This window comes from Rhinoderma darwinii, chromosome 2 (genome assembly GCF_050947455.1).
Source record: "Rhinoderma darwinii isolate aRhiDar2 chromosome 2, aRhiDar2.hap1, whole genome shotgun sequence".
In the NCBI taxonomy this organism is placed as follows: domain Eukaryota; kingdom Metazoa; phylum Chordata; class Amphibia; order Anura; family Rhinodermatidae; genus Rhinoderma; species Rhinoderma darwinii.
This window is the reverse complement of record NC_134688.1, coordinates 362,695,066-362,767,154: the sequence shown is the minus strand read 5'-3', so window position 1 is coordinate 362,767,154 and position 72,089 is coordinate 362,695,066.

Sequence of the window (72,089 nt, the reverse complement as noted above, 5' to 3'; positions counted from 1 at the left end):
CACAAATGCGACCGAGCCCCGAAGCCCCCGCACCATGTCCATTAAAGATTACTATAGTAGCTGGGGCCTATGTAATCAGTGGCGGATTAGGTAGACCATAGGCCCTGGGTTGTTCCCCAAGTTTCGGCCCCCATCTCCAGCTCCGCCCTGCCACGTCTTGTCTATATTAACCCCTTTAGGACACAGCCTGTTTTGACCTTGTGGACACAGATGATTTTTTCAAATCTGACATGTGTCACTTTATGTGGTAATAACTCCGGAATGCTTTTGCCTATCCAAAACATTCTGAGATTGTTTTCTTGCAACATATTGTACTTTTTGTTAGTAAAAAATTTGGGTCGATAAATTCAATTTTTATTTGTAAAAAACTTCAAATTTTAGCAAAAATGTGCAAAAATTTGCATTTTTCTAAATTTAAATGTATTTGCTTGTAAAACAGATAGTAATACCACACAAAAAAGTTACTAGTTAACATCCCCCATATGTCTACTTTATGTTTGCATCATTTTTTTTCACGTCCTTTTATTTTTCTAGGAAGTTACAAGTCTTAGAACTTTAGCAGCAATTTCTCATATTTTCAAGGAAATTTCAATAGGCCATTTTTTCAGGGACCAGTTTAGTTCTGAAGTGGCTTTGAGGGCCTTCTATATTAGAAAGTCCCCATATATCACCCCATTTTGAAAACTGCACCCCTCAAGGTATTCAAAACCACATTCAGAAAGTATTTTAACCCTTTAAGCGTTTCACAGGAATTAAGGCAAAGTAGAGGTGAAATGTACAAATTTAATTTTTTTTGCCGGAATTCATTTGTAATAAAAAAAAATCTGTAACACAGAAGGTTTTACCAGAGAAACGCAACTCAATATTTATTGCCCAGATTCTGCAGATTTTAGAAATATCCCACATGTGGCCTTAGTGTCCTAATGGATTGAAACACCGGCCTCAGAAGCAAAGGAGCACCTAGTGGATTTTAGGGCCTCCTTTTTTTAGGAATATATTTTAGGCACCATATCAGGTTTGAAGAGGTCTTGTGGTACCTAAACAGTCGAAACCCCCCAAAAGTGACCACATTTTGGAAACTACACCCCTCAAGGCATTTTTCTAGGGGTATAGTTAGCATTTTGACACCACAGTTTTTTTGCAGAATTTAGTGGAATTAGTCTGTGAAGATGAAAATCACCTATTTTTCTGTGGAAACATAGAATTTTTTCATTTTCACAAGGAATAAAGGAGAAAAAACACCCCAACATTTGTAAAGCAATTTCTCACGATTACGGTAATACCCCATATGTATTCATAAACTGATGTTTGGACGCACAGCAGGGCTCAGGAGGGAAGGAGCACCTTTTGGATTTTAGAGCGCACATTTTGCTGGATTGGTTTTCAGTGCCAATAAAATTACATTTTACTTTATTCTGACGGTCGGTACGATTACACCGATACCATATGTGTATAGTTTTTTTTAAGTTTTGCAGCGTTTGCACAATAAAATTACGTTTCTATAAAATAATTTATTTTCTGAGACACCATATTCTGAGCCGTAACTTTTTTATTTTTTCGTCAAAAAAGCTGTGGGAGGTCTTGTTTTTTTGCTGGACGGGTTGTAGTTTTTATTGGTACTATTTTGGGGTAAATGCGACTTTTTGATCCCTTTTTATTCTATATCTTGGGAGGGGTAGTGACCAAAAAATAGCGATGCTGACATAGTTTTTCGTTTATTTTGTTTGCGGCATTCACCGTGCAAAAAAATTTAAATTATAGTTTCATAGTTTGGGTCGTTACAAACACGGTGATACCAAATATGTGTACTTTTTTTTAACATTTTCATTTGTTCCCTATAATAAATTACTTATTATAGAAAAACAAAAACTTTTATTTTTACACTTTTCTAAAAAAAAAATATTCATTTTTTTTTACTTTTTACACTTTATTTTTTGGTTTATTAACTTTTTTTTTACTTTTTACACTTTATTTTTTTTTACCTGCAGCTCTGATTGCTACTAGAATACATTACACTACCTAGGTAGTGTAACGTATTCCAACTGTCAGTGTGACGTCACTGTCACTCTGACAGTAAGGGTATGTTCACACGGCCTATTTACGGACGTAAATCGGGCGTTTTTGCCCCAAATTACGCCCGAAAATAGCGCCTCAATAGCGCTGACAAACATCTGCCCATTGAAAGCAATGGGCAGACATTTGTCTGTTCACATGAGGTGTATATTTACACGCCGCTGTCAAATGACGGCGCGTAAATAGACGCCCGCGTCAAAGAAGTGACTTGTCACTTCTTTGGCCGTAATTGGAGCCGTTATTCATTGACTCCAATGAATAGCAGCGCCAATTACGGCCGTAATGGACGCGGCGTTCAAGCGCCTGCACATGCCGTTACGGCTGAAATTACGGGGATGTTTTCAGGCTGAAACATCCCCGTAATTTCAGCCGTAACGGACGCCCTCGTGTGAACATACCCTTAGTCTACGAGGGCCAGCCAGAGGCTGGTCCTCATAGGTTTCCATACATGGCAGGCCGTTGCCTGATCTCCGAATGCCATCACAAGCATCAACAGCCCCCACAATTGCATGGGGGCTGCTTATGTGCTACAAACCCCCTAAACGTGGTGATCGCAATCGAGCACCACATTTATCGGGTTAATTGCCAAAATCAGTGGCGATGAGCCGCTGATCGGCAACACTGGAGTGTCAGCTGTCGGGGACAGCTGATCTCCCAGTTCCCGATGCACACCTTGTCACCGACAATGTGCATGAGGAACGACACAGTGACTTCCTGTCACCCTGAGAGGAAGCCTATCAGGACCAGCCGAAGGTTGGTCCTGATGGGCTTCCGTCCATGGCAGACACGGAAGCCATTGTTTGCTATACTAACTATCGGCAAACCCCACGATTTCGGACCGGGGTCTGCCGATATGCTAGAAACCCCTAAAATTTGGCGATTGCAACCGATAGCCGAATTTAAGGGGTTTATTTGCCGAAATCAGTGGCAAAGGACCGCTGGCCGGCAAGAGTGGAGTGTCAACTGTCAGCGACAGCTGTTCTCCCGGTTCCCGGTGCACACTGTCGCCGAACTCAATAACTGTACGTCCTCATGCGGGAAGTAACCTCCCGCAACGACGTACAGTTACTTACTAGTGCGGGTAGGGGTTAAACACCACCTTTCTGTGTGAGCATTGACAAATGAGTGTTACGATTCACTTGTCAAAGGGCTGTGTCCCTACATAGTGACAGTCTCCAGCCATCGCTGACAGTATTACACTGTGTAGGGACACATCCTCTTGACAATGAGAGTGGTAGCACACATTTGTCTATTAGTCCTGGGTACACAAAGGCTTTTTATAGAATACAAGTATTTCCTATAACAGACATGTCAGGAGAGGGAACAGATTATCTATAGATCCAGCAACTCACAAGTGATGTCTTCGCTGATGGGAGTTTTTCTCTTTTCTTCCTTTCTCCATGTGACACAGGCCGTTATGGCAACCTCCTGAGAAGAAATTTTTACCACTCGATTCTGCAGCCATTGTCAGCGTATATAGCAACACAAAAATTCAGAAATTAAACACCCTAAATTGTTTTATACCCCAGACCAATCCCCTAAGCAAATTAAGGTCCATACATTAAATCAGACCAATAATATCAGTCCCCAAGGGGTAACTAAACTTTTAAAACTTTTGGCGTGTCATAGTGATATGTCAGAAGTTTTGATCGGTTGGGTTCCGAGCACTGAGACCCCCATCGATCGCTAATACAAAGTGGCAGAAGTGTTTGGGTGAGCACTGTTACACTTCATTTCTGATCGTCTTTCCTCGGCGCGGTGTACGGACTCATAGACTTTCTATTGAGACCATACACCGCTTACTCGGCTATCAGAGGAAAGACAATCAGAAACAAAGTGGCACAGCACCCACCTGAGCGCTTCTGCCACTTTGTTTTAGAGATCGGTGGGGGTCTCATTGCCACCAATGAGAACTTTTGACATGTCACTATGTCATGTAAATTTTTAAAAAAAAGTCTAGATACCCTTTAAGCAGTCAGATACCACTCCCCTTGCAGTAAAATAACTCCAGAGGGCTATATGTGTGGATTATACTGAAAGGGAGGGTCAGAGCGTCTGACTTACTTCTGAGTGCTTTATGGGAGGGTCTGAGCATCTGACTATGGCTCTGGGGGAAGGAGATATCCCCCTTAGAGCCCTCAGCAGTTAGTCAGACGCTCTGACTCCCCCTTACAGTATAATAACTACTGAGGGCTCTATGGGGGGGTTATACTGCAAGGGCGGTTCTGAATATCTGACTGCCTGCAGAGGGCTCTATGGGTAGAAATAATTTCCCCGCCCATAGAGACCTCAGCAGTCAGTTAGATTTTTTGAGATGTACTTTTTTGTTTTTGTACATCACACACTATGTACAATTCAAACTCACACCATATATTCAAACCATATACACTATATGCACACACTACACACACTTACACTATATGCACTATACACACACCACACACTATATAGAATTACATTGTACACACTATAAACACTATATAGATTTACATTATACACACCATACACACACCAAATACAATTTACACACACGACACACTATATATTCAAACCACACACACTATATACACACACACACCACATGCACACACTATACATGCACTTACACTATGGGCACTATACACACACACACCCCACACACTATATAGAATTACATTGTACACACTATAAACACTATATACTACATTACATACACCATACACACACTATATACAATTCACACACTACACACTATATATTCAAACTACACACGCTATACACACACACACACACACATACACACTTACATTATACACACACTATACATTATGTACACTATACACACACATACTATATGCATTATACAAACACACTATATACACTTATATTATACACACTATAAACCCTATACACACTAAATACATACACATTTACATTAAACACACACTATATACACGCACTATATAATATGTACACCATACACACACATACTATATGCATTATACACACACTTACACTATATACAGTATACATACACTTTATAGACTTACATTATACACACTATAAACTCTATGCACACAGCACACACTATAAAGACTTACACTATGTTCAATATGTACACACCACACTTACCTGAGCCTCTTCCTCTGCGGTCCTTGTGCTTGGGTACAGACTACAGGACATTAATCATGTGACTGTGACACCTTCTAGTTGCAGTCTTGCCGTTATCAAGCAGCTGCTGGAGGTGTAGACAGGCGGGACAGTGCACAGCAGTGTAACATCCACGGCCATGGACCGTAGGGACTACTCACCCCCCGCCGGCCGCGGTCATGGACTTGTGAGCGGTGGTATGCATCTCCTCCCCAGGAGACGCCAGCGCTCACTTCCGCTCCACTCTGCTGTGTCCCGTAGGGTCCCCGCACATGCTCGCGCCTGGCGTTAAAGGGCCAGTGAGCGCACATGTTTAACATCATTAATTAGCCCATGATCACCCTGGACTTAAGTAGGGCCCTGCCCTTTTGCTCATTGCCTGAGCATTGTTCGTATTCCTCTGTTAGACTTGCAAATGGTCCCTTAGTGTTATCCTGTTCCCCTTGTTCCCGTGTCCTGCTACCTGTATCCCGTGTTGTAGTTGTTCCTGTGCAGCTATTGTGTTGGAGTCGAGTTCTGCCATCTGCCACCTCTCCTGTGTTACACCACGTCTGGTGTTATCTGTCTCGTCTGCATCACCTGCAGTCAAGATCCCATCTGTGCCTAACCATTGCAACTGTCTGGACTATCACAGGTACCCTTGTGCTTGGACTATATATATTAACTTGGTACACTGTAGTTTGGCCAGCTGCCATCCTGTTACGGTGGTGTGGCCCTGTGAGGAGCAGACTGTCAGGGAGAGTGACAGCAGCACCCGCCCATCATTTTCTCTGACAGTCGGCTCTCTACAGCTGATGTGCCCCTTACACAGTTGGAAAGTGATGCGCCCCTTGTTCCCTGGCCTAGATCGCCCCTGCAATTGACTCCCCCTGTACACACCCCTTGCCCCATCTCTTCATCAGCAGGTGGGACCGACGACCGCGAGAATACAGTCGGCAGCAGCCCTGCATGGTTGTTTTAAGTTCTGTGCGGTTCGGGTGGACATGGGCCTTGGGCCCCGGGCGGCCACCCGAACCGCCCATATGCGGATACGCCACTGTATGTAATAAACTACATGGGCCCCTGTTACAATAGTAACTAACAGTATACTTAATGTCCTCGTTCCGGAGCGTAGCAGAGGTCCTGACGACTCTTCGCGTCATGACATCACAACGCTGTGCGCCGCGCATGACATCACGATGCTGGATGGGTCAGGACCTCCTCTGTTATTAATATTATTGTCTGCTTGGTCACTGTATTTAAGCCTACCATGTGGTAGGCTTAGATTCAGGGCTCATCAGACAGGATCACACATGGGCCCTGTATCTAAGCCTACCAGATGGTAGGTTTAGATACAGGGCCCATGTGTGATCCTGTCTGATGGACCCTGTATCTAAGACTACCACATGGTAGGCTTAGATATAGGGCCGCAGCAAACAGTAATATTATACAGTATTATACATGGTGTGATCCTGTCTGTTGGGCCCTGTATCTAAGTCTACCACGTGGTAGGCTTAGATACAAGGCCCCAACTAACAGTAGTCTTATACTGTATAAGATGACTGTTTGCTGGGGCCCTATATATAAGCCTACCATGTGGTAGGCTTAGATAAAGGGCCTATCAGACAGGATCACAAATGGTGTGATCCTGGCTGCTGGGCCCTGTATCTACTGTATCTAAGCCTACCACATGATAAGCTTAGATACCTGGTCCATGTGTGATCCTGTCCGACGGGCCCTGTATCTTAGCCTACCACATGGTAGGCTTAGATATAAGGCCCCAACAAACAGGAATCTTATACTGTATAAGATTACTGTCTACTGGGGCCCTGTATCTAAGCCTACCATATAGTAGCCTTATATACAAGGCCCCAGCAGACAATAATCTTATACTGTATAAGAATACTGTCTGCTGGGCCCTGTACCCATGCCTACCTTGTGGTAGGCTTAGATACAGGGTCCAACTGACAGTATCACACATGGGCCATGTATCTAAGCTTACCATGTGGCAGGCTTAGATACAGGGCCCAGCAGACAGGATCACACCCTGTATCTAAGCCTCCCACATATGTTACTAATGGATTTTTTTTTTGTGTTTGTGCTTTTTTTTTACAGGTTCAGTTGTTGGACTACATTGGATGTGAGGACTACTTTGATGACGGATTTTTTTTATTTTCAATAAAATGGTTGCTACAATGAGGTTTGTGTGTTTTTTTTTATTTCCATAAAATATTTTTTCTATACCTTTGTATTTTTTTTCAACTTTATTACTACCGCCTTAGTAATGGCCGCTAGCTGATTGACAGCATCCAATGCTAAGGTGGCGCTAATTGTTAGCTGGTGCAGAGGCTAACACTAACCCCCATTATAACCCCGGTACGCACCGCAACCAGGGGTACCGGGAAGAGCCTGGTGCAATCCAGTACCTGACCATCTGTAGTGACGGGCGGGTACTGGGGCGGCCACAGACTGGTATTATTAGGCTGGGAAAACCCAAAAACAGTGGGCCTTCCCACCCTGCTAATGCTAGTTTGCTGCTACTTTGTTGTTTCTGGCTGGTTATAAAAAATGGGAGGGACCCCGCGTAAATTTAAAAAAAAATTAAAGCATTTGGGAAAATGACGTGGGGTCCCCCCATTTTTCATAACCAGCCAGATACAACACAGCAGCAGCAGGCTAGCATTACCAGGGTGGGAAGGCACACACTTTTCGGTCAGCCTAATAATACCAGCCTGTGACCAGCCCAGTGCCTGGTGGCAGTGCGTACCGGGGGTAATAATGGGGGGTTAGTGTTAGCCTTTACACTGGCTAACATTAAACCCTGCCTTAGTCAATCAGAATAAAACAAAGCTGTCATCGAAGTAGTCATCGAATCCGAAGTAGTCCAACAACTAAACCTGTAAAAAAACACAACCACAAAAAAAAACTTATAACACATAAAAACAGCAAGGCAATTATTATACTTACCCTTCCTGGGTCCAGTGCTGGAGCCGCAATGTCAGCTATAGATACGCTGTCATATATATATATATATATATATATATATATATATATATATATATAGATAGATAGATAGATAGACAGACAGACAGACAGACAGACAGACAGACAGACAGACAGACACATATATATATAAATATATATAAATACATCTATCTATCTATCTATCTATCTATCTATCTATCTATCTATCTATCTATCTATCTATCTATCTATCTATCTATCTTTATACACACATACACACATTTTTATTGAGGTACACATATGTATTGCCCCTGACATTTTAAGACCTAAGTGACGCCCCTGGCTGCTAGTGCTACATCGTTGGGTCACTTAGGAGACCCAGCGATGCAGCTGAAAGCTGCGGGCTGTTGGCCATGAGAAGTTTGAGGGGGCCCAGGAAGGACTTTTGTACCGGGGCCCATGAGCTTTTAGCTACTCCCCTGTTCCTTCCCTTTTAATTCCAGAAACTAGGACTGTATCCAACAAGCTGGTCGCTACATTTTCAATCCTCTATGTTACATAGTACGGTTGAAAAAAGACATATGTCTATCAAGTTCAACCAAGAGATGGGAGAAACTATAAAACTTTGTTTTACCCCTATTGATCTCGAGGAAAGTTTAAAATAAATAAATAAATAAATTAATTAATTAATTAATATAAAAATTACCCATAAGGCATTTACCAATCTCCCCTAAAAAGGAAAACTTTCTCTCCTGATCCCAAGTGGCAATCCGACTGGATCAACATTCAAACAGGAGTTCTATACATTGACATAGGCACTGATATTTTTTAGTTCTAAGAAATTATCTAAGTCTTTTTTAAAGCCATCTGAAGCCATGGGTAGAATGCAATCTTGGTTCCATCTTCCCCTCTGATATAGTGCCCCTAATCTAGCCTACATTTTCCATGATGCTCCTGGCTTTGCAGAAGCAGAGGGGACAAAGTCTTATCACACTGCACTTCCTCTGCCCTAAGTCCTATCTAAGTGCAACAAGTGATAGATAAGTGACATAGAACTTGTCCTCACAGTGCAGAGCCTCAATATATTCCTATGTAGCCTCAGCGTGTCTCCTCTGCATTCTGCGTGTGATAGGTTTCTCCATGTCAGTTTTTACACAGGAGACAGTGAGGAGCAGCATCTCATAGAAATACACTGCACTCAGCACACTGCACATACAGATAGCTTAGACAGTTAGTGTGAGTCAGTGGAGTTGTATAAATCTGCAGCTAATCATTGTATGTACGCACCTTTTATATCACTGCACTCCTGCATTCTTAAGTAGGGCAGAGATGATCTCTTCAGCAGCACTATATGCATGGGGGACATACAGAGAAACAAGGAGGGCTGGGATGGGTCTCAGAGCTGCAAGACAGGATTCACAGGAAGTTATCTTCAAAGGGGACAGTGACCTCCTGTTTACACAGGAGAGCATGGTCTATTTTGGTGGTCAGACTAAGATCACATGACACAACTGCCCATATTGAAAGGGTTCAAAATGTATAGATGTAAGCTGGGAAGAAATAAATGACACTGCTAGAATATTGCTGGAGCGTTAGCATTATTTGTGAAAAAAAAATACAAAAACAACTGCTATTGTAACCTATAGTATGTATCCTTAGAGACCACACCCACTTTTCTTTTCACTTTCCGATCGATCTATCTATCTATCTATCTATCTATCTATCTATCTATCTATCTATCGATCTATTACTTGTATATTTCTATATGTCTTTAGTTTGCAATTTTTTTTATTGACAATATACAATTTGAATCCATAGGATGTTAGTCTCCACAGTTAAGCCCTTCTTTAATATCATTCAGATGAAATGTCAAAAGTGAAGGGCAGAGCTCTTCAATGCAGCATATTGACACATGCTGCCAATTCCTTTCTCTCTCTCTCTTTTCTAGAGGTGCCTAGCAATTGTAAAGATTCTCTATTCTTTTTAAACGATGCTGTTTTTTTTCCTATAGCCTCTTGTAAAGCAAGGAAAATGTTGCCGCAAGTTACTTCTTTTTGATTAGACCAAAGTAGGGCCCCAAGGTGAATGTCCAAGGTTACTCTTCTAGGACAGATGAGGTGGTGTCGGCCTTTGATGTTTATTCCTGTCTCTCTGCATTACTTGTCCTTCCCATCGGCTTGCGAGCAATTATTTTGAATGTTATTTACTACAGGGGATGAAAAACAATTGCAAGTGCATAACACAGTTGAAGAGCTGAGAAATAAATCTAGATTCTGGGGGACCCTGAATGTACATATTTTTTATATATATATATATATATATATATATATATATATATATATATATATATATTTATATATATATATATATATATATACATATATATATACATATATATATATATATATATATATATTTTTTTTTTTTTTTTTTTTTTTTTTCTAGTGTAGACACAGAATAAAGAATATAGGGATGGAACAAGCATGTGTGGTAGTTCCATGATGATGACTGCCATGTTTCTTCCTCCAGTATATACAATTTAGGACATAATGGGGGAATTTACTAAACACTCAATGCTAGGTTAGAAAAGTTGCAATTTGCGCAAACTACAACGCCAACGTGTTCTGCAATGCTGTACAGACATTGTCATCAAGCTATTAAAACTGATGCCATGAAATTACATATTATGTAGCGCCAGAACCTTATAAAACGTGATTTAACTAAACAACAGCATTGACACAGAAATATTCTACATTGTGCGGTATTTATAGAAACGTTGCTGATAATAGATGATTTTAGCTGAATAGACCAGGTCATACAGGACCAGGACAGATTTGTATCCCCTGGACGTAAATAATGCATGTTACTATTGAATGACTGCAAGCAGAGATATTGCACCCAGAAATTCTCCTTGGAGCAGTTCAAAAGTATTATTCCTGCTGCCACTAGAAGGAGCTAACTGCGTAAGGATTTATCATTGAGTTCAATAAAATCTGTATAAATCCCTATCCATTAAGCCCCCCTAGTGGCAGCTGGAGGCAGAGAGAAGTTTTTATTTGAACAGAATGGTTGTATTAACCCCCTCCCGCTGCAGCCATTTTTTTATTTTTACTTTTTTTTTTCTCCCCACCTCCCAAAAGACATACATTTTTTATTTTTCCTTCGATATAGCCATATGAGGGCTGGATTTTTGTGGGACGAGTTGTAGATTTTTACGGCATCATTTATTGTACCATATAATGTAGTGAGAAACTGGAAAAAAATATATATATTTGTGGGGTGGAATAGGAAAAAAACTGTGATTCCTCAATTTTTGGGGGCTGTTTCCTTTTAATGGCGTTCATCGTGCGGTAAAAATGGTATATTAACTTTATTCTGTGGGTCAATTTGATTACGGCAATACCAAATTTATATAGTTTTTTGATGTTTTACTACTTTAAGGGCATAGCCCCACGTGGCGGAATTCTTCCGCAACTGTCCGCATCAATGCCGCACAGAATCTGCGTTGCAGATTCTGTGGCGGATCTGCCCAAAATTGGCATTAAATTGATGCGGACTAGCCGCTGCGTATTGAGGTGAAGTATTTCCCTTCTCTCTATCAGTGCAGGATAGAGAGAAGGGACAGTACTTTCCCTAGTAAAAGTAAAAGAATTTCATACTTAACGGCCGTTGTCTTGGTGACGCGTCCCTCTTTCGGCATCCAGCCCGACCTCCCTGGATGACGCGGCAGTCCATGTGACCGCTGCAGCCTGTGATTGGCTGCAGCCGTCACTTAGACTGAAACGTCATCCTGGGAAACCGGACTGGAGGAAGAAGCAGGGAGTTCTCGGAAAGTATGAACTTCTATTTTTTTTACAGGTTGCTGTATATTGTGATCCAAAGGCACTGTTCAGTGTGCTAAAACAGTTACTGCCGATCGCTTAACTCTTCCAGCACCCTGGACAGTGACTATTTACTGACGTCGCCTAGCAACGCTCCCGTAATTACGGGTGCACACACATAGTCACCCGTAATTATGGGTGCACACACATAGTCACCCGTAATTACGGGTGCACACACGTAGTCACACGTAATTATGGGAGCCCCATTGACTTCCCATTGACAGTCTGGCTGTAGACCTAGAAATACACATAGGTCCAGCCAGAATGAAGAAATGTCAAGTTAAAAAACCAATACGCTCCGCAGCACACATAACATCTACATTACATCTGCGGACTTCATTGCGGAACTTAGAATCTCCATTGAAGTCAATGGAGAAATTCCGCAATGAGTCCGCAAACAGTCCGCCACACCTCTGCAACAACCATTGTATGCTGCGGACACCAAATTCCGCACCGCAGCCTATGCTCCGCAGCGGAATTTTCCGCATCGTCTAAACGAACACTACTAAAAAGCAGTGGAAGGCAATGGAGAAACGGGTCCGCTGCGGATTAACGCTGCGGAGTGTCCGGAGCGGAATTCCAGAGCAATTCCGTTACGTGGAGCCTTGCCCTTACAAGGAAAAAACTGATCATTTCAAATACAATTTGTGAGAGCCATAACTTTTTTGTTCCGTCTATTGCAGGGCTAGATGTAGTGTCTATTGGTACCATTTTGAAGTAGATGAGACTTTTTGTTAACTTTTTATTCTATTTTTTTTGTGGGAGATGAAGTGACCAAAATACATTGATTCTAGCCTTTTATCCTTTAATTTTTTTTACAGCGTTCACCGTGAGAGCTAAATAATGATATATTGTAATAGCTCCGACATTTACGGATGTGGCGATACCAGTTATGTTAATAATTATTTTTTTTACATTGTGCTTGGGGGAAAATGGAAAAAATGTTGTTGTTTTTTTAAAAAAAAGTAACCCTTTCAGGACTGAGCAATTTTTTGCTTTGTTATATTTGTTTCTCACTCCCCTCTTTCCGAAAGCCATAACTTTTTTTATTTTTCTCTCAATAGAGTTGTTGGAGGGCTTATTTTTTGTGGGAGGAGTTTTAAGTTCTATTGCACCATTTAAAGTACTATATAATGTACTGGGAAACTGAAGAAAAATTCTTTGCGGGAGTAAATTGGAAAAAAATTGTGATTCCTCCATTGTTTTTTGAGTTTTGTTTTAACAACTTTCTGCGTGCGGTAAAAATGATAATTTATCTTTATTCTGCTGCTCAATATGATTACGGTAAAACCATATTTCTATTAAAAAATAATATTTTACTACTTTTATAAAAAGAAAACTGTTAAAAAAAAAATATTTTTTGTTTCACCACATTCTGAGAACCATAACTTTTTTATTTGTTTGTCAATTGAGCAGTGTGACGGCTTATTTTCTGTGGGATGAGCTATAGTTTTTATCTGTACAATTGTTTTGGTACATACAGTACAACTTTTTGATCACTTTTTATTAATTTTATTTGAAGGCTAAGGTGACCAAAAAACAGAGATTTTGGAGTTATATATTTATTTATTTTTACAGCGTTCACCATGCGAGTTAAATAATGGTAATTGTAATAGTTCAGTCTTTTACGGAGGCAGCGATACCAATTGTGCTTATTTTTTTTACATTACTTTAGAGGAAAAATGCAAAAAGGTTTTTTTTTACTTTTACAATTTTTTTTCACTACTAATAACTTAATATAACTTTATTTACACATTTTATTAGTCTCCCTAATGTATTGCGATATATTGTAATTTTTACAGGCTTCTGTTAAGCCCTGTTAGAGGCACGGTTTAACAGAGGCAGGATGAAGACCTGGGGTCCTTCATTAGGCCCATGGGCTGCCATGGCAACCATCAGCACCTCGCGATGAAATTAGCTGTTGGAGGGGGCCAGCCCCCTCTTTTTAATGCCTCAGATGATGCGGTCGCAATTGACCACAGAATTTAAGGGGTTGATCGCTGTGCCTGGTCGTTAGTCCCGGGTGTCAGCTGTTATACACAGCTGACACCCGCAGCATATGGAGCAGGCTTAGCGTGTGAGCGCATTCCATACATCACCCCCCGTACCAGAACATGCCATTATGTCCAGGTGCGCCAAGGGGTTAATATATAATTTGTTATATATTAAAAAAACGTTATTTTCCTGTATTTTATTTTTTTTTTCACTAAGTACGCCTAGGAGACTTGAACCAGTGATTCACTAGTGTATTGCAGTATATCATATATACTGATAGTCTCCTATGATCCCGCGATTGCGTCGTAGGGGGGGCTGATTCAACGTTACAGGGGGCCGCCCCTCTGTTTCTAACCACTTAGATGCCGTGGTCGCTGTTGACCGCGGCATCTATGGGGTTAAACTAGTGGGATCGTGCCCATGAGCCTGCTCAATACTCCGCCACCCGACGTGCGACATATACGGCGGTTGTTAGGAAGGGGTTAACGAAACAGTAAAAATAATTTTCAACCTATTTCGATTAACTAATAAAAAATTATATATACGCTTTCCTTCCCTAGATGACCTTCATTAACCTCTTTACCATCCCAAACCACCTGGAATATTAGAGTAATATATTATAGAAAGACGATATTGCGTTCACTTAACATGAAAATAGAAGAAAAACTCCTGAATAAGAACGCTTAAAACTAAATTTAATAATAGTGTCTTAAAATCTTGGCTAAAATAGCCTAAATTGATGCTACACTTGTAACACGAGTATCAATAGGAGGAGAAAATCTAATTTACACTCTCTTTATCTATTGTCAATAGTTACCTCTTTATCAGGTCAAGCACACTTATAGACCTTACCTGGACAAGTGGAAGTCAAACAATCCTTTCTATAAATAATGCAAACACCCAATGCGTTTCGACATCCTTCTCATTAATGAATGAAAGTTTCCTTAGAGGTGCATCATAATATTAAAACCGTGGGAGCTTAACCCCTTAACGACCAAGGACGAAAATGAACGTCATGGTCGGCTGCTAGTTCCCGCACCATGACGTTCATTTTCGTCCGCATTTCAAACTGTCACTCTGTGTAAACACAGAGTGACAGACCCGCACTGACAGTTGTCCCCGACAGCTGAGACATCAGTCTTGCCGGACAGCGGACCATCGCCGCTGATTTCGGCAGTTAACCCCTTAAGTGCGGCGACGGATTGCCGTCGCCGCATTTAAGTGGTTTGAAGCACATCAGCAGCCCCCATGAAGTGATCGTGGGGGCTACCGATGCTTGTCACGGCAATCGGAGGTCAGATAATGACCTCCGGGTTGCCATGCACGGAAGCCTCGGAGGAACAGCCTCCGGCCGTTCCTCCTCTGCTTCCTGTCAGTGTGACAGTCACGTCACAATGACAGTTAGAGTACATTACACTACGTGTGTAGTGTAATGTACTCCAGCAGCGATCAGAGCTGCAAGTCTAAGTGTCCCCTAGTGGGGCAAGTTAAAAAGTAAAAAAAAGTAATAAAAATGTTTTAAAAAAAGTGTAAAAATAAAAGTTATAAGTTCTATAAACACAAAATGCTTTTTTTCCTATAATAAGACTTTTATTATAGAAAAAAAATGAACACGTTAAAAAAGTACACATATGTGGTATCACCGCGTTCGTAACGACCCCAACTATAAAACTGTAATGTTATTTTTCCCGCACGATGAACACCCCAAAAAAAATCAATAAAAAACTACGACAGAATCGCAATTTTTTTGGTCACCACCGCTCCCTAAATAAAGAATAAAAAGTGATCAAAAAGTCGCACGTACCCGAAAATAGTACCAATAAAAACTTCTATCTGTCCCGCAAAAAACAAGCCCTTACACAGCTTTTTTGACTAAAAAATTAAAAAATTACGGCTCTCATAATATGGTGACACAGAATTTTTTTTTTTTAGAAATAAGTGATTTTATTGCGCAAACGCTAAAAAAAGGACCAAACCTATATACATATGGTATCGCAGTAATCGTACCAACCCGCAGAATAAAGTAAAAATGTCACCTATAGCGTACGGTGAGCGCCGCAAAAAGAAAACCTAAAAAACGGTGTCAGAATTCCTGTTTTTTGCTCAGGATTGCAAAAAAATTGAATAAAAAGTGATCAAAAAAAATTGCATGTACCCCAAAATGGTACTAATGAAAACGACAGATTGTCCCGCAACAAATAAGCCCTCACACAGCTCCGGTGGTGAAAAAATAAAAAAGTTCTGGCTCTCAGAATATGGCGATCCAAAATGTGCAGAGTGTTCCAAAAGCGGATAAGATCGGGCGCCGTTTATCAGTGCGACACCGGCCACACATCTATGAATTATTATTTATTTACCCCATTATTATACCCTCTTATTATACTCCTTATGTACTCCGCACAGATTACACATGCCCCCCACATTATAAACTGAAATACCAGCAAAACCCAAAACAGAAAAACTACCAAGCAAAATCTGCGCTCCAAAAGCAAAATTGCGTCCCTTCTGATCCCTACAGTGTGCCCAAGCAGCAGTTTGCGCCCACACATATGGCGTCGCCATACCCGAGAGAACCCGCTTAACGTTTTATGAGGTATTTGTCTTCTGTGGCACAAACTGGGCACAACATATTATGCACTAAAATGGCGTATCAGTGGAAAATTGCAATTTTCACTTTGAACCATCCGCTGCGCATTAACCCCTTTGCGCACTATGACTTAATTGCCCGTCATGATGCGGCGGTTGATGTATGGAGCCGGCTCCATACGCTGCGGGTGTCGGCTGTGTATTACAGCAGGCCCCCTCGGTACTAACGGACAGGAGCAGCGATCGTGCGGTTACAGAAGCCTGTAAGAATAACAATATACTGCAATACATTAGTATTGCAGTGTATTGTACCAGCGATCCAATGATCGCTGGATCAGGTCGCCTAAGGGGATTGATTAATAAAATGTGTAGAAGAATTATAGTTATTAGTAGTGAGAATTTTTTTTTTTAAAGTTAAAAAAACAAAACACCTTTTCGCATTTTTCTTCTAAAGTAATGTAAAAAAATGAACAAAATTGGTATCGCTACGTCCGTAAAAGTCCGAACTATTACAATATACCAATATTTAATTTGTACAGTGAACACCATAAAAAAATGTAATAATTGAAACCGCCAAAATCGCTATTTATTTTTTTTTGTCACCTTCGCTCTAAAAAAAAAATGTAATACAACTTTTGAATCACTTTTTATGTACCAAAAAATGGTACCAACAAAAACTGCAGCTCCTCCCGCAAGAAATAAGCCCTCACACCACTCTATTGATGGAAAAATAAAAAAGTGGAAAGCGGGGAGTGAAAATCTAAAATATGAAAGCAAAAAATGGATCAGTCCTGAAAGGGTTAATTCATTTCTAATGAAAAAACGTATGACCACATGTGGGGTATTTCCTTACTCGGGAGAAATTGCTTTATAAAAATGGTTGTTTTTTTCCTCCTTTATCCCTTGTGAAAATGAGAAAATGCAACATTTTAGTGGAAAAAATGTTGATATTAATTTTCGCGCCCTAATTCCAATAAACTCTGCAAAAGACCCGTGGGGTCTAAATGCTCACTATACCCCTAGAAAAATTCCTTGAAGGTTTTTCCAAAATGGGGTCACTTTTGGTGGGTTTCCACTGCTTTGGTCCCTCCAGTGCATTGCAAATGCGACATGGCACCGAAAACCATTCCAGCAAATCATAAATCCAAATGGCGCTCCTTCCCTTCTGAGCCCTGCTGTGGGTCCAAACAGCAGTTTATTACCACATATGGGGTATTGTCGTAATCGGGAGACATTGCTTTACAAATGTTGGGGTGCATTTTCTTCGTTATTCCTTGTAAATAATAAAAATGTCTATGTTGTTTCAGAAAAAAAGTAAATTTTAATTTTTACAGACTAATTTCAATATATTTAGCGAAAAACCTGTGTGGTCAAAATGCTAACTATACCCCTAGATAAATACCTTAAGGGGTCTAGTTTTCGAAATGGGGTAGTTTATGGGCAGTTTCTATCGTTCTGGCAGCTCAAAGCTTCTCCAAATGTACAGTGGGGCCTAAAACATTTTCAAGCAAAATATGAGTCCTGAAAGCCTCCGGGTGTTCCCTTCCTTTGGGGCCCTGACAAACAACGCATTAGGGCCACAATGTGGGTATTTTTGAAAACAGGAGAAAGAGGGTGATAGATTTTGGGGTGTGTTTCTTCATTTTCATGGTCACTTTACAAAGAAATCGGTCTTCAAACAAATACTTTTATGAAAAAAGTGAAATTATTATTTTTTTCACCTGATATGCATTAAATTTAGCAAAGAACTGTGGGGTCAAAACACTTACTATACACCTAAATAATTACGTTATGGGGTCTAGTTTTCTAAATGGGGTCGTTTATGGGGAGTTTCTATCGTTCTGGCAGCTCAAAGCCTCTCCAAATGTACAGTGGGGCCTAAAACATTTTCAAGCAAAATATGAGTCCTGAAAGCCTCCGGGTGCTCTCCCTTCCTTTTGGGTCCTGCCGTGTGTCCAGGCAGCGCATTAGGGCCACAATGTTGGTATTTTTGAAAACAGGAGAAACAGGGTGATAGATTTTGTGGTGTGTTTCTTCATTCTCATGGTCGCTTTACAAAGAAATTGGTCTTCAAACTGATACTTTTATGAAAAAAAGTGAATTTTTTTTTTTTTCACCTGCTATGTATTAAATTTAGCAAAAAACGGTGGGGTCAAAATACTTACTATACCCTTAGGTAAATACCTTAAGGGGTCTAGTTTTCTAAATGGTGTCATTTGTGGGGGTTTCCATCACTCTGAGACCTATGAGCCTCTGAAAACCTGGCTTGGTGCAGGAAAACAAAATGTACTTCAAAATTGATAAAATTATTATTAAATTTGTAAGTCCTCTAAATTGCTGAAAATTTATTTTATTTTTTCAAAAGTGCTGCCAAAATGGAGTAAAGAGATAGGAATATATATTTAATAAAAAAAAATTGTACAGTATGTGTGTACATATGTGACATATTGCAGTTAAAAATAGGGGAAAATGGTAATTTTTACAAAATTTCTTCCATTTTTCTATTTTTTAATTAATTTCCGCAAATCGTATCAGTCTACTTTTACCACTAAAATAAAGTACAACATGTGACGAAAAAACAATGTCAGAATTACTTGGATATTCAAAACTTTCACAGAGTTATTCTCTGATAAAGTCAGACATACCAGATTTGACAAATCTGGCTTGGTCATTAAGGTACAAACATGCCCGGTCATTAAGGGGTTAAACAACATTTTGTGTGTATATACACTCCTACTGTCAACTGCATTTGTACACACAGTACTAATGCTCGACCGTGATGCGTGTGGCATCAACGCCGGCTATTTAAGCCTTAAACTCCGCCCAGACATGGTGGAATTTGCCAGTTAGCCCCTCCAGTCAGGAGTTGCCACGTCCTCTCTGTACTGTCAAACAACCAATGGACGTCTAGCATCATGTAGCTATGGGAACCCTGAGGCGGCTGTAATAATATAGCAGCGCACTATAAAACAGGGACATACAATAGGGAACAAATCAGGGGAATAAGACGATCGGCGATAATTCTCAAAGAAAGTGAACAAAGAAACGTAGTTTATATGGAAGCCCACACACCACTCATATTAAACTACAGGACAAAAAGGAATATAAATAGATAGTCCATAACAGGAAATCGGTCGCAAAATACCCATTATAGGAAAACCTCAATGACAATAGTAGTGCTATGATACTTCATTAAAATAGTATTGGATTATCAGAATTAATAATCAAGAGACTGAATATGCTAAAAAAATAACGGAGAAGAAGCTCCAAAAGCATAAGATTAAATAATAGATATTAACCTATTAGACATAGACATCAATAGATCAACATTTAAACCATAGACGTATATACGGTGAATGTCCATCACTCAACAAATTGTGAAACTCATAGGAAGCACGTATATGATATATTATCTTTTAGCCCTCCCGGCTTCAAAGTTTTACGCACAAGTCCAACCCGTTTCTCTCTGTATGATGCGCGTATCCCAATCACCACCCATGGGTTGACGGTGAACCATCTCAACTCCTTGAATACTGAGGTGGTCTGGGTGATCTCAGGAATATTAGCTGTAAACCTTTAAACTATCCTAGACCTTTAAGATTATCAGACATGAACCTATTAATCACCATAGATATAGAATTTCACCCAATGTCGGACTGGGGTATCTGGGCACACAAAAGAAGCCTGCTAGCCACACTGAGGCCATTTTGACTATAAATTGTAAGCTCTAATGGAAAGGGTCTCTCACCTAATGCATCTAGATCAGAAATGTAGCTCTATGCTTCTGAGCCCCAAAGCAAAATCTGTAGCAGGGCATTTTTCATGATATTAATTCATTACAACCTTGAGCCATCCAGTAAAATAAATATGGGAGTCTATGCTGGCAGATCATATCCATCAGTGATATCTGCCGGATTTTTTACATGTTTGTGCCATAAATAATGGGATATTTTGGGTTTTGAGATAAGTTAAGAAAGAACACACCTGTATCCTGCAATATTTTTTATATACCAGTTCTAAATGTTTTACAATATAAAGTGCTGAAATCTGCATTTCTAAAAATACTTAAAGAGGTTTTACAGGACATTCATATTGATTGCCTATCCTTAGGTAGACCATCAATATCAGATCAGTGGGGGTCTGATTCCGGGCACCCCCGCTGATCAGCTAACTGACGGGGCCATAGCTTTCTTCACAGCAGCATCTTCAGTGTTTGCCAAGCACGGCACCGTACACTTTCATAGCGGCTGTGCCTGTTATTGCAGCTCAGTCCCATTCACTTGAATGGGACTGGAATAATAATTCCAGTCACAGACGCTCAGGAAGTGTATGGCGCTGTGCCTGTAAACTGGGAAAATGCCGCTGCCAGGGTTGCTATGGCCCTTTCAATCAGCTGATCGGTGACATCAACATAAAAGTCCTAGAAAACCCCTTTAACTTAGAAATACATGATAACTTTTATTAAAATATACCAAAATAAATCAGGAAATTATCATAAATGTCTCACCCATCTTTCTACAAGTAAGAATTGATCAATCAGTACATCATATTTATTAATGTTCGATTACAGTTATACCTCTTAAAAATATCTTGTGTTTGCTGAAAAAAAGATCTGGAAATACAATACTGGTGAGCAATATGTTGCTATTCATTTCCAAGAATGGAGTATCATCTATTGCAGACAAAAGACAATTAGATATGATGCGCAATTAGCTTTATTTAGCTCATTTACAGTAATTCTAAACCACAGTTTTTTTTCTTCTCCATGAGATGCATAAAAAATTAACCCTACATTTCCAATACTATGTTAGTAGTCTGCCTCTCTTAAAGAAAAGTAGACTTACAGAAAAAGTATTTTCTGTCAGCTTTTGGATTTAAATGAAAGTCATAGCGTGTATAAGTGTATAACCATCAGCTTTCCTATGTCTTTTTGTGTTGTAACGGTGTACAATCTTTCTCAAGTATGCTTAGTACTTTATACTCTAGATTTCTTCGGCCTTTGTGTCACATATGGAGTATTGTGCACCGTTTTGCATCCCAGTTTACAAGAAAGAAATAGCAAAGCTGGAGAGGCTTCAGGGGAAGCCGACCAAAGTAAAAAATAATAAATGGGTCAACCGGTTAATATTGATGATCTCAGGACAACGGCCCATGTCAAGGGGTGGGGTATATTAGGCAGCAAGTGAACAGTCAGGTCTAGAATTTAATATGTTGTAAATAGTAAAAAGTGGTAAGCCTTAAGACCTGAGCGACTTTGGGCAAAATTGTGATAACTAGATGACTGGGTCAGAGCATCTACAAAACGGCAGGTATTGTGAAATATTCCTGGTATGCAGTGGTTAGTGCCTCCCAAAAGTGGTTGAAGGAAGGACAACTAGTGAACCAGTGACATGGTCATGGGTACCAAAGACTTATTCAAACCACATTGAAAGCGAAGACTAGCACATCTGATCCGATTCGACAGAAGTACTAAAGTAGCACAAATTGCTGAAAAAGTTACTGCTGGCAATATGATAAAAAGGTGTAAGAACAAACAGCGTTGCTTGCTGAGCTTGGAGCTGCATAGTTGCAGATCGGTTAGTGTGCGTACGCTGTCCACCATGGAAAGTGCTTAAAATGGGCAAGTGAGCATCAGAATTAGACCATATAGCAATAAAGAAGATGGCCTGGTCATTTTCTTTTACATCATGTGAACAGTCAGTTGAATGTGCATCTCTTACCTGGGGAAGAGATGGCACCAGGGTGCACTAAGTAGTCAAGCTGATGCAGTGTAAAATACTGACCAATGTTTTGCTGGGAAACCTTGGGTTGTAGCCTTCATGTGGCTGTTGCTTTGACATGTACCACCTACCCTATAGTACATCACTGCATTGCAACGATATTCCATATTGGCAGTGGCCTCTATCAGCAGGATAATAAGCCTTGCCACACTTCAAATATTGTTTAGAATTGGTTTGAGGTACATGACAAAAAGTACATTGTGTTGACAATCCCACAGAAGAGCTACTGTAGCACACATTGCTGAAAAAGATAATACTGGCTATGGTAGAAAGCTGTCAGAACACACAATGCATCGTAACATGCTGAATTTGGGGCTGCAAAGCCGCAGACTGATCAGAGTGTCCTTACTGACTCTTGTACACAGCTGAAAGCGCCTACAGAACAATGGGCACGTAAGCATTACAGCTGGACCATGGAGCAACGGAAAAAGGTGGCCTGGTCTATGTATCACATTTTATTTTACATCATGTCGACGACTAGCTCCATGTGCATCGCTTACCTGGGGAAGAGATGGCATCAGGATGCACTGTCTCAAGAAGGCAAGTTGGCAGAGGCAGTGTGATGTTTTGGGCAATGTTCTGATGGAAAACCTTGGGTTCTCGAATTCATGTGGATGTTACTTTGTTAATTTGATATGCACTACCTATCTAAAAATGGTTTCAGTCTAAGTTCACTCCATCATGGGAACATTATACCCTCTTTCAACAGCATAATGCGCCCTGCCACACAGCAATAATTGTTTAGGAATGACTTGAGGAACATGACAAAGAGTTTAAAGTGTTGACTTGGCCTCCAAATTCCTCAAATCTCAATCTGGTCGAGCATCTGTGGAATGTGCTGAAAAAACAAGTACGATTCATGGAGGCCTCACTTTGCAACATACTGTACTTAAAGGTGTTGTCCGGGCATGGACAACTGATGACCTACCCACAGGATAGGTCGGTTCCCATTCCTTTCCCACAGGATAGGTCATCGGGATATATGATCGGTGGAGGTCCGATACCTGGACCCCACATGATCAGCTGCACCGACTGTCTCCGGGCGCCGGATGTTATGCAGGGTATGCACATTTGGTGCCAGAAGAAGATGGCTCTGTACACTGCATAGTGGCCATGCCGAAGAACAGCAGCTCCACTATTCTGTGATTGGAGCAATCTGCTTCTGGCATGAACATCCGGTCCCAGGAGGCAGCCAGGGCAGCTGATTGATGTGGAGCCCGGGTGTTGGACCCCCACCAAGCATATACTGATGACCTATCTGGTCATTTTAGCCATATGTTGAATATCCAGTAAAGTGGAGGGAATGGTTCTTCCCATTTTTATATCTTCCCCAAAATCAATCCCTTTTTGGGGATAGATAATAACACGGTACACTTTAAGAAGTAAACCTGCACTGTTCTTAATTAATGACACAAATATCAGTCAATTTGCTTATCTAAATTACATAATGCTTTAGAGAAAAACTAAAAAACCTAAAAATGAATAAAAAGGTATAAATGTGTCTATGCCAGAATATAAAAATGAAGACTCAGCATTTACTGTGAACTGCAAAATATTAAAAATAGGTCCGTAATTTTATTGACTGTGTGTAAATTTAAAGTTAGTTGCAGGATCAGACATGCCCACCAGAGGATCTTTTAGTTGGTCAAGGCTCTTTCACAATAATGGGCCCTGAAGGTACTATTTGGGGCTGTCTTTGGAAATGACTACCTGCCACTAGGGTCAATTAACCATTTAGACTTTATTGATATGTCCTCTGTGTACTATAAGAACAACAAAGTTTACCATGCAATTAAATATGTACATGCACATGTTTTGTATAGATGAAGGGCGGCCCTCTAAATCTTCTCCTCTATTGGGCCCAAGAGTCAGACACTGGTTGGTTGTCAACCCCCGCTGACAACTTATCTTTGGGGGTTTTAATAAAATAATTCATGTTTTTTCTACGCTTTTCTACTGCTACTACAGCAATAAAGCAAAATTAGTATTTGACAATTCGAGCTCTTTGCATGGAACATGCTCATATTCTTTCGATAAAGCTTTCATGTCTGCAGCAAATAGAATGAGAGACTAATACTGGGAGATTAATACTGCATACAATTAGTATAGTGAATGACCTATTCACTGTGTGTGTCATTCAACTGTTCTTCAACTAAAGTCATATTACTTTTATATAAGACTTAACAAGCCTGAATCTAACCCCATTGACTTATTAAAAATCATTAAAATGGCTAAGAGACAGATATACAAATAAACCTGCTTAGTGGAACTTAAGACATGACATTTATCAAATTTTAAATGCGGGGGTTGAATAATTTGGCATGAAAAGAGGCACATGTGTAGTGTTCTTCCAAAAAATGATAAGACGGGTCCAGGGCAAATCGTGAGTGCTACCCTGCCATCCAGTGCCTTTCTATAAACATCAAATACCTTGTGTTGTTATTTAAGACAATAATCAGAATATGCTACACACAAAATGAAAGGGAATGAATATATTAATGATTAATTACTGAGCCATCTTCAAATAGTTATTGAGCACCGCTGTGACTTTGACAAATTACCTTTCCATTTTTGTGACTGATATGCAATTTGAATAATACAGCTTTGCTGTAGTCTTGTCAGTAAAAGACCTTTTAATGGGATTCCTGGGGTCTTATAAAGACAGCTTTGTCATGCTATGGTAATGGATGGTATTTTCAGCTTATAAATAAGACACATTAAGAAAAAAAAGAGGGAAAGAATAGGAAATGTGATGAGCAGGTTGGAAAAAGCAGCCCAGTTAATTGAATTGTTTATGGACAGTGACAGGTTGTCATTTTCTTTAGGGCTATTACCATTTCTTTACCAAATTTTGCAGAAAAAAGTATTTCCGAACATGGAAATTATAATTAAAAAATGTATGGTCAAATAAACAATTTTTTGAGGAAATGGCACCAGTATAAAAAATATTCAAACCTCGAACTCCTGGATCTAGAAAAAATAATGTGTATTGGTATAGTGAGCAGTATTGTGATTCAGGGATATGATCATCAGATAATTGATTATTTCCATGTCTGCAGAAAAGTACTCAAATCTATAAATATTTATTGAAACTATCTAGTAAAAAGAGAAAAAATGGTGTAGTGGGTCGCATAGTGACTCAGTAGTTAGTGGTAAAATGGATTTCAATCTCTCAAGGGCAAACATATTTTGTATTTTTTTTTTTGCACAGTCCAAAACCATACTGGGGTTTGCAAAATAATTTCTTAATTGTGTACTTAAAATAGGCATATTAGGTTATGATCCCCTCTATAAACAAATATTTATGAGTGATCATATTAACCCCTTAGTGCCTAAGCCTGTTTTGGCCTTGTGGACACAGCCGATTTTTGCAAATCTGACATGTGTTACTTTATGTGGTAATAACTCCAGAATGCTTTTGCCTATCCAAGCGATTCTGAGATTGTTTTCTCGTGACATACTTTATGATACTGAAAAAATGTTGTCGTTAAATTCAATATTTATTTTTAAAAAACACCAAAATTTAGAGAAAATTTGCAAAAATCTGCATTTTTATAAATTGTAATGTATCTGCTTGTAAAACAGATTGTAATACCACACAAAATATTTACTAGTTAACATTTCCTATATGTCTACTTTATGTTTGCATCGTTTTTTTAACGCCCTTTTATTGTTCTAGGACGTTACAAGGCTTAGAACTTTAGCTAGAATTTCTCGCATTTTCAAGAAAATTTCAATAGGCCATTTTTTCAGGGACCAGTTCAGTTCTGAAGTGACTTTGAGGGCCTTATATATTAGAAAGTCACCGCATTTTAAAAACTGCACGCATCAAAGTATTCAAAATAGCAATCATAACGTATTTTAACCCTTTAGGCATTTCACAGGAAATAAACAAAGTAGAGGTGAAATGTACAAATTTCTATTTTTTTTTAATGAAATTAATTTGTAATAAATTTTTTCTGTAACACAGAAGGTTTTACGAGAGAAACACAACTCAATACTTATTGCCCAGATTCTGCAGATTTTAGAAATATCCCACATGTGGCTCTAGTGCGGTAATGGACTGAAACACAGGCCTCCGAAGCAGAGGAGCACCTGGTGGATTTTGGGGCCTCTATTTTATTAGAATATATTTTAGGCACCATGTCAGGTTTGAAGAGGTCCTGTGGTGCCAAAAAAGTGGAAAACCCCCAAAGTGACCACATTTTGGAAACTACACCTCTCAAGGAATTTGTCAAGAGGTATAGTTAGCATTTTTAGCCCACAGGTTTTTTGCTAAATTTATTGGAACTGGTCTCTGAAAATGAAAATCAACTTTTTTTCTGAAAAAACATACAATGTTTTAGTTTTTACAAGGAATAAAGTAGAAAAAGCACCCCAACATTTATAAAGCAATTTCTCCTGATTACGGCAATACCCCATATGTGGTAATAAACTGCTGTTTGGACCCACGGCAGGGCTCAGAAGGGAACGAGGGCCAATTGGATTTTGGAGCGCAGATTTTGCTGGAATGGTTTTCAGTGCCATGTCGTGTTTGCAAAGCCCTGGAGGGTCCATAACAGTGGAAACTCCCCAAAAGTGACCCCATTTTGGAAACACCCCTCAAGGAATTTTTCTAGGGGTATAGTTAGCATTTTAACCCTACACGGTTTTTGCTGAATTTATGGGTATTATGCCATGAAATTGAAAATCTAAATTTTTTCTAATAAAATGTCGTTTTAGCTCAGATTTTTTCATTTTTACAATAGATAAAGGAGAAAAAACACCCCAATATTTGTAAAGCAAACTCTTCTGAGCATAGCAATACCCCATATGTGGTAATAAACTGCTGTTTGGACACATGGCGGAAGTTAGAAAGTACAGAGCGCCATTTGACTTTTGGAGCTCAAGTTTTGCTGGAATTTTGCGGCCCCATGTCACATTTGCAAAGCCACTGAGGGGCCAAAATAGTACAAACCCGGCAAAAGTTACCCCATTTAGCAAACTATACCCTTTGTGGAATTTATCTAGCAGTATGAGCATTTTGACCCCACAGTTTTTTTGCTGAATTATTGGAATTATGCAGTGAAAATGAACATCTATATTATTTCCACTAAAATGTTGATTTTTTTCATTTTCACAAGGAATAAAGGAGAAAAAGCGCCCCAACAATTGTAAACCAATTTCTCCCGAATACGGTAATACCCCACATGTGGTCATAAACTGCTGCTTGGATACACCACAGGGCTCAGAATGGCAGGAGTGCTACTTGGCATGTAGATTTTGGTTGATTGTTTTTTGGGCGCCATGTCGCATTTGCAGAGCCCCTGACGTACCCGTACAGTAGAAACCCGTGAGAAGTGACTCCATTTTGGAAACTATACCCCTCAGGGTAATCATCTAGGGGTGTACTGAGCATTTTGATCCCACAGGTGTTTCATAGATTGTATTAGAATGAGGCAGTGAAAATGAAAAATATTTTTTTTCCAAAAAATATGTAGTTTTGCACCCAATTTTTTTTTCCACAAGGGGTAATAGGAGAAAAAACAACACATAATTTGTTACCCAATTTCTCCCGAGTACGGCAATACCCCATGTGTGGCCCTAAACTGCTGTTTGAGCACATGGCAGAGCTCAAAATGGAAGGAGTGCCATGTGGCTTTTAGAGCACATATTTTACTGGACTGGTGTATGGGCGCCATGTCGCATTTGCAGAGCTCCCTTAGGTACCAGAGTAGAGTGTAAAACCCTAAGAAGTGACCCCATTTTGTAAACTACACCCCTCAAGGCATTTATCATTTGCCTGGACATATGACAGGGCTTAGGAGTGAAAGGCGCATGTGAGACCTACTTTGGTGATTTTCGCAGCATTAGCCCACAATGGCAGGGCTCTGGGGTCAAATAGTAAAACAAACCCTCAAGTAGGGGCCCCCATTTTGGAAACTGCACCCCTGAATGCATTTTATTAACGGGTGTAGTGAGCATTTTGACCATGCAGGTTTTTTTTTTCTATAATAAATGAACGCTCAGTGGATGGTGCAAAGTGAAAATTCTCATTTCCACAGGTATATGCCATTTTAGTGTATAATATTTTGTGCCCAGTTCATGCCACTGAAGACAAATACCTCAAACTGTTAAGCGGGTTCTCCCGGGTATGGCGATGCCATATATGTGGACATAAACTGCCCGTTGGGCACGCTGCAGGGCTCAGAAGGGAGGGAGCGCCATTTGGCTTTTGGAGCGCAGATTTTGCTTAGTGGTAGTTTTGTTTGGGGTTTTGCTGGTATTTTAGTTTATGATGTGGGGGCATATGTAAGCTGTGCGGAGTACATCAGGGGCATAATAAGAGGGTATAATAATGGGGTAAATAAATAATAATTCATAAATATGTGGCCGGTGTCGCACTGATAAATGGTGCCAGATCTTATCCGCTTTTGGAACACTCTGCACATTTTGCATCGCCATATTCTGAGAGCCAGAACTTTTTTTTTTTCTCCACCGGAGCTGGGTGAGGGCTTATATGTTGCGGGACAATCTGTAGTTTTCATTGGTACCAATTTGGGGTACATGCGATTTTTTTGATCACTTTGTATTTCATTTTTTTTGGCAAGCCGGGTGACCAAAAACCTGCAATTCTGTTGTTTTTTTATTATTTTCTTTACGGCGTTCGCCATGCGCTATGAATGACAATTTTACTTTATTCTGCGGGTTGGTACGATTACGGTGATACCAGATGTATATAGTTTCTCTTATGCTTTGAAGCGTCTGCACAATTAAATTACTTTTGTTTCAAATAATAAATTTTTTGTGTCACCATATTCTGAGAGCCATAACTTTTTTATTTTTCCGTCAAAAAAGCTGCCGGAGGGCTTGCTTTTTGCGGGACAGGCTGCAGTTTTTAATAGTATAATTTTGGGGTACATGCAACTTTTATATCCCTTTTTTTATTCTGTTTTGCGAGGGGTAGTGACTAACAAACAGCAATTCTGGAATAGTTTTTTATTATTTTTTTTTGCGGTGTTCACCGTACAGGTGAAATAGCATGATATTTTTATAGTTTGGGTCGTTACGGACGCGGGGATTCCACATATGTGTACTTGTATGTTTTTCCTATAATAAAAGACTTATAGGAAAAAGCTGTTATAGTGTTTTTTAAAACGTATTTTTTTCATGAAACTTATTTTTTTTTACTTTTTTACTACATTTTTATTAACTTGTTTTTACTTTTTTTTGTGTCCCACTAGGAAACTTGAAGGCATGAAGCCCTGATCGCTATTCTAATACACTGCACTACCTACATAGTGCAGTGTATTAGAGCTGTCAGCTGTTCACTGACAGCAAGCCTATTAGGCTTCGCCTCCCGGCGGGGCCTAATAGGCTTCCGTACTAGGAAGCGATTGTTAGGCTACAGTTGCCATAGCAACCATCGGAACACCCGCGGGTGCCGATGGTTGTCATTAGCAACCATAGCGTGCTATCTAATCACTTACATGCAGCGATAGCTGCATCTAAGGGGTTAATCGGCCGGATCGGAGCCTAGCTCCGGTCCTGGCCATTAGAGCACGATGTCAGCTGTGACAAACAGCTGACACCCGCGCCCGTGGCAACCATCGTGGTTGCCGACAGGCTACAAGACACTTCGAGGCATAGATCGCGTTGATCGATGCATCAAAAGAGTTAATCGGCTGGATCGGAGCCTAGCTCTGGTCCTGGCCATTGCAGAGGGGTGCCGGACAGCTGATTACCGGCGGTGATAGCGCTAGCTCAAGCTGAGCCAGCACCATCACATACACCACGTCATGGAGCTGTGATTGGTCAGTCTGCTTTGACTGACCAATCACAGCGATCGCCGGCAGGAGACCGCTGTGATTGATCCTCTGCCGTCTTACTGTGCCGATCAACTGTCATAAACAGTTGACGGCACAGTTCTGTCACCTTGTCCTTTGACAGGGTGACAGTTTTTAGCCAGGACGCACCGGTATGCCCTGGTGCCTTAAAGCACTTTAATGCAGGAGGTACCGGGGCGTCCTGGTGCGGTAAGGGGTTAAAAGAGCATCATGATATATTGATGCTGTTCAAAAAATAGGAAATTAATAAATTGAGTTACGGTAAGCACAATAGTTTTAGACTTTTTACAGCCCTTAACCCTTTTCCGCTGCAGCCACTTCTCATTTTTTTGTGTTAGTTTTTTTCCTCGCCACATTTCAAGAGTCATAACTTTTTTATTTTTCCATGAACATAGTTGTATGCACGCTGGCTTTTTTGCAGGATAAGTTTTTAATGGCGCTTTTAATGGCGTTTTTAATGTACTATACCATATAATGTACTGAAAAAAAAATATTTATGGGGTAAAATGGGAATTCCTCCATTTTTTAGGGGGGCTTGCTTTTACGGGATTTGGCATATTTGGTAAACCTGCAATAAACCTTAAAATTACCTTTGGGGTTAACACAAGTGAATCTGATGTACATACTCAAGTAATAAACTATTAATGTAATAAAAATTAAGTATATAAGCATATATGCATATATGTATAGATATATCATATATCTATAGATAGATAGAGGGTGTTCCGGAACTTTTGGTGGGCACTGTATATATATATATATATATATATATATATATATATATGTACATATGTGTATGTAGATAGAAGATAGATAGATAGATAGATAGATAGATAGATAGATAGATAGATGATAGATAGATAGATAGATAGATAGATAGATAGATAGATAGATAGATAGATAGATAGATAGATAGATAGATAGATAGATAGATAGATAAATTATTATCCGGCACCTTTCTCCAATATATATATATATATATATTCAGGAACGTAACATTGGACAAGGTATGGTAGAGGATAGTTTGACTGTTGTCACAAGTCAGTCCAACAAATGGAGCTTTACTATTAGTAATTAATCCTGCAGTAGTGACAAAAGATCAATACCTTGATGCTAATGGATATACAGTCAAAACACAAGACGTGTTCACTCACTTAGAATAAAACCTATGAAAACGTCATTATCGGTGTAAGTAAACCTCCTTATTGTTAGTAGATTCAACAGCTTTAATAGCAAGCCTTAAAGATGGCGCCACGTATTGGTTATCATACCAACACAAGGTCAAAACAGCAATGTTTAATTTATGATTCTAGGACAACTTGCAGAGATACTACAAAACATCTTTCCAATTGAAACAAAGGACTTATTTTAGTTATTCTTCTTTGTATTTATTCCCAGATTGCTTTGATCCGTAAAAATCTGGCGCCATATGAGTAGTGTTACATTTTCTATGGGTTGCCATTAAAACTATCCATTTGCCAAGTACAAAGCGGCATTCTAGTTACTCATTCTGGCCCACTCCCTTGTGCCTTTAAATTATTAATGACCTCATGCATTATACACTAATCTAAATGCATTAACAAGTACTTAATTGGGTCCCACTTGATCCTAGTACCCTGCGATATATTGTATTACTTGTAAATCAATTCTACATCTTTTTGCCTCCTCTGGACAGTTTATGTAAGCTCTCTGCAGGTAGTGACAGAGTCACTGTCTCTTGATCTGTTCCTGATACCCATCTGGTGTATGGTTTGTTGTATCATGTACATTATGAATCTTTAAAGAAGTAAAATGTTACCATCTACACATAATGGATTTTAATCAAATTATTGTGACTTATTTGTTCTCTTGTTTGAATGAACTTAGTTGTGAGTCCCAGGTAAGAAAGATTGCATGATATAAATAACAGAGATCATGATATGAAGAAGAGAGCTTCATTAATTTAGTGTTATTTTTGTGTGTTTTAGTGTTTCCGGTTCATCAATGTTTACAATATCACATAATGTCTTATAAATAAAACTATTTAATCAGAAATTTTAAAAAACGGGGAAAAAAAAGCAACTTTGTGATATGACCTTTTTTCTCTATTGTGCACTATATTCCATTTTGATTTGTATTCACTCTGCTTGTCCTGATTACTTTCAGAGGCATACAAAGAAGAGAGGGGGCCTCATAGCAAAGATCATACTGTGCTCGTCATTATAGTGCATGGTTTTGTCACCCAGAACAGACAAACTTGTTTGATTCCCCTTCATACCTTTTCCATTTGAAACTTGGACCATTTCCCCCTAGTTTGCCAACAATAGAGTTTTTTGGGGGTGTTCTGCACAAGTTTTAACTCCTTAGTAGAAAAGAAAATGGGACCAGCCAGGACTGAGTCCCACTCTCCAAGGGCCCCATAGAAGCAATATAAGGTGCCTACATGGTATATAAGACCTTGGTTACGTCCAGGAACATGAACATATGTAATTTGTAATTATTTTTCTTTTATATATATTTTTTATAAGAAAAATGTGCTTATTATACATGCTCCAGACTAGATGGGCTTATTTAGATGGTAATTTTATTAATTAATTTACTTATATTTAGCACGCATGCACAAGAAAAAATAGCATTGGAAAAAATTCTCTGAAATGTCCCTAGATGTAGCCATGGCAATCAAAATAAATTAAAGTAAAAGGTTACTCATGGCAACCAATCTTATCCCAGCTTTGATTTTTTTTTTATATGTGAAAGTCAAAAAGTGAAAAAATCTCTACATTGTCTTGTTTTGTTGTATTTTATATGTGAGGCATGTACTGAATATGCATACAATTAGCTATAAAGTATTCATGTCCAAAAATAAATTAATGTTAACTAAAGATTTAGCAGAACGTTACGTGCAAATCTGTTTGTAAATACTAAATATTTACAAGGAACAATAAGTCTAAAAACGTTTCAAACAGTAGAAAATGTTATGAACTCATAAGAGGCATTTGCAGAATATGTTTATCAGTGGATAAAACATTTAATTGACTAGCAGACCTGGATTTCAATTGTGTGCCCCTGTAACCATAATATCCCAAAATTCTAAATATAATTGTCATTCAAAATGTAAAATATAAAATATGGATATATTCTCTGCAGTTTCAGAGATTTAGAAATTTGATCTAACCCATTGTTCATGGTATGTAAATATCCAGGTTCAATATATAACTACTGCATATGTTTATTACTAATCTCATTTCGTGCCATGTCACCCTTGAAATAAACTTTTCAAATTTACTTCTTCATTTTATATATATATATATATATATATATATATATATATATATATATATATATATATATATATATATATGTGTGTGTGTGTCCAATGTGTCCCACTTGATCCCCAGTGCCATTTAAGATTTTGCTAAACCCCGCCCACTCCACCGCCCTCAAGGGGGTGGGGTGTTTTTTTTTCCGTTAACCGGTAGATTTTATGACCCCATTAAATCACACCAAATTTCAGCCCTCTACCTCGAGCCGTTCAAAAGTTATGAGGGTGTTCCAGAACTTTTGGTGGGCACTGTATATATATATATATATATATATATATATATGTACATATGTGTAGATAGATAGATAGATAGATAGATAGATAGATAGATAGATAGATAGATAGATAGATAGATAGATAGATAGATAGATAGATAGATAGATAGATATACTAGTCCTTCTCAATTTATTAGAATATCATTTAAAAGTTATTTTATTTCAGTAATTCAATTAAAAAAGTGAAACTCATATATTATATACTGTAGATTCATTAACACAGAGTGATATATTTCCAGCATTTTTTTCTTTTAATGTTGATGATTATGGCTTACAGTTAATGAAAACACAAAATTTAGTGTCTCACAAAATTAGAATATTGGGTAAAAGTTGAAGATTGTAGACTCATGGTGTCACACTCTAATCAGCTAATCAACACAAAACACCTGCAAAGCTTTCCTAAGCCTTTAAATGGTTCAACAGTCTGGTTCAGTAGGCTACACAATCATGGGGGAAGACTGCTGACTTGACAGTTGTCCAGAAGACAGTCATTGACGCCCTCCACAAGGAGGGTAAGCCTCAAAAGGACATTGCTAAATAAGTTGGCTGTTCACAGAGTGCTGTATCCAAGCATATTAATGGAAAGTTAAGAGGAAGGAAAAAGTGTGGTTGAAAAAGGTGCACAAGCAACAGGGATAACCGCAACCTTAAAAGGATTGTCAAGAAAAGGCCATTCAGGAATCTGGATTTACAAGTAGTGGGCTGCAGCTGGAGTCAGTGTTTCATGAGCCACCACACACAGACGTATCCAGGACATGGGCTACAGCTGTCGCATTCCTTGAGACAAACAACGTCAGAAGCGTCTTACCTGGTCTAAGGAGAAAAAAGGACTGGTCCGTTGCTCAGTGGTCCAAAGTCCTGTTTTCAGATGAAAGTCAATTTTGCATTTCAGTTGGAAATTAAGGTCCCAGAGTCTGGAGAAAGAGTGGAGAGGCATCAATCCAAGTTGCTTGCGGTCCAGTGTGAAGTTTCCACAGTCAGTGATGGTTTGGGGAGCCATGTCTTCTGCTGGTGTTGGTCCACTGTGTTATATCAAGTCCAGAGTCAACGCAGCCGTCTACCAGGAAATGTTACAGCACTCCATTCTTTCCTATACTGATAAGCTTTATGGAGATTCTGATTTAATTTTCCAGCAGGACTTGGCACCTGCCCACACTGCCAAAAGTACCAATACCTGGTTTAATAACAACAGTATCACTGTGCTTGATTGGCCAGCAAATTTGCCTGAACTAAACCCCATAGGGGTATTATCAAGAGGTAGATGAGACAAAAGACCCAACAATGCAGACGAGCTGAAGGCCGCTATCAAAGCAACCTGGGCTTCCATAACATCTCAGCAGTGCCACAGGCTGATCCCCTCCATGCCACGCCGCATTGATGCAGTAATTCATGCAAAAGGAGCCCCGACCAAGTATTGAGTGCAAATACTGTACATACTTTTCATTAGGCCTACATATCAGTATTTAAAATCATTTTTGAAATTGGGCTTATATAATATTGTAATTTTCTGAGAGACTAAATTTTGGGTTTTCATTAAAGGGAATGTGTTGCTAGCAAAAAATGTATTTTTTTTTTTAGTTAAACAATTAGTGTGTAGGCGATTAAACATTGTTCTATTTTTTTTTTATTTTTTCACGAGTCAGGAAATATTATAAATTAGATTCTAATTTATAATATTTCCCAGTGCTGGTCACTAGATGGAGCAATTCCCAAAATTGCAGCATTGCATGTGGTAAATGCTGCAAAATTGGGAAAAACTAACTCGCTCTAGTGAGCTCTCAGAATCCCCCCTCCTTTATCCTGGCTAGTGCCGGGAGAAACGAGGGGATTGAACGGTCAAACCTCCTACACTGTGTGTCGCCATTTTTTGAGCTAACACACAGTGTAGAAGGTTTACATACAGTAGTAAACACACACTCAAACACGAACATACATAGAAATCACTTACCTGCTCCAGTCGCCGCCGCTCCCTCCGGTCCGTCCGCTCCGTCTGCTGCCGCTGCTCCAAGTGCACAAGTCCGGAAGCCGCGACCGGAAGTAGTAATCTTACTGTCCGGCCGCGACTTCCGGTCCACAGAAAAATGGCGCACAGTTCAACTTTGACTGTGTGGGAGCGGCGCATGCGCCGTTCCCACACAGACGGCGTACACCATAGTGGATGGAACGGGCCCCGTTCGCATTCACTATGGGACTGTAGCTGCCGTACTCCATGTCTGTATGTGTCGTTAATCGACACATACAGAAATGGAGTAAAAAATGGCAGCCCCCATAGGGAAGAAAAAGTAAAAAAATAAAAAAAAGTAAAACACAAACACACAAATAAATATAAAAGTTTTTAATAAAAGACTAAAATCAAACTGATGTTAAAAAAAAAAATTTTGTGACACTGTTCCTTTAACTGTTAGCCATAATCATCAACATTAAAAGAAAGAAATGCTGGCAATAGATCACTCTGTGTGTAAGGAATCTATATAATATGAGTTTCACTTTTTGAATTGAATTACTGAAAAAAATGAACTCATATATATATATATTAACCTATATATATATATATATATATATATATATATATATATATATATATATATATAATATATATATATATATAATATATATATATTTATATATAGATATCTTTATCGATAGATAGATAGATAGATAGATAGATAGATAGATAGATAGATAGATAGATAGATAGATAGATAGATAGATAGATAGATAGATAGATAGATAGATAGATATCTCAAACTATACCTGTTAATATCTGAGAAGTATGAGAGGGAATGTCTAGAGCACAAATGCCTAAATTTACAAAATTTGAATGAATTTGGGTTATTTAGAATGCATAATTTGCATTAACACAAATGTCATACTTCCTTTTATCTACTTATAAAATAAGAACACTTTTCTGCAACAATAATATTGTAATTTAAAAAAATTGTTATGGTAAGTAAACAAAATTTTGAACAATGCCATTTATAAAATAAAACCTGATGGACACAGCTTTACGTTCAGCCTGAACATTTGAACCATTATTCAAGTCAATAAAAAATGAATAGTGAGCTGTTCTTAACCAGTCTAGATGACATGGTCATTGTCTTCCAAATTCCGACCTTAGATTCCTACAAATTGTTTTATAAAATATTTTCTCTATACTCTATAACCATAAAGAGATGTACATGGCAAGAACAATAATGTAACATGTACAGAAACAGATTAGGTTCATATTTTTTATATTGGTGAAGTATCAAACATTTTCTAAATTTTCATTTTCAGAAATTACTTGACCAAGTTAATCATAAGGTAGAATATTGCTTATATGATCACTATGTAGTTATCATTAATACCTGCAATTATTATATAACTGAGTCATCTGAATGATCGTCTTCCACAGCAACTAAGTAGTTAAGAAATCTAATCTACAATTCCAAAGATTAACTCATCTCCCAGGTGTAGGAGGAAACACGAGGCTAGGACATTATTAAAAAGCAATGGACCATACGCTAATTTGTTCATGTTTTCAGTTAGCAGTCATTTATTAAGAATGTCTGACTTCATTCATATTCAGGTCACCCTAATAATATCATATTAACCTCCTTCTCCATCCATGCAAAAAAACAAAAGTCTAATCACATTTTTGTACTAGTCTGTGGAAATGGATAATAAGATTTTTTCTTCCTTTCTCGTTTTTTTGGGTAAGCTATCAACAATAAAGCATTGTTAGATTGATCCTGCCGTGTATGCACACGGTACGGTACACCTAGCAGTGTTTACTTGTCACAATCACTCACACAATTGTCTGTTGAGAATATAACAAGGTTTTACTGTTAGAAGTTCATAATATCTAGAAGTTTAAAACAAAATACAAATAAGCAACATGTGTACAAACTTGTCTGTGTGTAAGAAAGAAAACTAAAGTTGTATGTTAGGGCTCATTCATATGGTCATATTACAGATCTGCATGGTATGGATCTAGAATATGACACCCATAGAACTTTATATAGGCATATACTGTACTGTACCTTTGTGTGCCTCTGATTTTTTTTATAAATGTTTTTTTCTCATGGATTTCATAAGAGTACACAAAAATAATAAATTGTGGTATGTTCTATTGCAGGGTATTCTAATGCATCGAGGGGAGACTAACATGGCTCACAGAGACACCAATACCATGCCGTTGCACACTAAATGCCTACAAGACCCGGACGGACTCTGTGCAATGATATGTAAATGGATTCTAATATTCTCATATACTGTAAACTCATTATGATAGAAATCAGTGGTCAGCTTGATAAGTTTTTTTTTTGTTTGTTTGTTTTGCATTTCTTTGTTTATTAATGAATGTACTGGGTTCTCCTATTTTGTAGACGATCTCCACTTTGGCTAATAGTTGAAAGTGAATGGGAGACCCTGCTCTATTCACCCAGAATTCCCTAATAGTGTATTTAAAAAGGGTTTTCTAAACTTCACTTTAAAGGGAATGTATCACCTATATGTTTCAGTAGCTGGCGATTAAAATCAGAAACTAAAACATCATTTTTTTTTTTTAAATCTAATGGGTTTTTATTTTCTGGTAGTATATTATTTTAGTCTTTTCTATTATTATTCTACTTTAAAAAACAATTCCTTCATATTTGAACATAGATGACAGTACAAAAATAAATTCATTGATATTGCTGTTGTTGCCATCATTTAACCCCTTACTGACCGGCCTATTTTAAAACAATGACCAAGTTGTTTTTTTAATTTTTTCCATTATCACATTCCAAGAGCTATAACTTTTTTATTTTTGCATCGACATAGCTGTATAAGGACTTGGTTTTTGCAGGACAAGTAGTAATTTTTAATAGCACCATTTTGGGGTACATATAATTTATTGATTAACTTTTATTAACTTTTTTGGGGGGCGTAAAAGAAAAAAACCCAGCAATTTTTACATTTTTTACGTCTTTAATTGACACCGTTTACTGTGTGGTATAAATAGCATAGTAACTTTATTCAGCGGGTCGTTAGGATTGCGATGTTACTAAATTTATATGGTTTTCTTATGTTTTACTAATTTTACACAGTAAAATCCCTTTTTCCTCAAAATTATGTGTTTTTGTGTCTCCATATTTGTAGTGCCATAAGCTTTTTATTTGTCCGCCAAAGCAGCTGTATGAGGGCTTTTTTTTTTTTTTTTTAATCTGCTCTTGTGTTAAAACAATGGCATTTCAGAAATCCTTGAAAAATGTGTTGCTTTTGGCATCACACTGAAGCCCCGTCCAATTTTGTAATACATTGATTTGAGTCGAAGAAAATAAATATGGTGTAATACAAATTGGATCTATTCACAAAATTGTAGCCTGAGGACTAATGTCACATAGTCCCTTTTATGGTTTGTATGTAAACAGAAACCACATGGTTTAATTGTAGAAAAACATTCCTACTAACGTGGATTTTTTTTCCTACTTCATATATCTCTCCCTTAACTTATCACTAACAAGAATGGGGTGAATATGTCATGTAAATTCAAAGGAAATATTTATGAATTACCGAGTACTGTAACTGAAATAAACACGTAGTTTCAGTCATCCTTGAAGTAAGGAATGCTTTCATTAGCTGCCCAGCAAAATGAATATGGCCTCCTTTTCACTAATTTGTTTTAAGTTTAAGCATATCTAGCACCAATGTTATCCTGTTGATTAATCATAACTTCATAATTACTGTACTAGATAAAGCAGATATAAGCAACAACCTAAATGTAATGCCTGATAAATGGGGATAAAAATATATTCAGTTTAAAAAAATTTTTTAAGGTCGTACTGCTTGTGGCAGTATTATTTTCAAGGGGCACAGCATGTAGAAGTATTTTAGGGGACACATTGTGTGACACTATTTGCAAAACTCTATTCTTTAGGGCACTCTGGGGCACTTTGTGTAGTATTATTAAATTCAGCGGGCACTGTGTGTGATATTAATTTCATGTGGAAGGATTTTTATGGGGCAAAGTATGGGGTATTATTATATTCAGGGGTACAGTGTGTGGCATTAATATATTTAGGGGCACATAACGTGTCATTATTATACATAATGGGTACAATGTGTGGAAATATTATATTCAGACGACACAGTGTGTGTTATTTTTATATTAAGCGGCACAGTGCCTAGTACTATGAGGAGTTTGTCGTAGTATAGAAAATTGGGATGTGCTGCAAAGTGAGGGGCCAATGATGAATTGGCAGCAAATTCTGCAGAAGTAAGACATAGCTGGAAGAAATCTTTATAGAGGTCTTGGACGAGTCAAGGGGAAAAGGAAGAATAACGATTGAAGCAACATCTTCCAGCATATACTTACCATTGTTTAAACTGTATTTAGAAAAATAAGGAGATATGGCACCACATGTGAATTAATGTGATAAAACATAGATCGATGTATGTGTTTAATTGTATGTGCCCTTTCCTGTACTATTGTTTGGCCTGATGAAGACTCCAGTTCGAAGTAGCCCTAATAGAAATAATTAACATAAAAAGTCTTGTATTGCAGTGCCATCATTTCTCAATTTTTCCACTTAAATATCCATGATTTACCATTGTTCGGCCATAATTGGAGCTGTAGTTTCACATGGTACAAACTTCGGAATTTAGGAAATTTTGCACTCACAGTGGATTGTTTACATTTAGCGTTTACCTTAAGATATAGTGGAATATCATGGAATATCATAGTTGTTTTATTTGATATGTTGGTTAGCCAATTAGGGAATCTGTTGTTACAAATTTGAATCCAACCCCTGAGTGAAAGGTCTGTAAAAGTTTCTGTTTTCTTTTAATGACCGCAAACAGAAAATGTTGAGAAATTGATTCAAAAAGTATATCAGAAAATGTATTTTTTTTAAATTATACAATTATTATGCTTTATTTACAAAACAAATCTAAAAACCCTTTTAAGGAAAACAAAAGATCAAGAGGGAAATAAAAAGATGTAAAATTAAAAAAAGTCAGTCCTAGTCCCTGAAGCAACATCTTGTTAACGTTTTAATATTGGTCTAGTTTTTCATTAGGAATTCTTCATAGTTTATTATTCACTATGTTTAAACCCTGTTTCTCTTTATGTAAATCCCCCGGGATCACCAATGCCATGCATGATTATACATTGGTGAAAAACCCCAATAACTATTATGACTGTACTTCCTGTTAGCACTTTTGCAAAAATGGCCGCCACAAGAAAAACAGACAATATCACTGTAAGTAAGATAAAAACAAGAGAGGGGAGGACGCCTCCAGCTAACCAGTTCAAATGATATAATATGCCATGAGTAAGGATGTGAGACTCGTCCGAAACGCGTAGTCTATCTTTTGATGCAACCACCTCATTGTGCAATTAGAATCTTAGTATATTCTAAATAAAGCTGAGCAAACTACTTATTTTTAAACCAAGCTCTGGATCAAGGTTCTCCGTTTTTGTTTCTAAAAGAAAGATAATTAATAAATGCTGGCTGCTGCTCTAACAACTAATTTATTAATATATGTCCATTTACATCTTGGATGAATATTCATTTTAACCCTATCTGAATTAGAAACAGAAAAACAATATTATACCCCCATACCCATATATTTTCTAAAAGTAGACACCTGGTATATTGCAAAATTTCAACCTAGCACTTTATACTCATGGGCGCTTTCATGCAATTTGACATCAAAGCATAACATCAGTGGCATAACGATCGCAGGGGGCACGACTGTAAACAAGCCCAAAGCGGAGATTGTGTGTGTGCTGCGTTACATAAAACGTACTGATGCTGCCCGGTATCAGAACTTTGCATGCATCACGGCACAGACCTGATGTGGCATCCTGAGGGGATCCAGGGTGGCCCCGTGTGGACAGGAGAAGAGAGAGGGGCTAGTAGATGCATATGTGATATAGCTTGTTCTCGATTATGAATACATAGCAATTATTTTAAATTGTAAAAGTAACATACTCTCTTACTAATCTTAAATTTCTTGGAATATTGTCATCTATTGAAGTCACAAGTCTTTAATTGTCAAATCACCACTGTACCTCTAATCAATGTAACTAGGTACCCCCTACTCTCTGATTTATTATATTTATTTTTTAATTGAAATATTATATACTAAATTAAAAACATCATCAATAAATAAATAGATAAATATGACCAAAAATTCTACGGATACTTATAATGGACAGAGGGAGGCTGAATGTTTCATTTTTACTGTATTAAACTGTTACTTTGGCACATTGAATTTAGTCACATTTGTTACTGGAAGCAGTCAACAGTGTTCTAATCCCTGGTGCCTTTCACTGTATTTGTACAGCAAGTTTTTAAACAATCACTGCTATAAATTCTTTGGTGGCTGTAATCAAAGAATAATTTCTTTAGGTTGCTGCCAAACAGTTACAAATATGTTTTTCTTCCCATTGATTGCTTTTTCTATTCTCAGAAAATTGTACTTACTCCTAATATCATACCACATTTAAAGGGGTTGTCTCAGGTTGGGGTCATATATCTAAGATTATAATATATAACCATGTGGTTGCCTGGAAAAACATGAACGGAGCCAATGATTAGACAAACCTCTTTAACCTCTTCTAGCAATGTACGTTGGGAGTTGATTGTAAGTTACTGCAGCTGAAATCCTTCGGTAACAAACTTTAACCCATTAGAGATTGCGGTCAATAGACCCCTCTGTTATAATATTTTTGTACCTAACGACACAATCACATGGTGCTGATAGGTTACTATGGCAACCAGGGTCCCACAAAAAGGTCCCAAAGGCTGCCATGAGTAAATCCAGACAGGCTTTAACCCTTTTAGGACCAAGGGTCATCGATACCTCAATGACCAGTCTCATTTTTTCAAATCTGACATGTGTCATTTTATGTGGTAATAACTCTGGAATGCTTTTGCCTATCCAAGCGATTCAGAGATTGTTTTCTCATGACATATTGTACTTTATGCTAGTGGAAAAATGTGGTCAATAAATTCATAGCTTATTTGTGAAAAACACCAAAATGTAAAGAAAATTTGCAAAAATTATAATTTTTCTAATTTTAAATGTAATCTACTTGTACAACAGATAGTAATACCACACAAAATTGTTGCTAATTAACATCCCCCATATGTCTACGTTATATCTGAATTGTTTTTTGAACGTTATTTTATTTTTCTAGGACGTTGCAAGGCTTAGAACTTTAGCAGCAATTTCACACATTTTCAAGAAAATTTCAAAAGGCTATTTTGTCAAGGACCAGTTCAGTTTTGAAGCGGCTTTGAGGGCCTTATGTACTAGATAGACCACATAAATCACCCCATTTTAAAAACTGCACCCCTCAAAGTATTCAAAACAGCATTCATAAAGTTTATGAACCCTTTAGATGCTTCACAGGAATTAGAGCAAAGTAGAGGTGAAATTTACAAATGTAATTTTTTTGGGCAAAATTCATCTGTAATACATTTTTTTCTGTAACACAGAAGCTTTCTCCCAAGAAATGCAACTCAATATTTATTGCCCAGATTCTGCAGTTTTTAGAAATATCCCACATGTGGCTCTAGTGTACTAATGGACTGAAACGCAGGCCTCAGAAGCAAAGGAGCACCTAGTGGATTTTGGGGTCTCCTTTTTTTTAGAATATATTTTAGGCACCATGTCAGGTTTGAAGAGGTCTTGTGGTGCCAAAACAATGGAATCTGCCCAAAAGTGGTTTTGGAAACTGCACACCTCAAGGAATTGATCTAGGGGTATAGTTAGTATCTTGACCCGACAGGTCTTTTGCTTTATTTATTGGAATATGTCTGTGAAAATGAAAATCTACTTTTCTTCTGAAAAAATATAAAAAAATGTAATTTTTACAAGGAATAAATAATAAAAAGCACCCCAAAACTTGTAAAGCCATTTCTCACAATTACGGAAATACCCCATATGTGGTAATAAACTGCTGTTTGGACCCACAGCAGAGCTCAGAAGGGAAGGAGCGCCATTTGGCTTTTGGAGCGCAGATTTTGCTTGGTAATAGTTCTGTTTGGGGTTTTGCTGGTATTTCAGTTTATAATGTGGGGGTATATGTAATCTGTGCAAAGTACATCAGGGCATAATAAGAGGGTATAATAATGTGGTAAATAAATAATAATTCATAGATATGTGACCGGTGTCGTGCTGATAAATGGTGCCCGATCTTATCCGCTTTTGGACACTCTGCACAATTTCAGTCGCTATATTCTGAGCGGCAGAACTTTTTTTTTTATTTTTTCTCCACCAGAGCCGTGTGAGGGCTTATTTGTTACGTTACAATCTGTAGTTTTCATTGGTACCATTTTAGGGTAGATGTGATTTTGACAATCTTTTTTGTCCTTTTTTTTTAAAGTAATCCCTGTGCGCTATAAATTACATTTTACTTTATTCTGCAGGTCGGTACGATTACGGCGATACCATATGTACATAGCTTTTTTATGTTTTGTGCCGTTTGTGCAATAAAATCACTTTTCTATAAAATTATTTATTTTTTGTGTCACCATATTCTGAGAGCCATTATTTTTATTTTTTTTCAGTCAAAAAAGCTGTGTAAGGGCTTGTTTTTTGTGGGACGGGTTGTAGATTTTATTGGTATTACTTTGGGGTACATGCAAATTTTTAATCACTTTTTATTCTATATTTTGTGAGGGGTGATGACCAAAAAAATTGTGAATCTAGTATTGTTTTTTAATTATTTTTTGCGGTGTTCACCGTGCGGGAAAAATAATATTATAGTTTTATAGTTTGGGTCATTACAAACGCGGTGATACCAAATATGTGTACTTTTTTAACGTTTTATTTTTTTTCCTATAATAGACTTCTTATAGGAAAAAAAGCATTTTAATGTACAACTTGTTTACACTTGTTTTTACACTTTTATAAAACATTTTTTATTACTTTTTTTTTTTACTTGTTCTACTTGAAGACCTGCAGCACTGATGGCTGCTATAACACATTACACTACTTAGGTAGTGTAACGTGTTATAAACTGTCAGTGTGACGTTGACAGTCACACTGACAGGAAGCCTATGAGGACCAGCTGGTCCTCATAGGCTTCCGTGAATGGCAGACCGGAGGCCGTTGTATGGCCTCTGGTTTTGCCATGCAACCGACGGCAGCACCTGCAATCGGTCCTCGGGAAAGATTGTTGTGGCAACAAACTTTACAGTTTGTTGCTACAACAAACTTTCCCTGCGATCACATGATCGGGACCTGAACCAATCAGGTCCCTATCATGTCTACGGGACCAGAGGCAGGGGTTGACAGCGCGATCCGGGTGTCAGCACTACTCTGAGACACCCGGATCGCACTTTTAACACCCACTGTGAATTCACGTCGGCGCTGCACAGAGCCCAGCAAGCACCGACGTGAATTTACTGTGGGCGGTCAGGAAGAGGTTAATACCGGTGATCATATTCTCTGCAGCCGAACCAATCGGTTTGGCTGTCAGAGAACAGGTTGCTGGGGAGCCGCAGACACTGACACAGCCGGCGTCCGAGCGCTTTTCACAGCGCTATGCCGGCTGGAACAGAGATCTGTACATACACGTCCTGGCAGCACGGGTATGTGCGAAAAGGACGTCTATGTACCGATTGTCGGCATGAAAGGGTTAATAGGTGTCTGTCAGTTTTATATTATTTATATTAATAAGACATAATGTCTAGAAATACAAAGTTTTCTAAGAGGGCAAATAAATATATATAGTTAAAAAAAAAGAATAAATTATATGTTACTAACTTTAAAACTATGGTAAAAAAAAAAGAGTCAAACGGTGCATATTTGGTATCAATGTAATTGCACAGACTTCTTTAATAAAGTTATCATGTAATTTGTACTGTACAGTTAACAGCGGAAAGGAATAAACAAAAAAATAATGGTGGAATTACTTATGTTTTTTTCTTATGCACAGCCTCTCAAAATAATTCAGAAAACTTAAGTTCTTTCCAGGAACACATTTTTCCCTAGGCACTGAAGGTTGAGGTATTTTGGGGTTTGGTCAGGGTTCTTATTTAATTTACGGGTCTAGTCTGGAGTCTGTTGTAATTTAGGGGTATAGGGTCTGATTTAATTTAAGGGCCTGGTCTGGGCTGTTAATATATTTTGGGGTCTGGAATGCGGTCTGAAATTTGTTTGGGCCCTGGTGTGGGGTCTCAATTAATTTAGATGGCACTCTATATGGCACAATTTATATGGGAAACTATTTATGGCACAAGTTCATGGGGGCACTATACATGTTGTAGTGCTGGCAGCCGCGGGTCTCACTCACTCCAGCGGCCATCAGCTTGTTTATCCAAATTGCCGACATCTCCCTGCCCAGGGATGCTGGCGCACTTTGCACTCTCCTCCGGTACCGGCCTATGCCCATAGGGGGCACGCGTGCTCTGGCCCCCGCTCTTAACGGGCCAGCGCATGCACCAGGAATATTGCCCCCAGCCTATCCCAGTACATCCTGGACCATTTATGGAACTATGCCCACTTCCTCAGTGCCTGAGCAATGTTAGATGCAAAGGTTCCTTATCCAGTTCCCTGTAACTTGTGTCTGTGACTATCCAGTATCCGTGTCTAGTCCTGTATCTTGTGTCCATGGTCTGTGACGAGTCCAGGATCCGTGCCCAGTGTCCGTGACGAGTTCAGTGTACGGGACCAGTTCAGCTTAAAACAGCTTCTGATAATCCAGCTAAAGCCAGCTTTGAATAATTCACCACAAGACAGCTAAAGCTAATGATAATCCAGCAGAAGCCTACTTCCAATAATCCATCTTCCAATAATCCATCACAAGCCGGCTTCCAGTAATCGGGCATCAGCCTAGAATCAAGGTACCATTGACGTGATTGTTATATATTTGTCTGGCCAGCTGCTACTTCGTTACACGGAGTAGTTCAGTGGGTCCATATTCCCCATGGATGTGACACATCTCCCAATTCTATATGGAGCACTTAGGGGGCAATATCTATATGCTACAATTTTATATGAAGTGCTCTCTGAATTATAACAATATTTACTATAGGGCACTATCTGTATGGTGCTATTTATTGTGGGCACTGTCCGTATGGCGCTATTTAATGTAGTTCACTCTAAAGTGTTCACTATGTATATGGTGCTCTCATAGTGAGGCACTGTCTTTTACTGCAGTAAAGTATTTGGGGGCACTGAGCAGCACATGGGACACATTATTAGGGGTTACAGCAGGATAACACTATTAAAGGTAGTAGCGGAAGGGGGGTTGTGAACAGGGTGCAGACATGCAGGGAAAGATGTTGTGTGACAAACTCTGCAGAGGCGAGTCATAGCTGGAAGAAGTCGTCATGGCGCGCTGGGCCAGATGGAGAAAATGGGGAAAGCGAACAACTCCAATCATAAAAGTCATCAACTGACTGAGTCTGATCAGTATTTTATTAATTTATCCGGTCTTCAGTGTGGTGATGCTCTGCAGACTGCCTGTGTGGTATTTGACCACTATAGGATTTCCGTATTATGTCTCAGAATGGTTGTAATATTCACTTACAGCAGAGGTCTCAATTCATAATCATAGCTATGATTAAGAACTGAAAAGTTCAAAACGTGTAGGCGTTGTTTCCGCGGGATTATATAATTTCTTGTTTTTATTTTGACTCAAACAGTTTTGTATTTTTGCATATCATATCGTGTGCTGTACCTCTAACTTTGTTCCATGTTATGTTGATAGCCTTTCCTTAGGATAGGCCATCAATATCAGATCGGTGGAAGTCTGACTTCTGGCACCCCTGCCGATTAGCCACAGATTTTTCCCAGTTTACAGGCACAGTGTTGTACACTTCAGTAGCGGCTATGCCCGGCATTGCAGTTCCAGGCCCATTCAAGGGAATGGGACTGAGCTTCAATTCCTGGCACAGCTGCTATGGATGTGTACAGCACTGCGCCTGGTAAACACTGAAGAGGCTGCATGATGACCGCCGTGGCCCAGTCAGTCAGCTGATCGGTGGGTGTGCTGGGAGTCAGACCCCCACCCATCTGATATTGATAGCCTATCTTAAAGGGAATGTGTTGCTAGAAATTATTATTATTTTTTTTTTTTAGTTAAACAATTAGTATTTAAGTGATTACACATTGTTTTAATTTTTTTAATTTTTTCACAAGTCAGAAAATATTATAAATTAGATTCTAATTTATAACATTTCCATGTGCTGGGCACTAGAGGGAGCACTTCCCAAAATTGCAGCATGGTCAATGTGGTAAACCAACCACATTGCTTTATGCTGCAAATTTGGGGTAGACGCACTCTCTAGTGTCCTCACACAATCCCCCCTCCCTTATTCTGACTAGTGCCAGGAGAAGGAGGGGGTTTGAATCGTCAAACCTCCTACACTGTGTGTCGCCATTTTGTGAGCGACTGCACAGTGTAGGAGGATTAGATACAGTGCTCAGCAGACAGTATAACACAAACATACACGAATGTAAAACACACATCACATACACGAACATAAATTACCTTCTCCTGCTACCGCTTCCACTCCTATTCCTTGCCCCTTCGCTTCCTTGAAGATATGGCCGGAAGCCGCGACCAGAAGTTGTCATCTTACTGTCCGGCTGTGGCTTCCGGTCCACATGAAAATGGCGCCGGATTTCACTCTGCCAAAGACCTTCCTTTTGGTCTGTGTGGGAGCGGCACATGCGCCGTTCCCACACAGACGGCGTACGCTACAGTGAATGGAATGGCTCCCGTTCGCATTCTCTATGGGGTTGTATGTGCCGTATTCCATCTCTGTATGCGTCGTTAATCGACACATACAGAGATGAAAAAAAAAATGGCAGCCCCCATAGAGAAGTAAAAGTAAGAAAAAAGTAAAAAGTAGAACACAAGAACACAAATAAATAAAATGTATTTTAATATCATACTAAAAGCAATATTATATATATTAAAAAAAAATAATTCATGACACCTTCCCTTTAAGGATAGCCATCAATAGAAAATATGCATCAACGCCAACAAAAAAAAAATCAAAAAGTTATTAGGTGTGGTGAGACAAAAATGTAAAGATATTCTGTGCCTAGAAGAATGCTTAACACTGTAATTATAGTGTTAATGTGCCACCATATTTATTATATTCTGCAAATTATGAACTTTAAAATCTTGGCTAGATTATATAGTTTAAACAAAAACAGGACAAGCCTACTTGCTCTTACAGCTTTTACTGAATTATCTTGGCTTTGTCTTTCTGCAATACAATTTTTTTTGTCATTCTGAGTAATTTACAACTTTGAATACAAATTAATAGAATACAACTGTAAACTTTGCAGAGCAGTGTGCCATATTGATTCATCATGTTAAAAAAAGCAAACTAATTATTCTAACTTTGGCAGTATTGACAATGTAAGTTCACTGAAGACTGAACTATCATGTGAGAAAATAAATTCTACAAACAATAACCCAGCATTACTGCAGCATAATATTCTTGTTATCAAGCGTCAATTCTGATGTGTTTGTTCCGAAAGGAAAATGTCAACTTAAAAGGCTTTCAATTTAATAACCTAATGAAAGCATTTCATTAGCTGTAACTGGAAGATGGCTTAATGTGAGACGAGGATACACCATTTCATTGTAAAGGTTTTTTATAGAAACATGGATATTTTGTTAATCCCTTATAGAAAGCACAGCCTAAATAGTTTTAAAAAATAGACAGGTCATGTATAGTTTTATACACTGTAACGACTACGGCCGGGGGCTGTCATTCAGACTTACCCTCTGCCGGCCCCGGCCATGGAAATCTGTCTTCTCGGAGTCAGCTCCCTCCAGGGAGATACCGGCACTCACTTCCGGGTCCTCGGACTGTTTCCCGCAGGGCGCGCCTGCCCACACATGCACGGCCTTAAAGGGCCAGTACGCGTCCAGCTGTCACCAACCAATAATTAGCCCAAATGGCTGCTGCACTATAAAAAGTCACTCTGCCCACTTGTTCCTCGTCTGAGCGTTGTTGTATACCTAAGTTTGTCTTGCAAATGGTCTCCCAGTGTTTCCTAGTTCCCAGTGTTACCTGTTCCTGCTAATTGTACCCTGTATCCCGTGCTATCGTATCTACTGGGAAAGTCAAGTCCACGGTGCCACCTGCTGTGAAAGTCAAGTCGTGTCTTCCGCTGCATCCCTGGTGCCACCTGCTGTGAAAGTCAAGTCGTGCTTCCGCTACTGTCTACATTACCTCAGCTACCCATTCTGAACTATAGACATTGTTTTGTACCTTGTTGCACAGCTGCTACCCCGCTACGCGGTACGGCCCAGTGGGTCCACACCCCATGCCGTGACATACACATAGTTGTATGTTAGTATGTACAGAGAGTTTTACACTCAACTATATGGAGGACCATTGGGTCCCTATGGCATTGTACTATGGAGCCTTAGGGTCCCGGGCGAGGGCCGTGTATATGAGTGCCGATCAATGAGATGATCAATGATCGGTGCTCGTTTGCTCCGTTCACAAGGAGCTATTGTAAGTAATGTATAGGGATGATCACTCACTACTACGATTGATCCTCCCTATACATTTCTATTAAGTCGGCAGCACACGGAAGAAGTGCTGCCGACAAAGATAATATTTTAGGCTGCGTAAACATTTGCTTATTCATCTGCTGATCGTTGCCCTGTTTACAGGGCAATTATCCGTAATGAGCATTTTGTGGACACTCGTTTGCCCGATAATTGGCCAGTGTAAAAGGGCCCTTACTCCGGTCGCTCATCCCTATACATTTCTCTCATGTTGGCAACCATCAGCGATAATATTTTTTGCTGTGTAAACTATACAATCAGCCAATGAATGAGCATTTGCTCGTTCATCGGTTGATCATTGCCCTGTTTACAGGGTAATTATCAGGAATGAGCGTTTTGAGAACGATCGTTTGCCCGATAATTGTCCGGCGTAAAAGGAACCTAATATACTCCGTGTACTGCTGTATGGTGTTTCATATAACACTACACTAAAGAGCGTGGATCCCCAATTTTCTTGAAATCCACCAATTTTTTAATGCAACTAGGAGGTACTTGAAGTATATAGAGTTGCAAATAAGAGTCTGATACCTTGCTATTGTAATGTTAGCGATTACCACAAGGCTGCTGGAGTCTGCCGGGAGAGAGCGTGCACGTAAACTGCAACCCCAAATCCGCAACTACTCTGATCGATAGCATCTAAGGCTACTCTGATGTGTTCGTCAGAGCCGACTGCAAGGTGGGATGGACTTTGCTGCTCATATCCATGGTTGTCTTAGCAGAGTGCAGTCTGGGACGAGAAGTGCAATGCAGGCAAACTTGAGCTGGAAACCAGACAGCCAGAGGGTAACTGAAAGTTAAAAACAGAAGGCAAGCGGATATTAGGAATAGCAGAAGGTCAAAACCGACCGGGAGAAAATAATCAAAATCAGTGAGCAGAGAGTAAATGGGAGACAAGCTGAGGTCAGTGTACGCCGAGGTCTAGAATCAGAAGTGCAGAATATGTTAGAAGCTTGATCAGAAGCCAAAAGAGGAAATTCACAAGGAAAGGACAGGCGGAAAAGACTGGCATAAATACAACCTCACAGCTGACGGACTGGGAAAATGGATAGGCTCAAGGCAAAGAAGAATCGCCCAGAAGCTAGAGAAGTCGTCATAGCAACCTTAACGGAGCAGGTGTTTTCCTAAGAGCTGAGCTCATTTAAAAGTCTTTGATACACAACTAGCATAGATGTGACATATAATAACCTCAATTAAAGCATTTTATTCATTCATGAAAGATTGTTTCATGTGAAAAGAGATCAATTTATTTAATTGCATAGATAATTTCAAAAAACATATATTTTGCTAGTACCTCATAGATATACCAGTCTAAATAGGTCCAATACATATACAATTCATGTATATTTTTACATGCATGGGAAGAGTCTCTTATTTATATTCAAAACCGATAGTGGCATGTTAGTACAAATGTGTTTTTGTGTGTTTTTCCTTACCTTTTCTATTATCCCAACATATCCTGAAATGTGTGGCACGAGATAACAAGCTTAAAAATAACATGAACTTGCGATACTCCTTCATGAGATATTTGTGTTATAGGTGTCTAGGTGTGGCCACCCAATGGTTGTGATGTGAATTGCAGCCTGTCAATGGTTTTTCTAACAAGTAGCAATACTTTATTCAATTTGATTACTGAAAAATTGGAGTCCTTAACCAAATGTAAGCTACAGTAAGGGTGGACAAATCTGTACATACAGACAGTTGTACATTTATACACGTTCTCACTATGGAACCATTGACACTTCCTGTGCGTCATATAACATATTGCATAAGGTCAAACCAACAAAGAAAAAATTATTATATGTTTTATTGTGTGCCGTGTAACAGATGCATTCTCCCATGGAGACAATGCTTCTAGAGGAAAATATCTCTATAATATGGTGCCTTACAGAGGCACCATAATGCGGCACGCATACAAAGTTGTAAGGACTTCATGTGCCGCCATACAGATTCTGTGCATTGATAATGCAGCCTAGAAGAGGAGCCTGGAGCTGCAACTAAAAGTCTGATACCTTGCTGTACTTATTTTAAAGTGTATTATACACAACTAGCATAGAAGTTATATATTCTCAAGCAAGTTAGAAAAGGTAAGTTCACACGACCGTTTTTTTTGCATAAATGTTTGGGATTGTCTCAAATCGTAGATCTGAATTGGGTTTGTAAAAATCTGTGCACATGCTGCAGAATCAACACTATTCAGATATGTGGAACAGATTTACAGTCATAGAAATATCTTTAACATATCTGCCACGTGTGAACATATCCTTAAAAATTTAGGTCCCTTCCTGAGTCTACTACGGGGAAGTTTATGATGTTTATTATATATTTAAATTAATACAGTCCATACTTGTAACTATGTATATGTAATTTATGTATATTTAATGTGTACTAAAGAAATGGAAAATGGAAATAAATGCAGAAAACATGAAAAATAGATTTTATTTACTTTAATTAATTAAAGGTCTTATCAAGGACGAGGACACTATTTATTGTTGTCGATAAGAATATAACTATTAATACATGTATTTTGTATCTGAAACATCCAGCTCTCTAATGAATTCACTAGAGATGCTAGCACCAACATTGGCATCTAAATGCTAATTGATTGCAAACAGGTTTCAATTAACTAACTAGCCAATTTTAAACTAATTAATTATATGCAAAATTAGCAAGTAGACTCAAAGATTTGAGGGAGAAAAGGAGAGAAAGGCAAAGCTCGACAGCTTTATTTTTTCTCGGCAATATGATTGTAGTACAGAGAACTCAGAACATTTTGTGATATTTTATCAGTTGTACCCGAATATTTAACCTGGTAATTAAAAACATTTTATTGCTCAGTCAATGGCAATGAGAAAAGGAAAAAAATTGGAAAAGCTATGTTCCAAATCACTATGAATTAATTCTGTGGCGTTTGCAAAACAACAAACTTTATGTAATATGCAGCGTTTGCTGAGAGTAGCATTTTCTACAAAGGAAAAAAATAGCTGAAGCTATTGCAAAGATTCGGTAATTGTAGCAAGTCTCAACAGTAGTATAAAAATATTTGATTTAACTGAACTCTGAGGACGTTAGGGGCAGATTGAATCTGTAGCTATAGATGCTAAAAAGCAGCAACTGCAGAATGCCATAAAAAAAAAACAACTAAAAACAAGATTCAGTGTGAGGCACATTGACAGACTAGTTATAAAATAAAGCCTCATGCATATGGTTGTATTATGTGGTATGGATTTGTCTTAAGGTGTCCATAGCCTACTCTTTGCCCATTCTGTACCTCTGTGTTTCTCTGATTTTATATAGAAGTGCACAGAGTTTCCTCTCACGGATTCATACAGGGCCCGCGAGAGAAACAAATTCATGGCGTGCAGTGTTTTTCCCTAGATGCATTGCTTACAGAGGCACCATCTGGCAGCCAATAGTGGCTAAATGTAAATAATATAGATCCATACGTAATTTGTGTGCCCCTATACAAGGTCCGCAGATGTGGTAACGCATTGTGCATGGTCCTTAAAACCAGCCGATTTCCAGAATGATACTGCTAAGCAATGATCCTGTATTTCATAACATTCTTCTTACCAAACATGATCTTGTAAGAAGCCAGGTTAACACATAGGGGAGCCAGGGCAATAGGGGTTCTGACCCACTATCCCACTTTTGAATAACCAAATCCAAGGTGAAAACAGCATGTTTGACATTTTACAAATTTTTATTTTATTTAAAGATTTATTTCTACAAAATATCAGTAGAAAAATCTGGAAAATTGTTCTGAAGGTACTGCATATATATATTTTTTTATATATATTTTATTCTCCTTATTGAAGTGAATGGGAACATTTTAATCTGCAATATATGTATTTTATGAAATAATTTGCTAATATTGCACATCTGATCTCTGACGTAAAAAAAGAAAAAAAAAGAGAAACCCTGTAAACCCTGTCTGTACCCTTAATGTTGTCTTCTGTATCAAATGGTTTTAAACTTTATCTATAAATACTGCAACCTAGTTTACTTTAATACGATACTATAAAATGTGTTATAGTGTTGTAACTGCATTGTCAATATAGGGATAATTGTGTTCTATGGACTCATTTACAATGTGAGTGTGACCTCTGTCCTTCAAATCAAGATACTGTTTCTTTTAATGTAGTCCCAAGCTGTGTCTCAATGTATTTAAACAAGCATTGATCACGATGTGAGCAGGTCCCATGTCACCTAAGATATGCTCTGTAGTGTCTTTTGTGGCCTTCATTCTGTTATCCTGTACACATACAAGTTCTCTGTAGACTGTAATAATACAGACTGTTAGCATTGACTTACGCCCCAATAATAAATACATATGGCTTTATTTTCAATAAATGTGGCATATTCAGTGCTAAAAACAGGATTGGATCCCATCAGGGGCATGCAGGGAATCTTACCAAAATGTTCTCCGCTTTTAAGCACTATAGTATGGAACCACAATATAGCCATGTAACTAAGGCCACAGTCTATAAGGTATGGCATTTGCGGAAGAGACTAATCAAGTGTTCCTTTAAAACAAAACAGATATTGAGCCAACATAAAAAATGCATCCGTTTTTTTTCCATGTTTAATAACAGGTATATGGAATTTGGTGGATAATTTCGTGAAATATAAATTTTATGTGTAGATATGAAAACCACAATTTTACCCACTGAAGCTAGCCCCAATCACCAAAAAGTTTGGTGTAAAATCACCTTTAGAGGAAATATTAAAACGCCAAATCTAGAGTATGCTGCATTTTGAAAAAAAATGCCACTATATCGACTAACTTTTATTAACTTTATTTTAGGAGAGAATTAAAAATAAGCAGCTATTCCAGCATTGATCACGTTATAAATTTACGCCATTTACTATGCAACGTAAATAACATGTTACCTTTATTCTATGGGTCGGCTCGATTATGGGGATACCACATATGTAAAGGTTTTATATGTTTTGCCAAGTTTGCACAATAAAAACACTTTTAGAAAAATGTACTTGTTTTTGCATCGCTGCATTCCAAGAGCCGTAACTTCTTTATTTTTCCTTCAATGTGGCCATATAGGGGCTTGATTTTTGGGGGGCAGGGTGTCGTTTTCATGAGTATTATTATGGGGTACATGGGACTTATTGATTAACTTTTATTTTATTTTTTATGGGGGGAATGGAAGAAAAAAAATAATTTTGCCATTGTTTTTTTTTGAATGCCGTTCATCCGGCGGTTTCATTAATGTGTTAATTGTATTGTTCCAGTCGTTACAATTGCGGCAATACCTTACATGTGTATGTGTTATTTGTTTTGACACTGTTACTAAATAAAACAACTTTTGGGGGGAAAAAAATGTGGTTTTATTTTATTTTTACTGTTATCTTTTTTTTTTTCATAAACTTTATTTAACTATTTTACTTCTTTTTTTTTTGTCAACACTAGGGGACTTCACTGTGCGATCTTTAGTTCGCAGATATAAGCCTTTGGTATACTTAGTATGCCAAAGCATTATTGCCTGCCATTGTTAGGCCCCCGGCTGCCATGGAAACTCAACAAGGCCCTGCAATTTCTTTGTGGGGGCGCCGATGGGGTGACAGAGGGAGCTCCCTCCCTCTATCAAATGCATTAGATGCCACTGTCGCTATTGACAGCGGCATCTAATGGATTAAACCGCCGGAATCGGAGCACTCTTTGATTCCGGCAGTTGGGGCAGGAGCCAGTCTGTGTATAACAGCTGTGCTCTTGCCGCTGATTGAGTGGGTACACTGGCAGTACCCGTGCAATCAGAGAATGGATATATCCGTCCTTATGTGGGAACTAGCTCCTGTATTGGACGTCCTTCGTCGTTAAGGTGTTAAAGTAACATCTGGCCACAAGGTTTTCTACCTAAACGCTGTAAGAGATGTTAGCAAAAGCACTATAAAAAGGCTGCAAAATTCTGTGTAGGATCTAGAATAAATATAATCAATATTCTATTCCCCTTTCTAGTTTAAACAATATTGAAATAAGAAATAATACATTTTTAGACAAGTTTTTTTTAGCATTTCTTAATTTATAGTACACTTTCAGGTGTCTTTTCAGAATAAACTGTCATATGTTTTTAAATAAGCAATAATATCATTTCTGGCCAATAAATTACTGTATTCTGCATTTTTTAAGCAATTTTCCCCTCTGCAGGCTCTATCTATAATTCTGAGTTTACTCTGAGCTAGTGGGAGGGGCCTACCAGCTTTTATGTCCTCTATACACTGCACACTGAGAAGAGGAGAAACCTGCTCTACTATCTCTATCTATCACATTTCCATATAGAACCTGCAGCAGCATGGAGGAGATTACACAGCAGTGAAGAGCAGTGTAGCTGAAAATCCATAATTAGGTTGAGATATAATACTTACTAATAGCTGCAGCAGCATCTGTGTCTTTCTCTGCTTGTCTCTCACTCTGCTTATGCTCCCTCCTCCCCCCTCTCCATAGACTTCTATGGGCAACTGTTACCTGATCCTTTAGTGAGCTGATGACTCGTCTTGTCTTGAGAAGAGGGATTTAGAATTAAATTTAGAGTTAGTGAACATTTAGGAGGCGGGGGGGGGGGGGGAGTATGATAAATGGAGATAGAAGCCTTTTTAATTTCTAAGATCTGTTACGTATATTTACTTGTACTGTCGATTTTTGCAAAGTTTGTTGAAAGTTAGTGACCATTTAAGTACTGTTTCAGTATTTTTACATTGAATTATATTTTATCCCATTATATATATATCTCAGATGTTACATTTTTGTTCTTTGATATATTTTAGTGAAAAGTACAAGCTTATGAGCTACAGCAAAAGATAATAGTAAGCATAAGGTGAAGATGGCATGGTAAATGAGGGACATATAAACACATAGGGAAGCAATAACATGTAATTATATGGTAGAGCAAAGAATTAAATCCACTCATGCAGAAACAGCTTCCAGTGAAACAGTTCAAGCAGGTTAAATTAAACTTGGTCTGGTATCCAAAAGGACGAGTGAGATTAAAACATCTGTTGAGGAATTAATTCAGGACAGTGACCATTCAGAATTTATTCGCTGGAAGGATTCTCAACCTTTTTTAAATTAAACGGAATGAAAAAATCTCTACCTTTGATTGCAAGACTTTTTTCCTTCTTTTTTTTTATTTTATTTTTTTATTTAACGTACTACTGGTAACTTAATAGTGTTCATTTCTTCACTCAGTCAATATTGGTAGATGGCCATTAAAAGCTCTTTATAATTCATTGGCTGAATCAATGTGTAATTCTTTTAGAAACCTGTTCTTATGTTCTTTTGGTGGTTCAAACCTTATTTTATTTTTTTTTGTAATAAAAAAAATCAGTAGAAAATGTTGTTTATATCCAGTGTGGATTAAAAAATTTTTGGACATATTTTGCAATGTATCATGTAAAACATCACAGCTAGGTTTAATGAAAAGCTATAAAACGGATCAATTTCATTGAGAAGCTAATGTTGTAAATGGGAATCTTCCAGAGATTCTAAACACCCTGGAAATGTTTTCCATCCACTAATATATATACACACGCGCACACACACACACACACACACACACACACACACACACACACACACACACACACACACACACACACACACACACACACACACACACACACACGTAGCCATCTTTATCTTGACTTTTAACACATTAAATACACAGTGGCAAGATCCTTTATCTAGAATTTCTCAATGGCTTTTGTTGTGTGATATCACGCTGCAGCAAGTTATCAGTCAAGATAAAGATGGCTACATCCGTATATATATATATATATATATTTATATATATATATATATATATATATATACACACACATATATATGCACATATATATACTGTATGTGTATATATATATATATATATATATATATATATATATGCGCAAGAAGAGGCCATGTCTAATCAATGTCTTCCATAGAAGAATGAAGTGACTTGTCCAATCCATATAATTCCATTTTGATTTGTTTAAAAATATGTCAAGTAGGGGTGTGTCTTAAAACACCTGGGCCCCAATGCAGAATCTTTACCATGGCTCCCCAAGTATCATGTGCTATTTTGAGTACTGGTGGCCTCCTCTGGTCTGCAACCTCTACTCATCCTATAGTTATTCTCTTGATGTGAAAACATTTTATGCAACTCTAGTCTCACCTTTTGGTCGCTTTCACATGTGAGTATTTATTTCAGCATTTTGCATCAGTATATGTAAGCCATAACCAGGAGTGGAACGAATACAGCGGAAAAAGTGTAATGAAAAGATTTGCAACTCTTCTGTGTTTTGCATCCACTCCTGGTATTGGCTTCCAAATACTGAAGCAAAATATTCAGACTGGGCTTCATAGGCTCACGATCATGGCAGACCTGGGAGCCATGGCATCTAAGGTGTTACTTGGCCGGGATCTAATTATCTCAGATCCCGGTCATTGTAGCAGTGTCTCAGCTGTATGCAGGGGCTTGCTGAGAAATTTTAGCCTGGGGCAAGCACACAGTACTGACCCATGACTAGAGACCCCCCTTACTATATATTATATGCAGGCTAGAGAACCCCCTACTCTATATTACATGCAGCCTAGAGACCCCCTGTCCAATTACTATACATTATATGCAGACTAAAGACTCCCCTCCACTTACTGTATGCAGTCTAGGGACCCCCCTTACTATTTATATTTTTTGCAGGCTAAAGTCCCCCCTCCTCCATCACTATATATTATATGCTGTCTAGAGACATCCCATGGGCAAAATCAAAAGTGTGTCCCCACTTTACCAAGGGTCAACTTATGGCTAGACAACTGGGTCAAAGCATATCTAAAACAGCAGGTCTTGTGGGGTGTCCCCGGTATGCAGTGGTTAGTACAGGGGCGGAGCAAGAAATTTATTGGGGGGAGCAATGCACGCCGCATTGAATTACATTTTTTTTTTGTTACACCACACACCACCCCTTAAATATGTAACCACACCAGTAACACAAAGGGCAAGATAAAATTAGAAAATAGAATAACCTAATCAGTCAAGGACAACAGCACGCTTCAACTATACAAGCACCCATATATCCAATAATACCGCCATACAATGACCATATAGTGGTCAGATGCCAGATCTACACAATGCTCTGCAGAGTATTGTCACGCTGCAAATCATGCAGTGACCATATAGTGGTCACCTACCAGGTGTACACAGGCGCTATGCAGAGAATTGCCACGCTGCAAAACAGGCAAAAGAATACAGCACTGATCAGATGCAGTTACAGGATCAAGAATACAATTCAACTAAAGAGAACTGGTCCTCTCTCCTGACATATCTGTTTTAGTAAATACTTGTAATCCCCATAATATAACTACTCTGGAGAATCTTTTCTTAGAACTCTGTATTGTGCCGTTCCACTTTGTATTGTGCCGTTATTAGTCTGGGAAATGTAGGAATAAATGGACAACATGGTGTTACCATTCCCCTTGTAAAAGGGCTGTGACACTGTCCAATCATTGCTGACAGTACGTACGACACTGTGTAGGGACATTTCCAATTGACAAGGGGAATGGTAATACCCAGTTGTCAATTAGGCCTGGACTTTACAGACACTTTTTCTATCGCTACTGATTGATTTTAACTATCGAGCTGTGAAGTTTAACCCCTTAGTGACCAGCCTATTTTAGGCCTTAATGACCAAGCTATTTTTTACATTTTTCCATCGTCTCATTCAAAGAGCTATACATTTTTTATTTTTAAATCGACATAGATGTATAAGGACTTGTTTTTTGCAGGACAAGTTGTATTCTTTAATAGCACCATTTTGGGTTACATATAATTTATTGATTAACTTTTATTATTTTTTTGGGGGGGAATTAGAAAAAGACCCAGTGATTTTGCCACTCTTTTTTGCATCCTAAATTTAAGCTGTTTAACGTGTGGTAGAAATTACATAATACATTTACTCAGCGGGTCGTTAAGATTGCAACAATACCAAATGTATGTGGTTTTCTTATGTTCTACTACTTTTACACAGTAACAACACATTTCTAAAAAATTATTTGATTTTGTGTCGCCATGTTTTAGGAGCCATAACATTGTTCTTTTTCCACCGATACAGCTGTATGAGGGTTTTTTTAGTGGTACCATTTTGGAGTACTTGCAACTTCTTTATCACTTTTTATCAACATTTTTGAAGGCAGGATGAACAGAAAAGAGCAATTCTGGCAGTTTTTTAATTTTATTTTTTACGGTGTTCACCGTAAACAGGCATTAACTAGAGGCATTAATTAGAGGCAGACCAGGGGGCATTTGTTAGCCCCCCGGCTACAATAGAAGCCACCGGCACCCAGCGATTGAATCGTGGGTGTGCCGGTGGGGTGAGAGAGGGAGTAGTGCCACATCTAAGGGGTTAAATGGGCGGGATCAATACTAATTTCGATCATGCTCGTTCGAGTAGGTCTGCTCCCAGTCCTCAGCTATCTCCGGTAGCTGAGAGCAGGGAGATTTAGGCATAAAAAGGCTACTGAATCCGAATAATGCCTGTTAGTGGCCGCTGTAAAAATATTTATGGGCGGTCACTAACGGGTTAAATTAGATAGTTGCATCACAAAAAGTCTCGGTGTAAGTCAGGCCTTATTCCTACATTTCTAAGAGGAATAACAGAGGATGGCACAACGAAGAGTAGATACTTCAGAATTGTTATCTCATGGGGAATACAAGTATTTACTATAACCGACATGTCAGCGGTGTCAGATACTTTATAAAACCAGTTACTCACAGGTGACGTCTTCTCTCAATAGAGTTGTTCACTCTCCTTTTCCTCTCCATCTGGGACAGACCACAATGATGACTCTCCTGACCACTGCAAAGGAGTCTAGATACACACGCTACCACACGCTGTGTAAGATAGGAGCTTGTGATATCTCTGTGAGTGCCGGACAGGCATCGTTCACGTAGTTACATTGCCTTTTTCTTCCGTTTTTTTCCCCCTTACTTATACTGTGTTTTATCCTTGCTGTTTCTGTCTGTTCTTTCTATTCCGCAAATAAAGGACACATAACGGGAGGATTCAGCTGTGAGAGCGGCGCAGACAAGACACTGATAACAGAGGTTACCGAGTGTCATAATTCATTACAGGACATCTCCAGTCTTCAGTTACGGAGACAAAACTGATAAGGGGGCTAGAGGTTACTATGGGTCATTATTGCACATTACAGGAGCTCAGGAGCTGTGCTGTAATATGAAGCACATAGCCCTGCTGTGCTAGTGGATCTGTCTATTGAAAACTATAGATAATAAAGAGGATGCCTTCTTAAAGGCTTTTCTTATTTTTGCCAGAATCATAAATTGTCACCTATCCTTAGGATAGGTGATCCTTTTGTAATCACTGGGACCCCCATCAATCATGAGAACAGGAGTCCTAAACCCCCCATTCCTCCTCACTTATAGCAGGAAATTGAATGGAGCAGCGGTCGTGCATGAGAGCTACTGCTCCATTCAAAGTCTATGGGAACGACAGAAGCAGCCTAGTACAGCACTCGACTGTTTCCATCATTGTCAGAGACAGTGAATGGAGCAGGGGGCACATGCTCAATTGCTGCTCCATTCAAGCTCCTCCTCACTTTAGGGGTGCAGTGAGGAGGATCTGAGGGTTTGGGACTCCTGTTCTCACGATCGCCTCCAGCAATAAGAAAATTATCATCTATCCTGTGGACAAGTGATAATTTAGGATTCTGGACAAAACCCTTTTAACCAGTTCCAGACCGGGCTATTTTGAGCCTTCAGGACCAGACACCGTTTAGCCCTTTTTAGCACGTGTTAGTTAAATGGCTATAACTTTTTTATTTGTTGGGCTAACGACATGATTTTTGCGACATTTTTTCTGTAGACAATGCAGATTTCTTTTTTTACCATTTTTATACACATCCTTTTTGCTATTTTAGAATTTTTATTTATAAAGTTTGAAAATAATAGTAAAAAAATAAGCGGGCAGCAAGTTAAAACCCGAGCCGTAAAAAGTCTATGGCTCGGGTTTTAAGGACCCTGACCGCTGGCCGTAAAAACACAGCCAGCGGTCGGGAATTTTATAGATTGCAATAAAAAAAATGATCAACTGCCCAGGTGGAATTTATACTGTGTAGGAGGACATAGGGGGCATCAATTCCTTTGTGGGGGAAAAAACTGGGTATTATTACTGTGTAAGGCACAAAGGAGGGCATGATTTTGTGGTGGGACACTATTACTTTGTGGTGGGGTACTATTACTCTCTAGGGCACAAAAGGGGGCACTAGTAGAGTCTGGGGAACAAATGGGCCACTATTACTGTATGGGGCACAAATGGGACCACTATTACAGTGTAGGGGGGACTAAGAGGGCCATTGGAGCTAGCAGCATAATGAGCAGTTTGCGTTAAGTTGTGGCTAGAAGAAGTCAGCATGGCGGCCTGGACCTGGATAAACAAGAAAAGGAGAATCGGGGAAGACATCGCCTGTGAGTCACTGGAAAAAATTGCAGTGTATTCACTTGTCACTGTGTAGAGCTGGTATATGACCATTATTTGATGACAGCATTATTTAGGAATACTGTCATAAATAGAGCTGCACCGCTGTAAGCCTGCCGTGTTATAAAAGTTGTTTTATTCTGTCTCTAATGTATATTTTTTTTGTTTTGAGGGGGAAACTAAACTTATGAGTTGGGGCTTGTGCCCCATATCTTTTAAGACGGTAACAACCTCCCTGTAAGCAAGTGCTAAATTGATGGGTTACTTTAGAGACCCAGCAAGAGGGAAGTTGCGATAAACAGGACAAAACCTTAACTTTTCCACCTGGGCCCATGAGCCTTTAGCTACGCCCCTGATTCAGACCCCAGACCAGACCCCTAAATTAATGCAGAACCAATACAAGAGGGAAAATAAAAAAAAAATATATATATTCACACCTCAAATCATACGCCTCATTAAGCTCATCACTCCCTGAGCCTCTTCTGCGCCAGCTGCACATAATGTTCTGTCACCGCCCAGTTGCATCGGATGTAATGTGCTGCGGGACCCCTGATCTCACGATTGGTGTGGGTACCAGCGGCGACACTCTTAGTGATCAGACATTTATCACCTATCCTGTGTATAGGTAATAAATGTCCATTGTGTCACAAGCCCTTTGAAGGGGTTGTTCCAGAATCAAAAATTCTGTGGATAAGTGATAATTGTGTGATTGCTAGGGGCCACACCACTGGGACTCCCACAGATTGTGAGAACAGGGGTCCTGAGCTCTACCGCAGTGAGGAGGACATTGAATGGAGCAGCAGTCGAGCATGCATGCTGCCATTCCATTCAAAGTCTATGGGAATGACAGAGACAGCTAAGTACAGTGCTCGGCTGTTTCCGTCACTCTGAAAGAAATTAAATGGAGTGGTGGACGCATGCTCGACCACTGCTCCATTCAGTATCCTCCTCACTGTGGGGGGTGCAGTGAAGCGGAACGGGGTTTTGGAACCCCTGTTATCGTAATTGGTGGGAATCCCAGTGGTGGGGCGCTCAACAACCAGAAAATGATCTCCTATCCTGTGTATAGGTGACAATTTTTGATTCAGGGCCAGTAACTGGAAGGGCCTGATTTTTAATTGTGACCCCAGGAGACTCAAATGTTCCCCTCTTAGTTGCAGTGTTCCCTCTCAGCTGTGTGCTCTGGAAAGGAAAGTGTTAAAACAAACTTTTTATGATATAAGTGAGACTGATAGTTTTTCTTGTCTTCAGGGTGCATCATTTTTAACTATATTATTTCCGGAACGCACAGCTTAGAGGAAGCAGTGCTCTGGTGAGACTAGTGTATTGTATAGTACAGTACTGGCCTAAGGTTTTGAGACTGACACAAATTTTGATTTTCACAAACTTTGCTACTTCAGTGTTTTTATATCTTTTAGTCAGATGTTCCTATGGTATTCTGAAGTACAATTATAAGTATTTCATAAGTTTTTAAAGTTTTATTGACAAATACATCAAGTTTATGCAAATACTCAATATTTACAGTGCTGACCCTTGTTTTTCAAGACTTCTGCAATTTGCCCTGGCATGCTGGATATCAGCTTCTGGGCCAAATCCTGACTGATGGTAACCCATTCTTGCCTGATCAAAGCTTGGAGTTTATCACAATTTCTGTGTTTCTGGGATTGAGATCTCGGGAGTTTCCTGGCCAGTGACCCAAAATTTTAATGTTTTGTTCACCGAACAACTTTGTTCTCAATTTTGCCTTGTGACATAGTTACATAGTTAGTACGGCCGAAAAAAGACACATGTCCATCAAGTTCAACCAAGGGACGAGAAAAGGGAAGGGAAAAATTTCTACACATAGGAGCAAATACTTTTTTGTTCTAGGAAATTATCTAACCCTTTTTTAAAGCCATCTACTGTCCCTGCTGTGACCAGCTCCTGTGGTAGACTATTCCATAGATTCACAGTTCTCACAGTAAAGAAGGCTTGTCGCCTCTGCAGGTTGAACCTTTTTTTCTCCAGAGGGAGTGCCCCCTTGTTTTTTGGTGCTCCATTATTCTGGAAAAAACATTATTTATCACCAAATTGCTCCTGGATCATTGGGAGAAGTTGCTCTTAGAGGATCTTTAGAAAGCATTCTTTATTCATGGAAGTATTTTTAGGCAAAATTGTGAGTGAGCCCACTCCCTTGGATGAAAAGCAAACCCACACATGAATATTCTCAGAATGCTTTACTGTTGGTATGACATAGGACTCATAGTAGCGTTCACCTTTTCTTCTCTGGACAATCATTCTTCCAGATTTCCTGAACAGTCTGAAGGGGGCTTCATCAGATAACATAACTTTACCCCAGTCCTCTGCAGTCCAATCCCTGTACTTCCTGCAGAATGTCGGTCTGTCCTTGAAGTTTTTCTTAGAGATAAGTGGCTTTTTGCTGCCCTTTTTGACACCGGACCAGCCTCCAAAACCTTTGCTTCACCGTGCGTGCAGATGCACTGACACCTACCTGCAGCCTTTCCTGAGAAAGCCCTGCACTGGTGTTGAACCGATCCCATAGTTGAATCCTCTTTAGGAGAGGGTCCTAGCACTTGCTGGACTTTCTTGAGCGCCCTGAAGTCTTCTTCCTAGAAATTGAACCTCTCCCTGAAGTTCTTGATGATCCAATAAATGGTTGATTTAGGGGAAATCTTACAAGCAGAAATGTCCTTGCCTGTAAAGCCCTTTCGATGCAAAGCAATGATGACTGCACCTGTTTCCTTGGAGGTAACTATGTATAACAGAAGAAGGCAATGATTTCAAGCACCATCCCACTTTTAAAGCATTCTGTCTGCTCTTATAATTCAATCAGCATGACACAGAGTGATATCAGCTGCCTTGTCCTCAATAACACTTTCTCCTGAGCTCGCGAGAAGATCACTTATTATGTTAGCAGGTCATTTTAAGGCAGGGATGAAATGCATTGGAAGTGGGGTTTTTGTGATTAAGTTAATTTTCATGGCAAGGAATGACTTTGCAATTAATTGCAATTCATCTGATCACTCTGTCTTCATAACAAACTAGAGTTAATACAAATTTACACAACAAAACCCGAAGCAGCAAGCTTAGTGAAAATCTAAATTTGTGTCAGTCTCAAAACTTTTGGTCAGAACTGTATAGTGTAGTAGTATAGTTTTTTTTACATTTTCTTTCGGAATTCAGGTTGATGTTTTGACAATATTTGTATATAAGCCTTTAGATATTTGCTGTAGTGCAGTTTTTCTTAACTCCAGTCCTCAAGTACCCCCCACAAGTCATAACTGGAGGATATTCCATAGAGAGAATACCTGTGATTGCCTAATGCATGACAACAAAATCATCTTGGCAATACTAAGGAAATCCTACAAATAAGACCTGTGGGACTCCTTGAGGACTGAAGCTGAGAAACACTGCTCTGGGGGGTAGGGCTTCTTAAACCTTTTAGATGTCTAGTTCTCAACAGTACCCATGCTTAAATTCAACCTATTGCTTAATTGATAATTTGTCTGTAAAATGTAATGTCAAATTAAAACGAACTTAAAATAAGTAAATCATGTCAAAACTTCAACTCCAGCCACGCTTTAGCAGTCACTGGAGGGCATTTCACCAGGGAGGCTGTAAGTACTTGAGGAGCTGCTTGTAGAGTTTGGGTCTAGGACAAGAGGTGACATAGGAACAGTGTCAAAAGCAGAAATATATACATTAAGCAACAGGAAGAGAGAGAGGACATTTAAAATTCATAAATAAAGATCCATCAGAACTTGTTACGTTAACAGGACAACTCTGGTTGATGTTTTGACTTTTTGTATTTAAGTGTTTTATGATATTCAGGATTCTGCCTAAACATAAACACATTTTTGTTTAGACCAATATTAAATGCCCCTCTTTGGACAGATGAAACAGCAGTAATGTTATATTGGCTGTCAAGAATATGGCTTCTTATGTAAACTGTTGCAACCAAAATTAGTTTGAGACATAACAATCGATACAGCGAAGCAACATAACTGTGCCAAAGTCAGTTCTTTGTTATCTTATATTGCTCCGTGCAGTCATTTCCCAAATTGCTCATTTAAATAAACAAGCAAATTGAATGCAAATTACTTGGGGAGCTGACACTAAAAAGCTGGTTTCCAAATGTCTTTTGGCTTTGATCAAGCAACGAAGTATCTATTTTAACAGCTTACTACTTATCCCAAAAATAAATATTTCTCATCACCATTTTTATGCCACATTTTAATAATAATTTATTTTATTGTCTATGGCATTTTTTTTAATTTTTTTTAAATGATAAAACTGGATATATTTTTGTACCTCTTAGTAAAACAAAAAGAAAGGTAATGGAAGGAACATTAGATCATTACATGTAAATTGTCAGTCATAAGTACTTATGGATAATGATATATACAGTAGATAGATAGATAGATAGATAGATAGATAGATAGATAGATAGATAGATAGATAGATAGATAGATAGATAGATAGATAGATAGATAGATAGATAGATTTTGTTGTTCCAATGCATCTACAATAAAAAAAAATGAAACAACTTATGATTAAAGGGATTTTCCACTACCGGACAACTGATGACCTATCCACCAGATAGGTCATCAGTATATGATCGGTGCGTGTCGGACACCCCGACCCCACACCGATCAGCTGCCTCTGCTGCCTGCGTGCACCAGATGTCATTGCACACGATGCAATGTACAGAGCCCGAAGCAGTTGACTTCGTACATTGCATAGTGGCCGTGCTGCAGAACTGCAGCTCTGGCACTAATTTGCATTACCGGAGCCATCTTCTTCTGGCATGGACGTCCGGTGCACAGAGGCAGCCGGAGCAGCTGATCGGTGTAGGGTCCGGATGTCGGACACACCCTGATCATATACTGATGACCTATCCGGTGGTGGAAAACCCTTTTATTGAAAAATATCCTGTCATATTGTTTAAACAGCTTCCATGCAAGCCTGAGTCTTCATCATTACAGACCACAAACAAACTCTGTACATATTCATGTCTTGCGGTTATATATAACTTCTATTCATCTGTTTCCTGTTATACAGTCTGTAAGTTAGGAAGAAGAGGAGACAGATGGAGATTCTAACCATAACATTCTATAACTGTAAAATCCATCTGAGTTTCCACAATGCAAGACTCATGTAACCGGAATTTTTAAGAATTTTAAACTTAAGTGTTTTGTATGAAGAGAAAGTAAAGAATTATATAATGAAAAAGCAATACAAGAAATGTAAGCCAACGTACTTACAAAATTATTCAACATTTATGTAGATTACAACTGTGGAATATTATCTCGATAATGTGCAAAAGAGAGTTTTCTTTTAAAGAAGGTTATTCTGTGGTTAGAACAAAAATACACAGGGTATGTATGTATGACATTCCCCTTTGATTGTGTCACCGGTGATCTTGCCGTATATATAGTAGTGTTCAAAAAAATAGAAGTCCAACGTCATTAACCTGATAAATCAAAATTTTTGCTAGAAGTGATATTTTTACATAGCAAATAATTTACTTGTAAGTGTAGTAGAGTAGTAGAAAAAAAACGAACCCAACATTTAGGACATGCATGCCGCTCATTGTGAGTAATTGAAACATTAATTGAAAGGGGATTGTTCAATATAATATCAGTGAGGAGTTAAATTGGTGAAGTCATTCATTCTGTGAAATAACAGGTGTCAATTTTGGCCTTTACTTAAGGTAGGAGGTGGCAAATGTTGCATATGTTGGTTATAGTCCTTTTCCTTCTGAAATAATGGGGAAAATGGGTGATTCCAGACCTTGTTCCGATGAAAAACGTACTTTGAGTAAAAAGTTAATTAGAGATGGAAAAACATATAAAGAAGTGCAGCAAAGTATAGGCTGCTCAGCTAAAATGATCTCAAATGCCTTGAAGTGGCAACCAAAACCGGAAAGACGCAGAAGGAAGCAGGGAACTACTGTTTAAATGGATCGAAGAATAGCCAAAATGGCAAAGGCTTAGCTAATGATCAACTCCAGAAAGGTCAAAGAAGATTACCAGTGAGCACTGCTACAATCAGAAGACGTTTAAGTGAAGCCAAGTTGCCAGCAAGAACTCCCCGCAGAGTCCCGTTGTTGAAAAAAGGACATGTACTGAATAGGTTAAAATTTTCCAAGGAACACATTGACTGGCCCAAAGAGAAATGGCGCAACATTGTGTGGACTGATGGAAACAAAATTGTTCTTTTTAGGTCTAGTGGCCGCAGACATTATGTCAGACGACACCCGAGCACTGAATTCAAGCCGCAGTACACTGTGGAGACAGTAAAGCATGGTGCTGCAAAAATCATGATATGGGGATGTTTCTCCCATACCATGGTGTTGGGCCTATTTATTGTATACAAGGGATCATGGATCAGTTTAAATACATCAAAATACTTGAGGAGATCATGTTGCCCTATGCCGAAGAAAAAATGCCCTTGAAATGGGTGTTTCAACACGACAATGACCCAAAACACACCATTAAGCGAACAACATCTTGGTTACAGACAAACATGATTGAGGTAATGGTTTGACCAGCCCAATCCCCTGACCTCAATCCCATAGAGAACTTGTGGGGTGACATAAAAAATGCAGGAGAACTGTGGAAAGTAGTCTATTCTTCTGCAATACCTGTTCAGAGTTGCCAGAAGTTGGTCGACTCCATGCAACACAGATGTCAAGCACTTCTCAGAAACAATGGTTATGCCATTAAATATTAGTTCAGTAAAGTGAAGTCTGAAACATTTTTTTCAGTTTATACATTATATTTTTTAATTTTTAAGAAAAATGCGGGCACTGCTATTTTTTTAAACAGCCTAATATTCCATTTTCTTTTACGTTCTGTAAAGGATTAAAACAAACTGGATACTAGAGATGAGCGAACTTATGAAAAGTTCGGTTCGGTTGGTTCGCCGAATTTCACGAAAAAGTTTGATTCGGATCGAACTAGTTCTGACCGAACCTGTAATTTCCGTGCGCAGAGCATGGTACTGTCCAGGGTGCTGAAAGAGTTAATGGGCTGCACTAACTCTTTCAGCAACCTTGACAGTACCATGCTCGGCGGGCGGAAAATACATTTTTAATGTAATAAAAAAAAAATACGTTCATACTTACATTCTTCCTGTCCGGCCTCCAGCGATGACGTTTCATCCATGTCGCCGCTGCAGCCAATCACAGGCTGAAGTGGCGGTCACGCACGTCACGTGACCGCCTCTGCAGCCAATCACAGGCTGCCGCGGCCTCTACAGCCAATCACAGGCTGCCGCGGCCTCTGCAGCCAATCACAGGCTGCCGCGTCAGGAAAGAAGGTCGGACTGGAGGAAGAAGAGGGACTCGTCACCAAGACAACGACCGGGTACGTATGAAATGCTTTTTATTTTATTTTTAATCAGCAGCCTCTTCTCTCTATCAGTGATTGATAGAGACAAGTGGCTGCCGATTAGTATAATATTTTTGTAATGTTTTTTCTGCCCGCCCGGGTTCGGTCAAAATGTGTTCGGCCGAACCCCGTGAAGTTCGGACTCGCTGCGAACCGAACTTTTCGCGATGTTCGGACCGAAACCGGGTTCGGTTGTCCCGGTTCGCTCATCTCTACTGGATACATTTTGTTAGTGTTTTGATTTGGAATTGAATGTGTAGTATTTCCAGTGCATTTGCATTTAAGCAAATGAAAGTTATTATAATTGATTTTGCACATTATTTGCTTTTTTAAACTCACTGCTATTTTTATTGAACAGTACTATATATAGTGAACCACGAGGTCTTTAAAAGGTCCATAGGGTTTTCTTTTCCAATGCTATGTTAACAACAATTGCCTGTGTTAATAATGACCCAGAGTGTAATCTGTGCTGTACATAGAAACAAAGGGGCCACATAGCAAAGAATAAAATCACCCTCCACACCCTTTCTATGGCCCTTGGGCCAATTCCCCATCTCTTTGAACTGTAAGTAAACAATGCAATTCCTCAGGAGAGACAAATCCTGCTAATGTACTCACCACCCAATAGCAAAGGAGATGGGACCTACCAGAGCTGGGCACTCATAGTCGTATGTCCCTATGGTACGTTCATCCTTGAGTGTAATGTTTTGGCTCCTATTTAGTTATTTAGTGATCAAAAGTTTTAATCCCTTAATGGAGTAAAAATGTTTAAAAATATATATTAAAAAGTTGTACAAAAAATACAATAAGTTTTAAATAATTAGTTTTATTGTGTACATTTCAAAAGACAGAAAAATAAAAACACACATATATGGTATTCCTACAACAGTTTTTCAGTTTTTGTTTCCAGAAATAAAAATTCATATAAAAACAATTTTATTGCTGATATAAGCTGGAAATGTAGCATTATACGGATGTAGCCATATTTAACTTGACTCTGATAACTTGCTGCAGCGTGATATCACACAAGAAAAGCCATTGAAAAGTCAACATCTAGCCAATGTTTACTTAATGTGTTAAAAGTCAAGGTAACGACGGCTACATCTCTAGGTACATATTATTTATTATATGGCTGCGGACCGCGGTTCCTACTTACCCCTTGGTCTGTGAGTGCTGGCCGGCATCTCCTTCCAAGGAGACACCAGCACTCACTTCTGCTCCGCTCGGCTGTGTCCTGTACTGTGCGCTGTGTGCGCACATGAATTATATTACTAATTAGTCCTAATCCCCCTGGACTATAAAAGGGGCCCTGCCCTTTCACTCCCTGCCTTAGCGTTGTTTGTATTTCCCATGTTAGTATTAGCAACTGGTCCCTTAGTGTTATCCTGTTCCCAAGTGTTCCCGTGCCCTACTACATGTTCCTGTATCCTGAGCTGTGTTGGTCCCTGAGCCCTATCGAGTGTTGGAGTCGTGTTCTGCCATTGGTCAAACTTGCTGTCGTACACCCTGTCTAGTGTCATCTGCCAAGCCTGATATCCTCTGACACGTGTGGCATCCTCTGCCATCAAAGTTCCATCGGTGCCTAGCCACTGTGACTGTCTGGACTATTCAGGAACCCTTGTGCTGGACTTTTCTATTGATTGGGTACACTGTTGTTTGGCCAGCTGCCTCCCGCTACTGCGGTGCAGCCTAGTAAGTCCACATACACACAGATCATGACATTATATATCGTTCAAATGAATAGACAATTATGTAATGCCTGACCAAGCCAAAATTGTCAGAGTAGGAGCCACTCTTAACCCCTTAGTGACCAGCCCATTTTAGGCCTTAATGACCAAGCTATTTTATTCATTTTTCTATAGTCGCATTCAAAGAGCTATAACGTTTTTATTTTTTCGTCTACA